Source organism: Taudactylus pleione, unplaced genomic scaffold (assembly GCF_031769625.1).
Source record: "Taudactylus pleione unplaced genomic scaffold, aTauple2 ptg000013l, whole genome shotgun sequence".
NCBI lineage: Eukaryota > Metazoa > Chordata > Amphibia > Anura > Myobatrachidae > Taudactylus > Taudactylus pleione.
This window is the reverse complement of record NW_028284416.1, coordinates 2,522,065-2,578,386: the sequence shown is the minus strand read 5'-3', so window position 1 is coordinate 2,578,386 and position 56,322 is coordinate 2,522,065. Positions and strand designations below refer to the sequence as shown.

The 56,322-nt window shown below is 48.8% G+C and overlaps 3 protein-coding genes across 5 annotated transcripts; 2 read left to right on the top strand and 1 right to left on the bottom strand.

Annotated features, from left to right (window-relative positions):
• The first annotated feature begins 548 nt into the window (after nt 1-548).
• Nucleotides 549-25,108, top strand: CDK16 (cyclin dependent kinase 16). Of its 3 annotated transcripts, XM_088470049.1 has the most exons (17): nt 549-703; nt 9,282-9,417; nt 11,727-11,885; nt 16,552-16,682; nt 16,803-16,928; nt 17,469-17,525; nt 17,786-17,900; nt 19,002-19,096; nt 19,200-19,262; nt 19,822-19,945; nt 20,074-20,194; nt 21,339-21,436; nt 21,512-21,617; nt 21,703-21,745; nt 23,092-23,182; nt 24,815-24,886; nt 25,026-25,108. In XM_088470049.1, the coding sequence occupies exons 2-17, from the start codon at nt 9,291-9,293 to the stop codon at nt 25,064-25,066; spliced, it is 1,569 nt and encodes a 522-aa protein (XP_088326175.1). In that variant the 5' UTR covers nt 549-703; nt 9,282-9,290; the 3' UTR covers nt 25,067-25,108. The 3 variants fall into 3 exon arrangements, with proteins under 3 accessions (XP_088326175.1, XP_088326185.1, XP_088326194.1); XM_088470059.1 differs by lacking the exon at nt 11,727-11,885; XM_088470068.1 differs by lacking the exons at nt 9,282-9,417; nt 11,727-11,885 and having other exon boundaries at nt 551-703.
• A 3,544-nt stretch (nt 25,109-28,652) lies between these two features.
• On the bottom strand, nt 28,653-42,241 carry LOC148542299 (ER membrane protein complex subunit 3-like). The gene is made up of 8 exons (XM_088470023.1): nt 42,036-42,241; nt 31,985-32,042; nt 31,004-31,097; nt 29,752-29,856; nt 29,597-29,678; nt 29,445-29,524; nt 29,059-29,141; nt 28,653-28,983 (listed from the first exon to the last, which is right to left on the bottom strand). Exons 1-8 carry the CDS (start codon nt 42,188-42,190, stop codon nt 28,882-28,884), a joined length of 759 nt encoding a protein of 252 aa, XP_088326149.1. The 5' UTR covers nt 42,191-42,241; the 3' UTR covers nt 28,653-28,881.
• A 46-nt stretch (nt 42,242-42,287) lies between these two features.
• UXT (ubiquitously expressed prefoldin like chaperone) lies at nt 42,288-55,768 on the top strand. The gene is made up of 6 exons (XM_088470037.1): nt 42,288-42,409; nt 45,676-45,757; nt 48,338-48,405; nt 49,509-49,616; nt 50,527-50,590; nt 54,559-55,768. The coding sequence occupies exons 1-6, from the start codon at nt 42,297-42,299 to the stop codon at nt 54,604-54,606; spliced, it is 483 nt and encodes a 160-aa protein (XP_088326163.1). The 5' UTR covers nt 42,288-42,296; the 3' UTR covers nt 54,607-55,768.
• The last annotated feature ends 554 nt before the right edge of the window (nt 55,769-56,322 follow it).

Here is a 56,322-nt window from a genome sequence, read left to right as displayed (position 1 = left end):
TGTGTCAGTACCTCCCTTATACCACATCACTAGCAGCACCCTGCTGTCATTGCTGTCAGTACCTCCCTTATACCATATCACTAGCAGCACCCTGCTGTCTTTGCTGTCAGTGCCCCCCTTATACCATATCACTAGCAGCACCCTGCTGTCATTGCTGTCAGTATACCTCCCTTATACCATATCACTAGCAGAACCCTGCTGTCATTGCTGTCAGTATACCTCCCTTATACCATATCACTAGCAGCACCCTGCTGTCATTGCTGTCAGTACCTCCCTTATACCATATCACTAGCAGCACCCTGCTGTCATTGCTGTCAGTACCTCCCTTATACCACATCACTAGCAGCACCCTGCTGTCATTGCTGTCAGTGCCTCCCTTATACCACATCACTAGCAGCACCCTGCTGTCATTGCTGTCAGTACCTCCCTTACACCATATCACTAGCAGCACCCTGCTGTCATTGCTGTCAGTGCCTCCCTTATACCACATCACTAGCAGCACCCTGCTGTCATTGCTGTCAGTACCTCCCTTACACCATATCACTAGCAGCAGCGGAGGGAGGGCAGGAAGAGGAGGACTCTGAGGAGGAGGAGAAGATGGACGCACAGGAGGGGGAGTGCTGCACAGGAACAATGGCAGAGGATTACAGGGAACTGGCCGGGCCTGCTCCATGTCACTGACCCCCTGCCCTACACACCCAGGGTGAGCAGTGAGGTCCCCCCGCACACCCGCAACCACCCCCCTCCCTCCCCCATAGCAACCAGAGCGCCGCAGTGTGGGGGCAGGAATAGCAGAGAATGTAGTGCCGTTACCGGGAGGGAGGGGAATAGCAGAGAAAGAATGCCGTGTGTTACCCGGGGGGGTTTGGAATTGGAATGACATAAAAAGGATCATGATGTAGTGTAATACCGGAGGATTGGAATAGTGGGGGAAGGCTCAGCATGTATATTGTATACTTTGGATAGGAATAGCAGAGTGGCAGGATTAGGATGTAGACTTTGGATAGGAATAGGTAGAGAGGTAGGATTAGGATGTGGACGTTGGATAGGAATAGCAGAGAGGTAAGATTAGGATGTAGATGTTGGATAGGAATAGCAGAGAGGCAGGATTAGGATGTAGATGTTGGATAGGAATAGCAGAGAGGCAGGATTAGGATGTTGGATAGGAATAGCAGAGAGGTGGGATTAGGATGTTGGATAGGAATAGCAGAGAGGTAGGTTTAAGATGTTGGATAAGAATAGTAGTGAGGTAGGATGTGGATGTTGGATAGGAATAGCAGTGAGGTAGGATGTGGACGTTGGATAGGAATAACAGAGGTAGGATGTAGATGTTGGTTAGAAATAGCAGAGAGGTAGGATTAGGATGTTGGATTGGGATCGCAGAGAGGCAGCATTAGGATTTGGACGTTGGATAGGAATAGCAGAGAGACAGGATTAGGATGTTGGATAGGAATAGCAGAGAGGTAGGATTAGGATGTAGATGTTGGATATGAATAGCAGAGAGGTTGGATTAGGATGTGGACGTTGGATAGGAATAGTAGAGAGGTAGGATTAGGATGTAGATGTTGGATAGGAATAGCAGAGAGACAGGATTAGGATGTAGATGTTGGATAGGAATAGCAGAGAGGCAGGATTAGGATGTAGATGTTGGATAGGAATAGCAGAGAGGCAGGATTAGGATGTAGATGTTGGATAGGAATAGCAGAGAGGTAGGATTAGGATGTTGGATAGGAATAGCAGAGAGGTAGGATTAGGATGTTGGAAGGGAATAGAAGCAGGGATTTAGGATGTTGGATAGGAATAGCAGAGAGGTAGGATGTGGATGTTGGATAGGAATAGCAGATTGGTAGGATTAGGATGTTGGATAGGAATAGGAGAGGTAGGATTAGGATGTTGGATAGGAATAGGAAAGGTAGGATTAGGATGTTGGATAGGAATAGCAGTGAGGTAGGATGTGGATGTTGGATAGGAATAGCAGAGGTAGAATTAGGATGTAGACGTTGGATAGGAATCGCAGAGAGGTAGGATGTGGATGTTGGATAGGAATAGCAGAGAGGTAGGATGTGGATGTTGGATAGGAATATTAGTGAGGTAGGATGTGGATGTTGGATAGGAATAGCAGTGAGGTAGGATGTGGACGTTGGATAGGAATAACAGAAAGGTAGGATGTAGATGTTGGTTAGAAATAGCAGAGAAGTAGGATTTGGACGTTGGATAGGAATAGCAGAGAATAGGATTAGGATGTGGACGATGGATAGGAATAGAAGAGAGGTAGGATGAATGTTGGATAGGAAGAGCAGAGAGGCAGGATTAGGATGTAGATGTTGGATAGGAATAGCAGAGAGGTAGGATTAGGATGTAGAAGTTGGATAGGAATAGCAGAGAGGCAGGATGTGGATGTTGGATATGAATAGCAGAGAGGTAGGATTAGGATGTTGGATATGAATAGCAGAGAGGCAGGATTAGGATGTAGAAGTTGGATAGGAATAGCAGAGAGGCAGGATGTGGATGTTGGATTGGGATCGCAGAGAGGCAGCATTAGGATTTGGACGTTGGATAGGAATAGCAGAGAGACAGGATTAGGATGTTGGATAGGAATAGCAGAGAGTAGGATTAGGATGTGGACGATGGATAGGAATAGAAGAGAGGTAGGATGAATGTTGGATAGGAAGAGCAGAGAGGTAGGATTAGGATGTAGATGTTGGATAGGAATAGCAGAGAGACAGGATTAGGATGTAGATGTTGGATAGGAATAGCAGAGAGGCAGGATTAGGATGTAGATGTTGGATAGGAATAGCAGAGAGGCAGGATTAGGATGTAGATGTTGGATAGGAATAGCAGAGAGGTAGGATTAGGATGTTGGATAGGAATAGCAGAGAGGTAGGATTAGGATGTTGGAAGGGAATAGAAGCAGGGATTTAGGATGTTGGATAGGAATAGCAGAGAGGTAGGATGTGGATGTTGGATAGGAATAGCAGATTGGTAGGATTAGGATGTTGGATAGGAATAGGAGAGGTAGGATTAGGATGTTGGATAGGAATAGGAAAGGTAGGATTAGGATGTTGGATAGGAATAGCAGTGAGGTAGGATGTGGATGTTGGATAGGAATAGCAGAGGTAGAATTAGGATGTAGACGTTGGATAGGAATCGCAGAGAGGTAGGATGTGGATGTTGGATAGGAATAGCAGAGAGGTAGGATGTGGATGTTGGATAGGAATATTAGTGAGGTAGGATGTGGATGTTGGATAGGAATAGCAGTGAGGTAGGATGTGGACGTTGGATAGGAATAACAGAAAGGTAGGATGTAGATGTTGGTTAGAAATAGCAGAGAAGTAGGATTTGGACGTTGGATAGGAATAGCAGAGAATAGGATTAGGATGTGGACGATGGATAGGAATAGAAGAGAGGTAGGATGAATGTTGGATAGGAAGAGCAGAGAGGCAGGATTAGGATGTAGATGTTGGATAGGAATAGCAGAGAGGTAGGATTAGGATGTAGAAGTTGGATAGGAATAGCAGAGAGGCAGGATGTGGATGTTGGATATGAATAGCAGAGAGGTAGGATTAGGATGTTGGATATGAATAGCAGAGAGGCAGGATTAGGATGTAGAAGTTGGATAGGAATAGCAGAGAGGCAGGATGTGGATGTTGGATTGGGATCGCAGAGAGGCAGCATTAGGATTTGGACGTTGGATAGGAATAGCAGAGAGACAGGATTAGGATGTTGGATAGGAATAGCAGAGAGTAGGATTAGGATGTGGACGATGGATAGGAATAGAAGAGAGGTAGGATGAATGTTGGATAGGAAGAGCAGAGAGGTAGGATTAGGATGTAAATGTTGGATAGGAATAGCAGAGAGGTAGGATGTAGATGTTGGATAGGAATAGCAGAGAGGCAGGATTGGGATGTAGACGTTGGATAGGAATAGCAGAGAGGCAGGATTAGGATGTAGATGTTGGATAGGAATAGCAGAGAGGTAGGATGTAGATGTTGGATAGGAATAGCAGAGAGGTAGGATGAAGATGTTGGATAGGAATAGCAGAGAGGTAGGATTAGGATGTTGGATGGGAATAGAAGCAGGGAGTTAGGATGTTGGATAGGAATAGCAGAGAGGCAGGATTAGGATGTAGATGTTGGATAGGAATAGCAGAGAGGCAGGATTAGGATGTAGATGTTGGATAGGAATAGCAGAGAGGTAGGATTAGGATGTAGATGTTGGATAGGAATAGCAGAGAGGCAGGATTAGGATGTAGATGTTGGATAGGAATAGCAGAGAGGTAGGATTAGGATGTAGATGTTGGATAGGAATAGCAGAGAGGTAGGATTAGGATGTAGTACCGTAAATGGGCATGGAAATAGTTGGATGATATTAGGCTGTAATGAGTGTTGTGAATATATAGGAATTGCAGAGACATGATTATGGTATAGTGAAAGTACGATGTGAAGAAGCGAATCAGACTCATAAATAGTATGTATAGGAATATGTGAGAGGTTAGGATTGTGACATGTGGTAGAGCTTGGTGTATAGGAATGGGAGAAACAGGATTAGAATGCTTCCGGGTTATAGCAGAGTGCTCAGGGTTGTGGCGAAGTGATAGTACTGGGTGTATGTAAATAAAGACGTGATTAGATGTATTGATATATAGGAATATATGTTAGGATTGTGGTATAGTGATAGCACTGGGTGCATGAGAATAGCAAATATATACTTAGGATGTATTTTTAAATAGGATCAGCAGAGAGGTCAGTATTACGGTGTAGAGTTCTGGGTTTATAGCAGAGACCTGATTAGGATGTATAGGTCTAGCAGCAGGCAGGATTATCATATAGTGAGAGTCTGGGGGAATTAGGAATAGCAGAGACATGATTGATATGCAGTAGATTATACGTAGGTATACGTTTATGAAGCCGGCGGACGGAATGCCGACCGCCGGCTTCCAGAATACTTAATCCCAGCGAGGGTTAAATGAGAGGCGTCTAAATCTAGACGCCTGTCATTTTATAGACGCCGGGAGACCTGTGCCCGGCATCCCGATCGAAAGGATGCCTGGCGTGGACAGCCACGCGGGGGGGGGAGGGTTAGGTTTAGGGCTCCCGGGGGGGACTTAAGGTTAGGCACCCCCTTGGAGGTTAGGGTTAGGGTTAGGCTAGGGGGAGGGAGGGTTAGGGTTAGGCACTTCCGTGGGGAGGTTAGGGTTAGGCCCCCCCCCGAGGGGACTTAGATTTAGGAGGCGGGGAACGGGGGGGTTAGGTTTAGGCGCTTAGAGGGGAGGTTAGGGTTAGGCACACCTAAGGGAATGTTAGGGGGTAAAATTAGGTTAGTTTATACTTACCTGGGGACGATCGGGATTTCCTCCTCTGTCGGGCTGCCGGGATTTGAACCGCCGGTGAATCATATCGATTCTTGATAAAACATGGTGATTGCTTATACCCCTTCCACGCTGCCAGCGATAACCCGTGTTATTTCATGTGAACGCGCAGCAACCCGGGTTATTGTGCAGTGTGAAAGGGCCCATGTGAAATAACCCGGGTTCAACCTGGCTTGCGATTCAGTCTGAATGGGTAACCTGGGTCAATACGACCCGGGTCCCTTTCACAGCATAGGAAGAGCCGGGGCTCGGCATGTGCCTTTGGTGACGTCATCGACCCGGCAATAAACTGGGTCAGGCCGCCAGTCTGAAAGGGGTCTCACCCGTAATGGATCCATGTACAAAACACCAGGTGTAACCCGGCATTGCAGTGTGAAAGGGGTATTATTTACTAACCCATGTATTACATGCAGTAAAGGCAAACAACAATCAATCAATAAATAGCATTGATTGCCATAATGCAGTGTTTCCCAGACTCCTTCCTCTGGGAACACTAACAGTGCATGTTTTCCAGGTCTCCTCACAGAATCACAAGTATGGATCTTTTAGAATGTGTCAGCCAGTAATGACTGTACCTGTGCACCTGCTAGGAAACATGGAAACCATGCGCTGTTACTGCTCCCTGAGGAATGCTCTGCTGTTATGGCTGGTTGCTATGGGTTATTGCACATCTAGATATTTGCACTATTGTAGTCCCCCCTCCAATGTCTAAAGAATGTGTGGGAATATATGTTAGGACAGTTTTATGGTCCGTATATAACGGGTATATAGGAACAGACATTTATGTTAGGCAGTGGTGATGATACGGGTAAATACGAATATTATAAAGGCCAGGATTGGTGTATGGAAGTGGGAGTGTGGGCAGGATTAGGTTGTATATAACAAGGTTAGGCTGTAGTGACAGTGCTGGGTGTTTGGGTATACTGTACTTTACCTGAGGGAAGGGATTGGGATGTAGGGACTGCAGTGAGTACAAGTTTAGGCTGCAGCCGCTGCTCTCTGTACCCGATAATAGGATTGTAGAGTATGGAATGTGCACAAATAGATAATGATTGCACAGTGTACACAGATGTGGTAATATTGTGTCTCGCGCCTCTCATTGGCACCCTTTCCTCCCCTTCAGTATGGGAAATTCACCATTACTCATAAACCCTTGGTCACCTTCCTCCTCCTCCTCCCCCCTACCCCTAATATTAGGTTACCTACCTCCAATTCCTATAAACATCCTGTGCCCAGTTTTCTTTCTACAATTCCAAAAAAGAGCCGTCCAATACTCTGCAGGGTCCAAGATACCTTCCTTCAATTAGCATCCCCGCTAGGCTGTTTTAGTGGGCCCGTTGTACCCTGCCCGATTTTGAAACGCTAAAATTCGCCCTGCTGTTATGGCGGCGGCCAGCTGCTGTCCCCACCCACAGGCTGCAGTGTCCCGCGGGTGGGAAAAGTTAGGGTGAAACAGGCACTGTCGTGTGAATAGATGCCGTGTGCCGTATGCTGCTCAGCATCTCCGTGGGTGACGGGCACACCCTCTACAGTGACGAAAAGGGAACGCGTCTTAAGGACACACCCCCTTTTAGGTGCCCGTTTTCACACCAGATGCCCTGCTGCCCTCCAGCCATGGCGTGAACATTCAATCCCAGTACTCTCACTGTAACCCAAGAGTCATTCAAATCTCTGTACCCAGTTACCTTCCTTTTATTCCCCATTACCTTTCTTTTTTTCTCCTCTATCTGTACCCAGTTTCCTCACATCTACTTCCTGTAACCAGTTGCCACCCATCTACTGCCCATCACCTTCCTGTAGCCTGTTACCACCCATCTACTGCCCATCACCTTCCTCTAGCCAGTTACCACCCATCTACTGCCCATCACCTTCCTCTAGCCAGTTACCACCAATCTACTGCCCATAGCCTTCCTGTACCCAGTTGCTTCCCATCTGCTCTCCATAGCCTTCCTGTACCCAGTTGCTTCCTATGTACTCTCCATGCCCTTCTTGTACCCAGTTACCTTCCTTCTACTCATCCAAGCCCTTCTTGTACCCAGTTACCTTCCTTCTACTCCTCCAAGCCCTTCTTGTACCCAGTCACCACCCATCTACTCTCCATAGCCTTCCTGTACCCAGTTGCTTCCCATCTACTCTCCATAGCCTTCCTGTACCCAGTTGCTTCCTATGTACTCTCCATGCCCTTCTTGTACCCAGTTACCTTCCTTCTACTCCTCCAAGCCCTTCTTGTACCCAGTTACCTTTCTTCTACTCCTCCAAGCCCTTCCTGTACCCAGAACCCTTCCTGTACCTGGTTACCTTCCATCTACCCCCCATTGGCTTCCTGTAGCCCTTTACCTTCCATCTACTCCCCATTGGCTTCCTGTAGCCGGTTACCTTCCCTCTACTCCCCATTGGCTTCCTGTAGCCGGTTACCTTCCATCTACCCCCCATTGGCTTCCTGTAGCCCTTTACCTTCCATCTACTCCCCATTGGCTTCCTGTAGCCGGTTACCTTCCCTCTACTCCCCATTGGCTTCCTGTAGCCGGTTACCTTCCATCTACTCCCCATTGGCTTCCTGTAGCCGGTTACCTTCCCTCTACTCCCCATTGGCTTCCTGTAGCCGGTTACCTTCTCTCTACTCCCCATTGGCTTCCTGTAGCCGGTTACCTTCCATCTACTCCCCATTGGCTTCCTGTAGCCGGTTACCTTCCCTCTACTCCCCATTGGCTTCCTGTAGCCGGTTACCTTCCATCTACTCCCCATTGGCTTCCTGTAGCCGGTTACCTTCCATCTACTCCCCATTGGCTTCCTGTAGCCGGTTACCTTCCATCTATTCCCCATTGGCTTCCTGTAGCCGGTTACCTTCCATCTACTCCCCATTGGCTTCCTGTAGCCGGTTACCTTCCATCTACTCACCATTGGCTTCCTGTAGCCGGTTACCTTCCATCTACTCCCCATTGGCTTCCTGTAGCCGGTTACCTTCCATCTACTCCCCATGCCCTTTCCTGTTCCTGGTTACCTTCCATCTACTATGAGAATACATTCAGATATTTGTGCAAACTAATTTATTGTATTTTAAGCCATGTTCACTAAAGGAAGTTTTCGTTTTGTGCCCAAACAATTATTCTTCCAAACAATATACACAAGCAGAAAATCTCTACTGTAATTGCTGATCTGCACGGCCAAAGAAGCAATTTGGTGTGGAAGACCTAAATCTAGATTGATAATTCCGACACAGATCTCTCATTACTGAAGACCTTCTCTCCTTTCAAAAATGATTGAGACCGAACCGAACATAGTATAGGCCCAGATTTTCCTTTTTAGCTCCCTAAATTCCTTTTATTCTCCCTAGATTTTCCTTTTTAGCTCTGACCTAGGCCAGCCATAGACTGCACGACAGTGCAAACAAAACATCAGAACACACAACGGGCCTTCTTTTAGCCTGTGAACGACTATGCTTCATATCTGAAAACTCCGCTATAATCCTTCAGGAGGGGTTGTGTACGAGATGCCAGCATTCGGGATCCCTGCAGTCAAAATCCTGTCGCCGGTATCCCAACAGAGTTAGCATATCGACACCTCTCGATTGGTATGCTAACACTCTGCCTCTCCCTACTCTAACGCTCCCTTCCCGGTGCCTAAACCTAACCTCCCTCTCTAGTGCCTAAACCTAACCCTGCTATTTAACTTTGGGATTCCAGTGGTTGCTATTCCGGTGCCGGCATTCTGACTGCCGGAACACCATGTGCCGGGATATTGAACTTATCGCCTTTCATCAGCTGATCTGAGCGACTATCCTTCTGTGTACGGCAAGTTTTAGTTGTTGACCCCTTCTTCTGGTCTTCTTCCTCTCCTCCTTGCCAGTCTTCATTCCATTTCCACCCCCTCCCTTGACTCTACCCTGTAATCTCACCTTCCTGCTTTCTGGCAGCTGGCAGCCATGGACCGGATGAAGAAGATCAAGAGGCAGCTTTCTATGACCCTTCGGGGTGGGCGCACAACAGAAAAAAGCCCTGGAGATCACTCGGAACAGATCACTGTGGAAGACAACGGCAGCAGTGACAACGGTAAGTGATCCTAACAAAGAGAGGATGGATGAAGGGCACAGGTGAGTGTATAGCAGACACCAATGCTCGTGCTGACTGAGTGAAGGTCTTGGAATGGCAGGTTGGCTCTGAAATGTCAAAAGTACGCTATCGCTAATTATGGCTGGGATGAAGGAGAAAGGTGGGTGATTGGGGTGTCGAAATCAGCAAGGCAGACAGCTGCAGAAAAGAGAGTGCAAGTGTTGTAACAATCACTTATTTGTACACACCATAGAATGAACTTACCTTAGTTACTGTACTGGAAGATAACTACAAACTTGTGTGAAAACACTGCTCAATAGTGCACATGTCTGATGGGGACTGGGGAAAGTTAATGGTGAAATGCGTGATGAGGAACATAATTGCATGTGTGAAGGACACAGGGCCTGATTCAGAGCTGGACGCTATTTGCGCTCGCTCGTCCAGAAAAAGGGGCTGGCTATTTAAATTGACCGTTCGCTCTTTGCGGTCTGTTGATGCCTCTGTGTCTGAACGAGCGAACAAAACATGCGGTCTTTTTTTTGTAGAAAACGCCCCCTGGCCGCTCGCATCCTACGTCATCTCCGCTATTTATTTGATTAATCGAGTACATCGAAAGGCGAATGAACTGCTCGCTGTGCTTGTGGTTGGATTTTCCTACCGCAATCATGCGAGCAGTTCAGGCTAAGAAACAACCAAGTGACGTGGTCGATGACGCTGCTTTGTTAATTATGCACACCCTTTAAAACGCCCGTTTTGACCGTTTGGCACGCCTGCGTTCTGATCTCCACTCCCCGTTTTCAAGCACCTTCCCCTGTTACCACCCACAAACGCCGCATTCTGTCACTCAAATTAGCAGGCATTCGCTATTTTGCGAGCACATGAATTTCGACCGCACTGACTGGTTCGTGCATGCGTATTACGAGCTGTACGCATGCGCAGTTGTGCGAATATCGCTCGGAGCTAACGAGCGGCCGCTTACGAGCGGCTCTGAATCAGGCCCACTGTTCACTAGTGCACATGTTAGGGGACTAGGGAAAGTTAATGGTGAAATGCGTGGTGTGGAACATAATTGCATGTGTGAAGACACTGTTCACTAGTGCACGTTGGGACTAGGGAAAGTTAATGGTGAAATGCGTGGTGGGAACATAAGTGCAGGTGTATGAAAACACTGCTCACTACTGCACATGTCTGATGGGACTAGGGAGCATTAACGGTGAAATGCGTGGTGAGGAGCAAGTTCTAAGAGGAGGTGAAAGCTTTGTTTTGGGAAAGGCTAGGGAGATTAAATCTTTGTATGGCATTAAAGAGAATGTATCCTGGAGGCAAGGGTAGGAGAAACTGGTAAGTCAGGCGTGGGCTCCAACCGTAAGCAAATTTACTGACCATCTCGAACACTAATAAATAGACCACTTAGCTGCTACTTCCACAACAAATGTTTTGGCCCTATACAGGCTTATACGCTCCCCAGTTTCAGCTCCTGAACCCCTTTTTCCTCCTAGATGCGACTATTTTTTTTTTTCTTTATAACTACATAATTTCTCAATAATAGAAAGTGTAGCTACAGTAAGTTATTTTAGTATTGTTAGTAAATAATGATCTGATGGTAAGATGGACAAGATAAGTGATCAGTTTGCGAGGAGGGCATGACAGGGGTACAGGACTTATGAGGTAGGTGGCTGACCAGGAGAGGCGGGTTGGCATTTTGGTTTGATGACGGTTTAGGATGAGTAGTGGTTTAAAAAGACTCGCACAGAGGTTCAATCTTAGATCTCATGTACATCAGAACCAGAAGGCTGGCAAGGATACATGTATCTTGCCATGTGATGGGGACTGGCATCGGCTGTGCCAGTGTCTGTGGCACCGTTTATTATATTGCACCTTGGAGGTAACACTATGGTCACAAGTGGTTTCTTACTGGAGGTCACACTGGTGAGTGCCGCTTTGCATGCTGCTGGTTTGGGGTAAAAATCTAGGGATTATCTTTTCCGCTTTTATTTTATTTATTTTTTTATTTTTAATCTGTATTATTTCTTTATTTTAAGTTAATTTATTCTTCCCTTACTGTTTTTCCCTCTCTGACACCTCTCCCTCCCCTGGATTTGTCACTTCAACTTTTTTCACCATCTAAATAACTCCTCATCCGCCTCCCTTCTCTCTGTGATTGTGCCATGGTTTCCCGTACCCTCATCCCTCCCTCCCTCCCCCCCAACCACCCTCCTCCTGTTGTCTTGCTTTGGATCTATGCCCATTCCGTCCCATTCTTGTCCTGCCTTTACCCTTCCTTCCCCTGCTCTTGTCCTGCCCCTCAGAGCCCATCGTCCGAAATGGGAGAAGCCTTTCGTCCCACAGCATGCAATCCTTCCTGCACCACTACACCGCCAGCTCCTTCCAAAAGCCGCCCATCCCCCGGCCCCACAGTGTCGTCTGCCGGAGCCTCAGCTCTTATCTGAACCGGAGCAGCCGACTAGGTACGTGTGCGCAACTGTAGAACCATGTATGCACATCCAAGTCTTTCTGTGTGCGCAGACCGCCACTACATGCCGTGTGTCTGCACAGCGTCCAGTCACGTGTGTTGTTTCAGTGTACACACTGCTGCGTGTGTGTGTTATTGTGGGATAGAGACGGTCATCGCCCTGCATTAGGTATTGGTTATAACCAGTGTTGGCTCCAGAGGGTGAGGCTGCAGCACAGTCCAACATTCAAATGGAGCCACACCAACTGCCACCCAAAACATCGCCGGACGGGACTGACTGGCAGTTGGTGTGGCACACGTATTTGAATTTTGGACTGCGCTGCAGCCCCGCCCCAGGAGTTGACACTGGTTATAACGAAGCAATGCAGCAAACTCAGGTGCGGAGGGTGAGGGGGGCATCCTAAAATTTTTCTCTGGCCATGTTGACTCCTGGGTTCTGCCAGTTTGGACAGGATGGAGAATTCTGGTGTTAATTCTCAGTCTACAGTCGGTTATTTCACATCCTCTATTGTCCCTTAATTCTGGCACAGAAAACTTTTGTGAGGGCTGGAAGTTAAAAAAAAAAAGGGCCTTTTTGTTTTTTTCACGCAAGCATTTAATCAATGAAAGCTACAAAAACTCCCAATATAATTAATACCAATAATCTGAGCTGGCCAAGCTCTCGTCTGCATTTAATGATTAAACATTTAATGATTTAATCTGTCAGAGGTGGAATGTTCACTCAGTACATACCATTATAAATCTTGATGTTGTTTATATTCCCGCACATACTGGCTAGAGGTATGTTTGAATATATGACCATTTCTTTTTTTTTTTCCAACCAATTCTTTACATTCTTTCCTGGGACCAAAAATATCAACGCACAATCTTCATATAGCATTTATTGGCCAATATACATGTATTCAGTTTGTTTTGTTGCCTATTAGAATTGCATGAGGGGAATAGTCAGAGGTTTCGCTGCCCTCTAGTGGTGAACGCGGTGTGTGCCTGTTGCCTAGGCGCAGAATATGGCAGCTAGTTTGTGAGGTAAACAGATATTTGCGCATTATTCCATATTATTTTTGCTGATTTATAGTGCGCCACCATTGCAGTTCCTTGCATACACATTTTGCAGAAGCCATTTAACCTACCAGTATGTTTTTTCTTTGGACTGGCAGAAACCTGAGCGCCATGAAAAAAAAGCATACAAGCTCCACACGGATAGTGGCCTGGTTGGAATCTAGCCCATGGTACCAGCTCTGTGAGGCAGCAGTGCTAACCACTGTGCCATTGTGCCACCCAGTGACTCCTATATATCCACAGGGAACCACTGCCATCAGGGGAACTATCTCTTTTTGATTTGATAATCTGCATTCTCATAAATATAAAAAATATACACAGTGCTTATGTGGGTGATGCCTAGCATTAATACATACTTGCCTACTTTTTATTTTCCTTACCAGGAGAACCTCGGAAAGGAGATGAAGCTGGCTAGTTGAGGGAGTGGGGACGGGCTAGCAGCATTAGGCCCCGCAGGTTGTCGTGGAAGGGTGGAACTAAAATGGCGCGTTTCGAGTAATTTTCACCTCGCCCACCTCTATATGGGTTGTGATTCCCGGTATTAACTTCCCATACTGCCCACTTCAAGTGGGCAGGATGCAGGAGATCCACCCACTCTTACAGGTTGCAGAGGACTACCGGAGTCTCCCGCAACTTCCTGGCAGAGCTGGTAGGTATGTTATAATATAATAAATGTGTTTCAGTACTTATTTAAATATGTAGCTCTTTCAAATTAACAGAGGGGTTGGCTTATATCGGGGCTATAGCAGGGCGCATTCCTCCTTATGTAGGCCCCGAACAGATGAAATGACATCATGACGAGAGGGCGAGGCTGCCGGGACCAGGTAAAAATTCTAAGGGTGCACCAGGCACACTGCAATCCAAAATGCCAGGGGAGTGATGGTGCCGCCCCCTAGGCCATGGCTGGTGGCACCGCGCGCCCACCCCTTGTTAAGGCCCTGACCAGCCGATCCATGAATAAAGAGTTAGTGTAAAGAACAGTCCCTCCTGTAGAATAAAGAATAAACGTTCCGCATTACTGGTTCTGACTCCTTAGTTGGATTCTTTGACGTGTTTCGCTACTGCATACTCCCCTTTTTTAAGGGTAAAAGGTTGTAACTAGATATTTTCAATGCTTAGATGGCTGTTAGAGGATCCAAATGGGGGATACACACTTGGAAAGTGTTCTGCAGGTAACTAGGTAGAAAACATGATGTTACCCACAGAAACCAATCGGAACTGAACTGCTATTTCTCTAGTACAGTTCAGAAAATGAAAGCAAACATCTGATTGGCTTTTATGGACAATACCATATTTTCTTCACAAAACATTCACATGTTCTTCACTACATGTAGATCAGTTTTTACATATGATTATACATTTCTATAATTTTTGTTTCCAAAACTTTTTGGCACAGCAAGAACAAAAACATACAATAAATAAACATTTATGCTATTAATTAGGAGATTTATGAAAGCTTCTAAAGAGGACAACTGGAGGTGTTGGCTATAGCAGTCAATGGGATTCTAGAAACAGATATTATTACTTAGAATGTACTAGATAAATGACAGCTCATATCTGATTGGTTGCTGTGGGTAACCCCCCCCCCATCACTTGGAACGTGAGCTCTTTGAGAACAACCTTCACTTGCACATAGTGGGGGCAGCCTTTTGTGGGTTGAGACAAATTTGAGCCTTTATGTTAAGTAGGAACCACTGTTTTTACTGTCTTGGTTAAGTATCATTATGATATTGCATTAGTCCAAAAAATGTCTCCTTCCTCTCTGTGCCTCAGTGACAGACCTTATTCCTAGTGAACTGGTAAGCTGTAGTCACATGACTAGCGGTTCAGTCCACAAAATGGCTGCCCCCACCATGCAGTCAACAGGTTGCCTTTAAATTGGATTAAGGGCCTGATTCAGAGCCGCTCGTAAGCGGCCGCTCGTTCGTTCCGAGCGATGTTTGCCCAACTGCGCATGCATACCGATCATAATACGCATGCGCGAACCAGTCAGTGCGGCCCAAAATCGTTTGTTCACTAAATAGCAAATGCCTGCTAATATGAGTGACAGGAGGAGGCGTAAGTGGGTGGTAACAGGGGAAGGTGCTTGAAAACGGGGAGTGGAGATCCGAACGCAGGCGTGCTTAAAGGTCAAAACGGGCGTTTTATGGGTGTGCATAATTAATATAGCAGCATCATGGACCACGTCACTGGGTTATCTTATAGTCAGAACTGCTCGCAAGATTGCGGTAGGAAAAACCGACCACAAGAATAGCGAGCAGTTCATACGCTGGTCGATGTACTCGATTAATCTAATAAATAGCGGACATGACGTAGGATGCGAGCGGCCAGGGGGCGTAGTTATCCAAAAAACGACCGCAAGTTTTGTTCGCTCGTTCAGACATAGAGGCGTGAACAGAGCACAAAGAGCGAACGGTTCATTTGAATAGCCACCCCCTTTTCCTGAACGACCGTCCGCAAATTGCGTCCGGCTCTGAATCAGGCCCTAAGTCTTTAGGCAGCTCTGTGTTCTCGAATATGCAAATTCTCCTTAGTCACATGATCCTTGGCAAAGTGAATTTTACCTCATGGTTGAAATAAGGGATTTGCTAATTAATATATTATATTCTTCCTTAAGAGGTGAAATAACTGAAATGAACCTGCCTGGAGCCATCTTGGTTTACTGCTCGTTACTAACGCACGTGTTGTGTCCTGACTGTAGCAATACACTGGAAGGCTTAAGTGGCGTTTAGTATTCTCAAGCAGCGAGAGCCTTGTGTCCTGTCAGTTCTCCAATATGTGGGTGTGCGTGGCAAGTCTGTGCCGCAGCGTGTGTGTTCTGTCACCACTGCGCTGGTGTTCACCAAAATTCCTGTGTTTTTAAGTGTACGGACATTCATTCCCATTTTCCTCCTTCTGGTAAACTTTGGTACCAGCCTCCTGTGCAATGACAATAGCTCCAATTCACCATCCCCCACCACAGACATTGGCTTCTCCACACGAACGTTTTCCCTCCAGATTCTTGTTGACGGCGCTGGCGCTAGGGCCCCCTGTGTGGAATCTTCATGGAGCTGGCAGCGCACCCTCTGGCATTTACACTATGCAGGCATTACACGCCCTCTAACACTTTTAACATGCGCTTGCTCTGCACCTCCCCTCATACGTTTCATGGCACTTCCTAAGCCACATACATGCTTCATTCTCCTGGAACCATTTTGCACTCAGTCTGTCTTACTTTGTGAATACTCATGTCATCTCTCTCATGGTATGTCTCCTGAGGGTCACTCACTGTGCTCAGACCCTCTAATTGTACCAGTCTCTCCATCGATTACCAATTATGGAGAGATTTCTCCTCACAGATCAGTGTTTCTTCTACGGGGGCTCCTGACCTAGTGGCTTAGTAGTTAAAGGGGAACTCTGCCTTCAGGAAAGTATATGGTTGAGGCAGACTTGTTTATTTCTCTTGCCGCTTTTCTGTGGTCCATATCTATTGACCATAGACGAATCTGCTTGGACAGAAGTACAGCCTGAAAGCGGAGGACTCTTTTAACCTGTCTTGGTATGACCTTCGACTTCCAGCCCCACCTTCTTGTGACAGATCTGTTTCCCCCACCCCTCTCTAGAGATTGTACACGAAGACCTGAAAATGGGCTCAGACGGAGAGAGTGACCAAGCCTCTGGCTCGTCGGACGAAGTACAGTCGCCAGTCCGACTGAGAATAAGGAACAACGCAGCACGCAAAATATCCACAGAGGTGAGAGCGGTGATCTGTGCTCTTCACTATCGCCTGTTAATCTGTTAACATCTCCCACCCCCTTCTTATCTCGACTCGATTCCTGCCAGACGGCTAATATGTGTCTTCCTTCCCAAACAGGATGTTAATAAGCGTCTGTCGCTCCCTGCTGATATCCGTCTTCCCGAGGGCTACCTGGAGAAACTGGCTATGAGTAGCCCCCAGTTTGATAAACCTCTGAGTAGGCGACTGAGGCGAGTCTCCCTGGTGAGTGGACTCTGGGACATGCCGTTTACAAAGGGGATGACCCACGTTCACTATTATTACTATTGTTATCTTTTGTTAGGCGCCACAAGGCGTACGCCGCGCCGTACAAGAGGTAGACCTAAAAACAAAATACAGTAAACCGCATAAATACAATTCGCAGCAGTGAAGCATGGCATAAATACAAAGCACAGGGAGGCAGTGACGAGCACTGGGGGAAGGGTAGGGCAACTAGCTGTAGCCAAGGTCCGCGCTCTATGGTGAGTGGTAATCAGACACAACAGCTCTCGATGATCCTGTACCCATCATACAGATGGGAGGACAGTGTCAGGGTCGCTGAAGGTGGAGGAGCACTGGTGGTAAGGATAGTGCAAGAGATGAAGAGGAGGGCCCTGCTCGAGAGCTTACATTCTACAAGGAGGGGGTAAATAGTTGGGGGGGGGGGGTGAACTGTAGAGGAGATATGTGGAATATCAATATTCTTTGGTGGGAATCCCTACATCTGTTCTGCCTGCTGGTAGTGATCCCCTTTTTCTCTTACAGTCGGAGATTGGTTTTGGAAAGCTGGAGACCTACGTCAAATTAGACAAACTGGGAGAGGTGCGTACAGACACATGACCAAGACAGACTATGACGGTAGGTGCGAGAGAGGTCTAGGGGTGGCGGTCATTCGGAGCAGAGAGTAAAAGTAGTTGGTTAGATGTTGGGGGAGTGGGGAGTTTATTCAATGGCCGTGGGACTGAAGACAGGACACAGAAAGGGAAGATTGTCTTAGAGGGACATTACGGCTTTGGATGGATACAACGGGTGACAGCCTCTCTAGCTGACTAAATACCGCTTGTCTCTTTATCTATATCTAGGGCACCTATGCTACTGTTTACAAGGGCCGTAGTAAGCTAACGGAGAATCTGGTAGCTCTTAAAGAGATTCGTCTGGAACATGAGGAGGGGGCTCCTTGTACCGCCATCCGAGAAGGTGAGTAGGCCAAGCGTAGCTGGTGAGGTAGTGTCTTTCAAGTTATGGTAGGATGGGTGTTTGCCGGAATATGGCTCTCTTGGCTGTGCCCACCACAACAATGCATTCTTGGGAGGATCTTGATCTTTAACAAAGAACTGGGCGCATGTTTGAAAGTGTCTGCCTCTAATACATGGTTACGTCAAAGGATTGTGGCTTTCTAGGACATGGGTGTGGAATCTATGATATGGGGTAGATTAATGAAATCCATCGGTCAAAGTCGCCGGCTATGAAAATCCGACGCTTAGTAAATCTTCTCCAATGGCTCTCTTGTGGACCTCCTGTGTAGGACAACTATGATGTAGTAATCTACGACCATCACTAGCTTCTATGGGAGTTGGTCTTAACCTGTTTGCTCCAAACCAGCAAGGTGGTCGATGGAACAACCCAGATGCTGGTGCCCGACATATTAGGCTGTCGGTCAACGCATCGTGCAGTGTGTACCACCCACCCGATATATCATGTGGTCGGGCATCGCATCGCTGGGGTACACACATCGGCAAGTGTGTACCCAGCTGAAGACTGGCAAGGGAGTGTGCAACTGGGCATACACACTGTACGATCCGCGCGATATGACGTTCCAATTTGCCTGGAAACGACATCTAGTGCAGATAATGTCCTAGTGTGTACCCGGCCTAAAATTGGTGAGGGGAATGAGATGGGTAACAAGAATTAGGAGTTCTAATATATTGGTTAGTGACGAGAGGGCAGTAAAGGAAGTTAGGCAGGTAATGAGTGAGGACAAATAGACACCCCCATAAATTGGGCTTTTTTTTATTGGGCTTTTTTCGATGGTTTTAGGCTTGTTTTCTACTTGTTGGTTGCTTGGTTTTAATTTCAGATTTGGCAACACTGGCAGGAGTAGTATAAGTAGGTAGCAGTCTAGTAGAGAGGTGGGTTTTTAGGTTAGGGCCCGAATGTAATAAACTGTACCTTTCTGGCTCAGTCGCTAGAATTAAAGTCATTTTTTAAAAGGCCAAACCAGGTTGCAGTCTAGTAACGAGCGGGTTTTCCGAAGGTGACCGCTGGCTAAGTCTGCTCTCTATGTCCTTTTTCTTTTAGTTTCTCTTCTGAAGGACTTAAAACATGCAAATATTGTTACTCTTCATGACATCATTCACACTGAGAGGACCCTGACTCTTGTCTTCGAGTATCTGGTGAGTGGTGGGGATGGCGCACGGTGTACTGGAGGTGCTCTTGTGTCGGTATGACTCATAGAAGCGCACTTTCTATAGACTGAAAACTATTTTTTTCCCACAGGACAAAGATTTAAAGCAGTATCTGGATGATTGTGGGAACCTAATAAACCTTCACAATGTCAAGGTGAGGCAGCGGGTGGGCGCGTGCTGTGGGAGGGAGGTGGCAGCGGGTGGGCGCATGCTGTGGGAGGAAGGTGGCAGCGGGTGGGCGCGTGCTGTGGGAGGGAGGTGGCAGCGGGTGGGCGCGTGCTGTGGGAGGGAGGTGGCAGCGGGTGGGCGCGTGCTGTGGGAGGGAGGTGGCAGCGGGTGGGCGCGTGCTGTGGGAGGGAGGTGGCAGCAGGTTTGCGCGTGCTGTGGGAGGGAGGTGACAGTGGGCGGGCCTGTGCTGCGGGAGGGAGGCGGCAGCGGGCGGGCCTGTGCTGGGGGAGGGAGGCGGCAGCGGGCGGGCCTGTGCTGGGGGAGGGAGGCGGCAGCGGGCGGGCCTGTGCTGGGGGAGGGAGGTGGCAGCGGGCGGGCCTGTGCTGCGGGAGGGAGGCGGCAGCGGACGGGCCTGTGCTGTGGGAGGGAGGCGGCAGCGGGCGGGCCTGTGCTGCGGGAGGGAGGCGGCAGCAGATTATTTTGTATTTTTTTTTTTTATTCCATGCAAAAAAATATTTATCCCCCTTCTTCTTTTTTTTTTCCAGCTATTTCTTTTCCAGCTTCTTCGGGGACTGTCGTATTGTCATCGACGCAAAGTTCTGCACCGAGACCTCAAACCGCAGAACCTGCTGATAAATGAGAAAGGGGAGCTCAAACTCGCCGACTTTGGTCAGTGGGGGAGAATTTTTATAAAATGGAAAGCTATTGGCTAATATTGCAGTATTTAATATATATATATATATATATATATATATATATATATATATATACTGAATACTTTTTTACATTTTTTCTAGGTTTGGCCAGAGCCAAATCTATCCCCACCAAGACGTACTCCAATGAAGTGGTGACTCTCTGGTACCGGCCACCAGATATTCTTCTCGGGTCCACAGAATACTCCACCCAGATCGACATGTGGTGAGTAAAGTGGAGACTGAGTGGTAGAACCGTACGATAAGTACGGCAGTGGGACGTTCGAATGATATCGTGCAAAGTAATAAAACAAACCAAACTCACAAAAATATAGTTTATTAAAACAATAAGACTAAATATTGCATCTGCTTCAAGGATAAGGGAAATTGTCGGCTCCCCATGACATGAAACCCCCAACAAAAAAATTTGACGTTGCACTCTTCTAGTGCTCAAATAGAATCCGTTAATTATTGATTTTAAGTTTAGCATGTGAACCTATTTATCTTAAAAGCAGAATTTAGTGGGAAAAAAAACGATATACAGTAAAACATGACTTTACAAATATAAACAAATCAATATATCCGTATTGGCATCATACATAATCCACCTTACTCATTACAGCAATTGTGCACAGTTTTTGTTTATCTCTCAAAGCCGCACACTCGTTAGTTAGTGTTCGTTATCCGAACCGAATAGTGTCAAATCCTCATAGAATTTAATTTAAACTTGTTTGAGCAGAAACTTCCAACACACACGGCTCCTCCTAATTGGGAATACGGATCACTTGTAAACGAGCAACAACATGCAGCAACGCGTTTTAGTCCCGGATTGACAATAGCGGACATTTAGCATATTTTAGCGGAGTTACAATACCGGTATTGTGGGGAATGAGCCTCACATAAAGTTTTAAGCAAGGATTTTCAGTGGCGGTTCCCCTCAAACCTAAGTGGTAAATCAGTTCCTGCTTGCAATGTAGGGCTGCTGTCAATTCCAGCTACGCGTTTCGCCTATGCTGCAGACTTCATCAAGTTGTAACGTGTGCTGAGAGCTGTATCTCTTTGTATGGCACTTATTTGGTATAAAATAAAAGGTAATGATATTGGGGAGTGTGAAGCGGGCCGCACACATTAAAACTTTTTTTTACAGTCAAACAAAGGGATTTTAGGTGGAGAACTATTTTTGTCTTTTTAGGTCTTATGTGTAAAGTCTGAAGATCCTACAAGATCCAAACTTATGTAGCTCTCAAATAAGTAGCTTGTTACAATCTGACTGGAAGATGATGAATGATTTGTGTGTGTCTCCATTGTAGGATGTCGTGTGGACCACATAAGGATACTGGAGTTGTAAATTATTTTTCCCTTTAATATAGGGGCGTTGGCTGCATCTTTTATGAGATGGTTACAGGGCGACCTCTTTTCCCAGGATCCACCGTGGAGGAACAGCTGCACTTTATTTTTCGGATACTCGGTAATTGATTGACTTGCACAACGTACGGGATGATGACAGAGCGCTGTAACTAAACGCATCTATTATTCTTTATAGGCACACCTACGGAGGAGACGTGGCCCGGGATCCTCTCTAATGAAGAATTTAAATCCTATAGTTACCCCAAATATCAACCAGATCCTATCCAGAAACACGCAGCCAGGTATGGGCCAAAAAGGAGCTTCCAGATCGTTGACCATCCATTTGATACTTACTGACCATCCAAATCTGTTTCTTGTCCTCAACAGGCTGGATTCAGATGGAGCCAACCTTCTCTCTAAGCTGCTACAGGTAGGGTCTTGCTAATGCAAACAATATATATATATATATATTTATGCAATGTAATTGGCATCCCGACCGTTGACCACTCAACGGTAAGTAGGGTTAGACTGAGGGGGGGTTAGGGATAAGCGGGAGGGGAGGGTTAGACAGTTTACCTCTGTGTCGGCATCGGCATCCCTTACCCAAACCATAATTTTTTTAGGGGTTATAGATGCAAAAGTTTAAGTAAAATTAATCAGTGCAGTCTCCTGGTGGCCTAGTTGCATCACGTTGCAACTCAGGCCCGTAGTCAATTGCCGGCGAAAAGTCCCAGACTTTTCGCCATCATCGGAAATCGGCCTGACACCCCCCCCAGAAGATGCACTGACAACGTGCCTTCAGCAACCACCTGCAAACAAAAAAAAAACAGCTTGGGCACACTTGGGGGACCCCCTGGAGTCTCTTTCGCTAGTTTTTAAGTTTGTCCCCCAACTTCGTTTTTTTTTTTTTTTGCCCCCAAACCGAAAGTACTTTTATTGGGGTGATGTAAAGTATTTTTTAAACTTTTTTTGACGCAGTTTACCTTTGGGGGGCTGTCCCAAGGCTGCAGGAGTGTTTCTGCAACTTTGCACCCCAAGCCCCCGAAACTGCACTTTTTTCCGGCTCCTTTCAGAGGCGAATCTTGTCCGCTGGTTACAAGGCGCAGACTTTTCGCACCGGCGGAATCTCTTTGCAATTGTATACGGGAGAAAAGTTCTCGCATGGCAAAATTACGTCACGGCGAGAACTTTTCGCCGGCAATTGAATACGGTCCTAAGACACAATTTTGGCCGAAAAAAGATGCCTAGTGCTAGCAGAGTAGCACTGACCTGCCGCGCCGAGGGGCTGTTTGGCATGACTGCAGCATTGATAGTCTACTGTATAGCGGCCCTCATCACCAGATCATCAAGCCAACGTCGGTAAATCTAATCCTGCTACTCAGTTCAAACCAGATGAGTTGTATTGTGACACGGTCGTGAGTGACAAAAGATGACATAAGATTAGGCCATCACAGATGGCAGTAGGTGCAGGAAAACACTAGATAAATTCTGTAATAGTGATTGATTACTGATAGGAGAAGAGTTAAATTTGCTTTTCTATAGATTTTGTACTTATAAATCCTATAAGCTTACAGTAAGGGTGTCTGGCATCTGAGAGCAGCAGATGAAGTTGATGGCAGTCATAAAATATCAGTATATTGGCTAGCGACATCAGCTGTGAGGTTCTTTGTGTGAGGAGAATGTTAGATGAAGACCCTGGAGCGTAAGGTTGTGGCAACTTGTAGACTAGAGCAGTTGGGTAACCAGTAGTTCAGCCTCCAGCTTTCTCTTTCACAGCTGGAAGGAAGGAGTAGGATCTCAGCCGAGGAAGCCATGAAACACGTCTACTTCCAGGAACTGGGGGAAAGGATTCACAAGCTACCAGACAGTAAGTAATAATAGTCTCTTCTATATATGCTTTTGTGAAGGCACTTCTAACAATTCTACTCATTTTCTGCCTGTCCAACTCCTTTGAACAGTGGTTCTAAGGCTCAACCCTCCAAGTTTCCCCTACAGGTCATGTTTTGGAGATTTCCAGCTGTGGAAGCAGGTGGGATAATTACTGACCCAGAAAAATAGATTTACTCAACTGTGCATGATTAAAGACATCCACAAAACATGACCTGTTCTTTAGGACTAGAATAGAGAACCCTTGCCTTTTAAAAGATTGTCCACTTTTGGGCAACTACTCAATATTGTGCCCCTCCACCTTTTAAGCAAATTGGAAGGGGTCACTACCCCTTGGGAATCCCCCACATTCCATAACTGTATGCACCGTAGTCTTCTACTTTCCCTGCATAAAGCTCTTGAACTACACCTTTCAATAGCGCTTTATCCCATTGTACTGACCTTCAGTACAGCTTTATTATATTGTGCTGACTTTCAGTAGAGCTTTATCCCATTGTATGTGTCTTCAGTAGAGCATTATTATATTGTGCTGGCCTTCAGTAGAGCTTTATCCCATTATACTGGCCTTCCGTAGAGCTTTATCCCATTGTACGTACCTTCAGTAGAGCTTTTATTATATTGTGCCGACCTTCAGTAGAGCTTTATCCCATTGTACGGACCTTCAGTAGAGCTTTATCCCATTATACTGGCCTTCCGTAGAGCTTTATCCCATTGTACGTACCTTCAGTAGAGCTTTTATTATATTGTGCCGACCTTCAGTAGAGCTTTATCCCATTGTACGGACCTTCAGTAGAGCTTTATCCCATTATACTGGCCTTCAGTAGAGCTTTATCCCATTGTACGGACTTTCAGTAGAGCTTTATCATATTGTACGTACCTTCAGTAGAGCTTTATTATATTGTACGGACCTTCAGTAGAGCTTTATCCCATTATACTGGCCTTCAGTAGAGCTTTATCCCATTGTACAGACTTTCAGTAGAGCTTTATCATAATGTACCGACCTTCAGTAGAGCTTTATGATGTTGTACAACAGTACAGATATGGAGTCCAGTGATGCAATCTACTTGCCTGTACTGTACCACTGGCTTAGTTAAAAGGATCCCCTATTTGGTTTACAAATACATGCTATATTGAGGATGGGTCATTTAAAAGGAGGTTTTCGTTTAGGGTATCTATACTTTTTTTTTTTTAAATAATAACTGTTCATGATTCTGTAGCTCCAGCTCATACTGCATATCCCTAAAGGCTCCTATCCCTGTGAATACAACGAGTCCTCTAGTGATGGGGACGTGCCTGGTTCTCTTGTCTCCCAAGTATTGGATAAATGAATGCCCATCTGTCATGGGTTGACTGATTCTTCAAATGGCTTCTGTATAGAGTGGGAGCAGCCATGTCCTGGGTGCAATCAACATTCGGCATACCAGTTTTCTAGGAAACTGATGAGATCACTAGTCCAAGGGGGTGCCCTCCACGCTGTGTACATACACTGCGCAAACCTACAATTGGATTTGATATTCAACTTCCCCACAGCTGCCATCATGAAAAAGTTACCTGTGTCAAATAACTAACAAAATAAAAATGTAACCAAAACTTTTTCTCACTTTTTTGCCAGCGACTTCCATCTTTGCACTGAAAGAGACACATCTGGAAGAGGAGAATAAGCACAGGCCGGTGGCTGAACCAGGTGAGACCCAGGTTTCGGTATAGTGCTCACTTTTAATAAAAGGGCAAATATGCCCGGGGTATGGAAAAGGGAGGTGCAGAATGCACAAGGTCGTGTACGATGGATGACCACTAAAAGGATGGTTTTGTTTCTTTCCCAGTTCACATACAGTCCCGTAGGCTCAGCCTCGTTCTTGGGTGAACACCCCTGGAGCTTTGTCTTAGCAATACGAGTGTGGTCCTACAGACGGAGACAAGGCCGGGGACAGAACCTTGCCAGAGACTGCTCTTGGTCGCCTGCAGTTGGTGGACAAGTGAACGTGGACATTAGGCAGTGCCAGCATGTGGCATCTATAATACCCATATTATATTTCCCGTTCGGACACTATGTGCTGATATGCTGCTGCTCCTCCGGGGAACTTTTGCCACACTCCCTGCCGTGTGTCATACTGTATCCTCTCCTTGCTCTCCCTTGTGTGCTGGTCCTATCTCCTCTACCTTCTGCTCTGATACTCTTCATGAAGATTTGGCCAAGACTCAGTTGTGATCTGGTGAGAACATCTGCATACTACATCACTCTGGCGAAGAGCTGGTGCCTTCCAACTCTAATCAAATGTTCCAGCTTGACTTATGTTCAGGGATCCCAGTAAGGGTGGGCTGGTGGGAGCTGTATAGACCACAGAGCATAGTAGAGACTTAGTGGTTGCTCAGTGAGGACACGGTTCTGGTAGAAATGAGTGAGGAACATTTGTGAAAAGAGAGGGTCTGGCGCTGATGATGGATATCGCAGGTGGTCTAGACACTGCTCCAACTCAGTGGTGGAAGGGCTGTATATTTAAACCCCCCCCCCTACTTACTCTTGAGTTAGGTTATGCTGTGTGTGATACACTCCTACCCTCCTCTTTGTGTGGCGAAGGTTCGTAAGTCATGGGCAATGGTGACAAATCTGTCTCTGAGGTAAAGTCACTTTACTTTTCTCAGGAATTAAGATGTAGGGCTGGGCCTGAGGCAAGTCAGTATTACAGACGGGGCTTGTTCGCAAGTCCTCGGGGAAACTGCATAGAGAACAGAAAAGGATATGTAGAAACAGGGAAAGACTGTGGTTTTCCACCGTGCACAGGTGCTCCCTTCCCTAGTCAGATACCTTTTTTTTTTTTTTAGTTTGTCACCCAGGGGAGGAGCAAGGCAGGGGCTCCGAACCCTCTTCCTGCTACATATCAGATGTATGAACAACTATTAAAACCGTGAAAACCAAACTTTGCTCTCCGCATGAATTTATCCCTTAACGTGACCATTTGTTATTCAGCACGATCCATTTCCTCATACATTATGTTTCGTTAAAGCAATAAGAGCTTCTGTATTCTCTGTGTATGAAAGCAATTTGAAAACCGCAGCAGTTTAACTCACTGCAGTCTGCTACAGTCAGGTACATAAATATTGGGACATTGACAGAATTTTCATATTTTGGCCTCTATTCACCACCACAATGGCTTTGAAATGAAACAAACAAGATGTGCTTTACCTGCAGACTTTCAGATTTAATTTGAGGGTAATTACATCCAAATCAGGTGAACGGTGTAGGAATTACAACGGTTTCTATATGTGCCTCCCACTTTTTAAGGGGCCAAAAGTAATGGGACAAACTAAACAATCCTAAATCTAACTTTCACTTTTTAATACTTTGTTGCAAATCCTTTGCAGGCAATTTACAGCCTGAAGTCTGGAACGCATAGACATCACCAGACGCTGGGTTTCATCCCTGGTGATGCTCTGCCAGGCCTCTACTGCAAATGTCTTCAGTTCCTGCTTGTTCTTGGGGCATTTTCCCTTCAGTTTTGTCTTCATCAAGTGAAATGCATGCTCAATCGGATTCAGGTCAGGGGATTGACTTGGCCATTGCATAACATTCCACTTTTTAGCCTTAAAAAACTCTTTGGTTGCTTTTGCAGTATGCTTGGGGTCATTGTCCATCTGCACTGTGAAGCGCCGTGCAATGAGTTCTGAAGCATTTGACTGAATATGAGCATATAATATTGCCCAAAACACTTCAGAATTCATTCTGCTGCTTTTGTCAGCAGTCACATCATCAATAAATACAAGGGAACCAGTTCCATTGGCAGCTATACATACCCACGCCATGACACTACCACCACCATGCTTCACTGATGAGGTGGTATGTTTTGGATCATGAGCAGTTCCTTTCCTTCTCTATACTCTTCTCTTCCCATCACTCTGGTACAAGTTGATCTTTGTCTCATCTGGCCATAGGATGTTGTTCCAGAACTGTAATGGCTTTTTTAGATGTTGTTTGCCAAACTCTAATCTGGTCTTCCTGTTTTTGAGGCTCACCAATGGTTTGCATCTTGTGGTAAACCCTCTATATTCACTCTTGTGAAGTCTTCTCTTGATTGTTGACTTTGACACATATACACCTACCTCCTGGAGTGTTCTTGATTTGGCCAACTGTTGTGAAGGGGTTTTTCTTCACCAGGGAAATAATTCTTCTGTCATCCACCACAGTTGTTTTCCGTGGTCTTCCGGGGTTGCTGAGCTTTCCGGTGCGTTCTTTTTTTAAGACTGTTCCAAACAGTTGATTTGGCCACACCTAATGTTTTTGCTATTTCTCTGATGGGTTTGTTTTTTCAGCCTAATGATGGCTTGCTTCACTGATAGTGACAGCTCTTTGGATCTCATATTGAGCGTCGACAGCAACTGATTCCAAATGCAAATGTCACACCTAGAATCAACTCCAGACCTTTTACCTGCTTAATTGATTATGAAATAATATATAGAGGGTTTACCACAAGATGTAAACAATTGGTGAGCCTCAAAAACAGGAAGACCAGATTAGAGTTTGCCTAACAACATCTAAAAAAGCCATTACAGTTCTGGAACAACATCCTATGGCCAGATGAGACAAAGATCAACTTGTACCAGAGTGATGGGAAGAGAAGAGTATAGAGAAGGAAAGGAACTGCTCATGATCCAAAACATACCACCTCATCAGTGAAGCATGGTGGTGGTAGTGTCATGGCATGGGCATGTATGGCTGCCAATGGAACTGGTTCCCTTGTATTTATTGATGATGTGACTGCTGACAAAAGCAGCAGAATGAATTCTGAAGTGTTTTGGGCAATATTATATGCTCATATTCAGTCAAATGCTTCAGAACTCATTGCACGGCGCTTCACAGTGCAGATGGACAACGACTCGAAGCATACTGCAAAAGCAACCAAAGAGTTTAAGGCTAAAAAGTGGAATGTTATGCAATGGCCAAGTCAGTCCCCTGACCTGAATCCGAATTGAGCATGCATTTCACTTGATGAAGACAAAACTGAAGGGAAAATGCCCCAAGAACAAGCAGGAATTGAAGACATTTGCAGTAGAGGCCTGGCAGAGCATCACCAGGGATGAAACCCAGCGTCTGGTGATGTCTATGCGTTCCAGACTTCAGGCTATAATTGCCTGTAAAGGATTTGCAACAAAGTATTAAAAAGTGAAAGTTAGATTAAGGATTGTTTAGTTTGTCCCATTACTTTTGGCCCCTTAAAAAGTGGGAGGCACATATAGAAACCGTTGTAATTCCTACACCGTTCACCTGATTTGGATGTAATTACCCTCAAATTAAATCTGAAAGTCTGCAGGTAAAGCACATCTTGTTTGTTTCATTTCAAAGCCATTGTGGTGGTGAATAGAGGCCAAAATATGAAAATTCTGTCAATGTTCCTGACTGTACATGGGAATTATAAGGCCTACCGGCTTGATCTGTATTATCTACAAAACGTGCATAGTTTGGTAAAAACTTTATTTATTCTTGGCACCTAACACAATAGGGTTTTTAATATGAATGTCATTTGTGTTTTTTTTTTTATAATTTACCCTTTAAATCAGAAAAAGGAATTGAACATAGGTGTCGCTGAATCCCATTGTGTAAATTGCAGATAGAACTTCATTTTGTATTGTATTAGTGATTCAGTCTGTGAGAAAATTACACTTTCGAACACGTTGGGCCTGTGATCACTGATTAAAATCCAGGCTCAGGTCCTTAGAGATCAGGTCCTCCTCTACATTCTCCAGTGCCCACTTGTGTTCTGTGATCTCCATGGCTTCCCATTCCGCCTGAAGAGGACATAGGTCGGTTAAGATATATCAAATGGAACTGAGAGAGAGCACAGGCCCCCATTATATACTCACTTTAAAAGCTTTATTCGTGTCAGGAGGAACAGCCATAGCAGCTCCTGTCATTTGATCCTGCATTATTTGGCTCTGATCGGCAGCTGTAAAAGTCATATCCATGGAAACAGCTCAGCCTTAATATTAGATCTAAGCATCACTTTAAAATCAGCTATCATAGGTTAAAGCCCATCCCAGAAGAACAGATACTTGGTATTCAGTAGGTTCCCCCTTATACTGAGCACACACCACTGGCTATTGGTTCTCTATAGTTAACACCAGGCCTCAGGGTCTTACCATGCTCCCACTGGGATAGGGTTTTAACTTACGACACTCCAGCCAAAATGGACTTGGTAGTAATTAATGTTTTAGTAAACCCCCCTCCTCCTTCCCTTTTGCCTACTCACCATTGTCCTGTCCCAAAATGAGGGTATACATACTACGTAGTCCGAACACATTGAGAAAATACCAGGATGCGGAGCTGACCCTAGAAGCAGATCACAGGTCAGAGCCATTGCAGAACCATGCTGGATAGATAGCAAGCAGAAAATGTTCTCACCAGGACGCATCCAGAGAGACCAGCTCGATCCCGCGCTGTAACATGGGCTTAAATCGCAGAGTCAAGGGAAACGGAACCTTGGCTAGAAAGAAAAGGAGCAACACCGTTACCAACGCGGAGATCACTCAGGAGGACTCCACGCGAAAAACACTTACTTGTAAGGAAACCAGAAAAGGCCCAGTTGATCCAGCCCCCAATGATGATCATAGGCAGGACATTGGTGAGGTTGCCCTTCATCATTTCGGTGACCATGGTTGGGTCTGCGGGTAGAGGAATGAATGCATTAATATCTCATCTTTAAAGGGCCTGTAACACAACGGCACTCGGGATGTGTATGCGTGATTGACGATCAAAAGTTCATCAACTTTATTATTATTATCAGTTTCTTATATAGCGCAGCATATTCCGTTGCGCTTTACAATTGGAAACATTAATACATGATGGTAAAGCAACATGATTAAAGTTGTAAAGCCGACACTTATAATTCTACAGATAGCACAGGGAACATGTCGGCATGCCGAGTTATACATCACAATCTGAATACATTCCGTATACTCTTACACCAATCTCTATTGCCATTTTCAAATAATATGAACTCTTGTTGCTTTAAACTTTGCCTAATAGCATTCACATTTCTTAGACCAACCGGAGGGAGGCTGAGATCTGATGTCCGGAATACAGGCACTAACCTATAGCAGCTTAGAGAGCATTTAAAGAGCAGGTAGATGAGCTCCGATAGATACTTCCATTTCTTCATTATTTTTTAAAAATCATCCCACAAACCCCTAATATGTGGGGACCCTCACCACAAAAGCACCATTTGTAAGTAGGCTACAAGGAAAGGTATTAGGATGACTGAGCGCGAAGTACTATTGTTAGTTCATTCCTATTGATCTATGTTAAAAATAGTAAATAAAATAATTAAAAAAAAAAAAAAAAATTTTTTTTTTATTTTTTTCCAAAAATAAAATAAAGTAATAAAAACAGTATGCGCCAGCAAGATAAGCAGAGAGGGGGAAGAGGGTATTAGGATAGGTAAAAAGAGAGACTCCAATGTTTCAAACTCTTTTAAAAACAATGTTAGAGCAGGAGGTGAAATGATATTCAATGTCCAGATGATTAGGAGAGATGGAGATATTTTAGCTCCTGTCCCTGACTGCCCCTACATGAGGGTTACTCTGGGACTCTTGCAGCATGCGATCCTCTCAAGGAAAGTTTTTTGTTGCACCCACAACCTTTCTGCCACCTCAGTCCCCAGATGTTTAACCCCCAAATCTGATTATGTATACTGCAGTCACCTTTAGTACTGGAACCAACAACCACTGGACAGGATTCTGAAATTTAGGTCAACTTTCCAACCAAACACTTGTGAAATAAATCGTTTGGGAACGGCAGATGGATAATTACCAGTCAGTGGATTCTTTTGTACCACTTTCCTTTTGGTTTTCTTAAAGAACCCCGTCTCTGCATCATTGAAATAGAACTTCCGCATGAGGAAAGACTGGGGGTGAAATAGAGAAGGTAGTTATATAGAGGCGGGTCCCGCACCCTACGGTGTGTAAACGGTTATTAAACCACAACAGCGCAGTCGGCTTCAAAAATACTAGGCCGACATATTAGATACAATAAAACTATATAGCAGATATCCACATCGCATGGGTAATAAAAGTCGAGAATAAATTTTAATGTTTTACAGTAAAAAAAAGGACTTGTTTGTGGGATAGTCATTGATAATACGATTATGTATAAATGTGGACAGCCGCTGCAATCCTGTCTCTTAACAGAGCGACAGTAATTTTGTTGGGTGATCAAATTAAGACAGGAGCCGACTTGCTCAGTGCTTGGGTCTATTGGTTTAGACGGAAAGTGACGTTAATGAACATTGTCACCTGGAAAGCATAGGGCCTGGGATCCACTGCTGCTAATTACATACAGTACAAAGCATTTGATGATCGTAAAAACGTAAAGGAGATAACTGTATACGGTATCGGAATGGCCAATTCTACTGTTACTGGCATTTTACTCAAGTCGAGGTCGTGTTCTGTTTGCGTCCCGGTATTTAATGAAAGGTAAACGGATCGTAGATGTCTAGAGTATACTCCAAATCTAGTAATAACCATGTCAGTCATGTATGTATTTAACATGTGTGTTCACTCTCGTTAAGTACTAACAACGCCAGTGGGTAACCGGCCTTCGTGCCGATCAGGTTTCCTGCCATTGCCCATCAAGCATTTGTATATCTAGGTTTTACCAAACAAGGAACAGTCTTGTCACTGTCGGATGTACCACGGGAAATGTTCTTCCTGGAATTATTCACACGAATATTCCATTTACACACACACACACACACACACACACACAAGTAGAAGCCACGATGTCCATACAGACCTGCCGCGGAATGTATTTTCCATTTTCCCTGAGAATCCGGCTTCGGATAAGCACCTGACTGAGAGATGAAGGAGGGCCACATTAGCGGAGAGGGTCTCACCGAACAGCAGACATCAGGATGGATAGTAGATAGAAGAGTTATACTTGCTGGAGTCTGGTGTGAGGACAGCAGGGGTAGATTGGAGCTGGGAGAACCCACACGCCATTAAGGGAAGGAGTGATAAGGGCCACACATGGAGTGAAGTTGGCAGCAACAGATCAGAGACATCATACAATGGGGAGGCCCGACAGCTCAACGAACCCACATAGGGCTCAATTCAATTGAACTCGAATTAAATAGGGCTGGGAGGGAGGTCCCGGATCTATTCAATTCAGCACACTGTTAGGTCGGAGAATGCCCGTTCCTCCGCCTTAAACAGGGTGTTTAGTTGCGAGAACGGACATTCTCCAACCAAACTGCCTGGCGCGATGCTGTTTCCGCGGCGCTAAGGGCAGAAGACAGCATCATGCCTGTACTTTTGTCAGATTACTGCTCGCACTCCTGGTGGGGTGCGAGTAGAAATCCTTAACAGCGTGCTGCTTTGAATAGCTCCGGGAACTCCCTCCCGATGCTTTTTACTTAGTGTTCAATTGAATCGAGCCCACAGCCTCTGGGGAAGGGATTAGTTTTCTCGGATCACATATAGCTGGGACAGGGATCAGATAAAATTCAGGGGGTACATATAGCTAGGAAAGGAGAGGCAGATAATATGAGATATGGTAAGAACTTACCCTTGTTATCTCTATTTCTACGAAGTCCATAGGGTTCCACAGGATACCTTGGGGTATAGGTGTGACGTCAGTCGCAGGGCACCAAAGAGTTAAGCTTTCAGCCTCCCAGGATGCACTAGGTCCCCCTCCTATACCCCGCCCCCGGGCCAAGGCACCTCAGTTAGTTACCAAGCCATAGGCCGGAGGAGGAGAAGAAAGAGAGAGAACAAAGATCTGGACACATACAAGAATCACATTCTCACCAGAGGGAGACGGAAAACCGGTGACCAGAGCAAAGCCCATCTGCAGCACAGGTGCGACAGGGCGGGAGTCCTGTGGAACCCTATGGACTTCGTAGAAATAGAGATAACAAGGGTAAGTTCTTACCATATCTCATATTTTCTACTTCAGGGTCCATAGGGTATCCACAGGATACCTTGGGGATGTCCCAAAGCAGTATCCTTTAAGGGTGGGGACGCTCCTGTGCAGAAAGGAGAATCCGCCGCCCGAAGGAAGCATCCTGAGAGGCGAAGGTGTCAAACCTGTAATACCTCACGAAGGTATGGACAGAAGACCACGTAGCAGCCTTGCAGATCTGAACTGCCGAGGCACCACGTCGAGCTGCCCACGAAGGACCCACAGACCTAGTGGAATGAGCCTTCAGAGAAGGAGGGACCGGTAGGCCTTCATGAAGATAAGCTTCAGAAATAGCCATACGGATCCAGGCTGCCAAAGTTTGCTTTGAAGCAGGCCAACCCTTTTTACAGAAGCCATAGAGGACAACAAAGCGTCCGACTTCCTAAACAAAGAAGTGCGGTCAACATAAGTCCTTAAGGCCCGCACAACATCCAAAGAGGCCTCACCCACGGAAAGACCCGGTGAGTTAAAGGCCGGAACAACTATTTCCTCGTTAACATGAAACTGGGAAACAACTTTGGGAAGAAACTCGGGCCGAGTGCGGAGCACTGCCCTGTTCCCATGAAAAACCAAGAAAGGGGGTCTACAAGAAAGAGCCCCTAACTCAGAAACATGTCTGGCTGAAGCAACGGCCAGAAGGAAAACAGTCTTAGCTGTTAGCCATTTAATATCCACTGAGTCCAGTGGTTCAAACGGCGGTCCTTGGAGAGCCCTCAGGACCACAGCCAAATCCCAAGGCGCCACAGGTGGAACAAAGGGCGGCTGAATACGGAGAACACCTTGCATAAAGGTGCGCACATCCGGGATTGTAGCAATCCTACGGTGAAACCAGACAGATAGGGCCGAAACCTGTACCTTCAAAGAAGCAAGGCGAAGCCCATGATCTAGTCCCGCTTGCAGGAAGGCGAGAATCTGAGACAGACGAAACTCCCGCGGTGCATAACCTCTCGGTCGACACCACTGGAAGAACGTATGCCACACGCGATGGTATATCCTCGCGGAAGACGGTTTCCGAGCTCGTAACATGGTACGCACCACAGAGCTGGAAAACCCCCAGGACCTCAGCATGGCCGTCTCAACAGCCACGCCGCCAAAGACAGCCGAGTCAGGTCCGGGTGAAGACAAGGACCCTGAGACAGAAGGTCCGGTCGTAGCGGCAACCGCAGAGGACTGTCCACGGACAGACCCTGAAGGTCTGAGAACCAGTGCCGTCTGGGCCACGCGGGAGCTATCAACAGGAGCGTCCCTCCTTCCTGTTTGAATTTCCGGATTACCCGTGGAAGAAGGGAGACCGGAGGGAACAGGTATGCGAACCTGAACGTCCACCGGACGGACAGAGCATCCACCAGAGACACCCCTTAGTCTCTTGTGCGAGACCCGTACACCGGCAACTTGTTGTTGTGCCGGGACGCCATGAGGTCGATTTCTGGAAGACCCCACCTGTCCACCAGTAGTTGAAAAACGTCCGGGTGCAGGGACCATTCCCCTGGATGAACGTCCTGGCGACTTAGAAAGTCCGCCTCCCAATTTAGCACTCCCGGGATGAAGACCGCTGATATGGCCGGAAGATTGCGCTCCGCCCAAACCAGGATCCGAGAGACCTCTACGAGAGCCGCCCGACTGCGAGTTCCTCCTTGCCTGTTTATGTAGGCCACGGTGGTAGAATTGTCCGACTGGACCTGCACCGGGTGACCCTGGAGAAACCGCTGTGCCTGCAGGAGAGCATTGAAGACCGCACGGAGTTCCAAATATTTATTGGAAGCTCCGCTTCTGTCGGTGTCCACCTGCCCTGGAACAAGTGTGGACCCGAAACTGCTCCCCAGCCCCGAAGACTGGCGTCCGTTGTCAACAGGACCCAATTTGGAACCCAGAACGGACGTCCCTTGTTGAGGTGGGTCGTCTTTAACCACCACGCAAGGGACAGGCGAACCTCCGGGGTGAGCACAATCGTCTGGAACTTCAGAGACTGAGGCAGCCCGTTCCACTTGGACAGGATCAGGTGCTGCAGAGGTCTGGAGTGAAACTGGGCGTATTCCACCATGTCGAACACCGACACCATGGAGCCCAGTAACCTCATCGCCGAGTGTAAGGACACCCGGCGGCTGTGCAGACAACTGCGCACCCTTGACTGTAAAGCAGAGATCTTGTCCTCCGTCACGAAGATCCTTTGCTGTCCCGAGTCCAATAAGGCTCCAAGATGCAGAATCCTCCGAGACGGGATTAGAGTGGACTTCTGCCAGTTGATTAGCCAGCCGTGCCGTTGCAGCAGTGCAATGGTCAGGTCCAAGTGGTGTAACAGGAGCTCTGGAGATCCTGCCACCAATAACAGGTCGTCCAAGTACGGCAACATGCGGACTCCTTGCAGCCGCAGAGAAGCCGCCATGACCGCCATAGTGTCCTGTATGTCCAATGACACCATGTAGTCCCCAGGTTCCAGCGCCAGAATGATGGACCGTAGGGTCTCCATCCGAAACTTCGGGACCCGCAAAGACTTGTTGAGTGCTTTGAGGTTGAGAATCGGACGATATGACCCATTGGGTTTCTGTACCAAAAATAGATTTGAATAGAAACCCTGGCCCCTCTGGGAGAATGGAACAGGCACTATAACTCCAGCCTGGAGCATAGTGTGCAATACCTTCCGCAGCTCCGTAGCCTTGTTCCGGTCTGATGGTAGACCCGTGGTGAAGAATCGAGCCGGGGGTCTGTGCCGGAAGGAGAGGGCGTACCCGTGAGAGACCACCTCCAGAACCCAAGTGTCTGTCGTAGTGAACGACCAACACCGGGAGAACTGCAGCAGGCGGCCTCCCACCCTGGGATCCCCCAAGGGGAGACCCGGACCGTCAGGCCGCAGGCTTGTCATCTGGCTTGGGGGCCGGACGTCTGGTACTCCATGCCTGTTTCCGGGGCTTGACCGATTTCTTAGGGCCAGCCTGTCGAGGAAACGACTGTGGTTTGGGCCTGCCCTGGGCCCTAGATGACCGAAAGGACGATGGTCCAGAACCAGAAGGAGCAGCGGCCGACGGGAGACAAGCAGATTTGGCTGCCGCCAGCGTGGCCACAATCTTATCCAGATCCGGACCGAAGAGAACTTCTCCGGTAAACGGCAACGCTTCCAGACCTTTCTTGGATCTGCGTCCGCCTTCCAGGATCGCAGCCACAAGGTGCGACGAGCAGCTACCGCTGCTGAAGAAATTCTAGACACCAGAGTACTAATGTCTAGAGCCGCCTCGTTGATGTAGGTGGCCGAATCACGGAGATTGCCAATCAACTCCGCCTGTTCGGCCGGACAGTCGGATTCAAAAGAAGCCTCTAATGAATCCGCCCAGCGCTCCATCGCTCTGGCAACCCAGCAAATGGCCATAGCCGGCCGTGCTGCCCCCCCTGCAAGGGAATAAGCGGACTTCAGGCAGATTTCTACCTTGCGGTCCGTAGCATCCTTAAGGGAGGACATGGATGGCATCGGCAATGTGGCACTACGGACAAGACGGGTCACGTGAGAATCCACCTGTGGAGGGGATTCACACTTAGCAAAATAATTATCCGCGAACGGATAAGCCACCGCCAGGCGTCTCTGCGGCTGGTATCTTTTGCCAGGTTGTTTCCACGCCTCCTCTAAATGGTCCACCAACTGACCCGAAAGAGGAAAGACTGTGGCATCGCCCTTCACATCTTTGAAAAAGGCATACTTAGATTTAGCCGCTGGGGGAACTTCGTCCTCAATCACCAAGGCTGTGCGGACCGCCCGAATAAGTCCAGGAATATATACTTTGGACTTAGCATCAGCGTCCTTAGTATGGAAAGGTTCCTGATCGTAAGGATCCAGAATCTCCCCATCATCAGACGTCCCTTCGTCATCCTCATAAGGAGCGGACAGAGACGCCACCGGCCTTTTATGAGGCCGCATCACAGACTCCCCTTGCAACACATCCGACAAGTGCTGTACAGAACTCGTCAGGGAGTTAACCCACGCTGGCTCCTGAGAACCCGGGAGCGGGGAAATAGGGAGACTGTGGGGTACCACCAATTGTCGTGGGAACCCCTGCATGGGTGACGACACCACAGACTGCTGGGACACACCCATCGGAGTAAACGCGGGCTGCGGAGCTAACTGGCCCACTAAAGCTGTTAACGCCTGAGCGAAACAAGCCCAGGGCGGCTCCTGTACCGGTGCTGTAACCGTAATAGGCCGCGCCATGGACAAACACTGCCGGCAAAGGCCCTCCGCGCTACCCTCCCCCTCCGCTAACGGTACTTTGCACGTGGTACACTGTAGCCGGAGGGGAAAATCACTTTCAGACATGATGGCACCACGTATGTGACCTCTCTCACCAATTAAGTATTAAATAGGCGAGAGACCACCCTGCAGCACCGCACCGCAAGGGCTTTAGCAGAAAGAACAGGGACAGTAATAAAGCTGACAGTTTAGAGAAGAAAAGTTACAGGCAGCGCTAGCACAGTCACATACAATGCAGAGAAATAACAATTCCTGCACTAACAGCGCTGATCACTCAACTACACAGACACAGGGCCTGGTAGGACACAGCGCTGCATACACAGACCTGAGCCACAGCGGAGGAGAGGTATGCGGGGGGACCCAGACCACGATGCTTCCTTCCAGACTTCCAGCAGCGTTCACCATGCGTTGCAGAGAAGATGGCCGCCGAGGAGCAGAGAGAAGCTGGCCTGGGGGAGGAGCGCTGACACAGGACCAGTCAGCACAGTGCAGAGAGGGCTGTGTGCAGCGGGGGAGGCGCCGGCTGTGAGACAGGGAAGGCGCGCTCCCCTGGCATGCATTTAACCCCTGGGACGCCGCAGCGCTACCGCTCTGCTGCGGTCCGCTGTCCCAGGGGGTAGTGGAAGCGCAGGTTGGTCGCCTGGCTCCACGCTGCAGCCAGTCCCCAGGGAGCCCCCTGCCTGGGGACTTAGGACCATGTGATCAGCGGGGACCCACCGCGGGACCCCGCTGCTTACCTCTGTCCCCCTTGAATCCGGCCATGGTCCGGAGCATCTGGGGTCACCGCTAGCTGTGACCCCAGACGCCCACCAGCATCCCCGGATCAGTACCGGCGTTCTGGTACCGGCGGGGTGTAGGGAAGACAGCATGGACGTCAGGACTGACTGTCCATGCTGTTCATCCAGATGTGCAGCCACAGCTGCATGAAGAAAAAGCTTCAGGGGCTCTTCTAGCCCCCACTCCAACAGGTGCACCCGACTCCGGCCGGGCACCAAACTAAACTGAGGTGCCTTGGCCCGGGGGCGGGGTATAGGAGGGGGACCTAGTGCATCCTGGGAGGCTGAAAGCTTAACTCTTTGGTGCCCTGCGACTGACGTCACACCTATACCCCAAGGTATCCTGTGGATACCCTATGGACCCTGAAGTAGAAATAATGTCAGGATACATATGATATAATGTCGGGGTACATAGCTGGGCTAGGGAGCACATGCCACAGGGTACATATAACAGGTAAAGAGCACGTCAGAGTACATATAGATGATGGGGTAGAAGGTATATATGTAGGGGTACTTATGTCAGGGGGTACATACAGCTGGGGTAGGGAGCGCGCGTCAGGGGGGTACATACAGCTGGGGTAGGGAGCGCGCGTCAGGGGGGTACATACAGCTGGGGTAGGGAGCGCGCGTCAGGGGGGTACATACAGCTGGGGTAGGGAGCGCGCGTCAGGGGGGTACATACAGCTGGGGTAGGGAGCGCGCGTCAGGGGGGTACATACAGCTGGGGTAGGGAGCGCGCGTCAGGGGGGTACATACAGCTGGGGTAGGGAGCGCGCGTCAGGGGGGTACATACAGCTGGGGTAGGGAGCGCGCGTCAGGGGGGTACATACAGCTGGGGTAGGGAGCGCGCGTCAGGGGGGTACATACAGCTGGGGTAGGGAGCGCGCGTCAGGGGGGTACATACAGCTGGGGTAGGGAGCGCGCGTCAGGGGGGTACATACAGCTGGGGTAGGGAGCGCGCGTCAGGGGGGTACATACAGCTGGGGTAGGGAGCGCGCGTCAGGGGGGTACATACAGCTGGGGTAGGGAGCGCGCGTCAGGGGGTACATACAGCTGGGGTAGGGAGCGCGCGTCAGGGGGGTACATACAGCTGGGGTAGGGAGCGCGCGTCAGGGGGGTACATACAGCTGGGGTAGGGAGCGCGCGTCAGGGGGGTACATACAGCTGGGGTAGGGAGCGCGCGTCAGGGGGGTACATACAGCTGGGGTAGGGAGCGCGCGTCAGGGGGGTACATACAGCTGGGGTAGGGAGCGCGCGTCAGGGGGGTACATACAGCTGGGGTAGGGAGCGCGCGTCAGGGGGGTACATACAGCTGGGGTAGGGAGCGCGCGTCAGGGGGGTACATACAGCTGGGGTAGGGAGCGCGCGTCAGGGGGGTACATACAGCTGGGGTAGGGAGCGCGCGTCAGGGGGGTACATACAGCTGGGGTAGGGAGCGCGCGTCAGGGGGGTACATACAGCTGGGGTAGGGAGCGCGCGTCAGGGGGGTACATACAGCTGGGGTAGGGAGCGCGCGTCAGGGGGGTACATACAGCTGGGGTAGGGAGCGCGCGTCAGGGGGGTACATACAGCTGGGGTAGGGAGCGCGCGTCAGGGGGGTACATACAGCTGGGGTAGGGAGCGCGCGTCAGGGGGGTACATACAGCTGGGGTAGGGAGCGCGCGTCAGGGGGGTACATACAGCTGGGGTAGGGAGCGCGCGTCAGGGGGGTACATACAGCTGGGGTAGGGAGCGCGCGTCAGGGGGGTACATACAGCTGGGGTAGGGAGCGCGCGTCAGGGGGGTACATACAGCTGGGGTAGGGAGCGCGCGTCAGGGGGGTACATACAGCTGGGGTAGGGAGCGCGCGTCAGGGGGGTACATACAGCTGGGGTAGGGAGCGCGCGTCAGGGGGGTACATACAGCTGGGGTAGGGAGCGCGCGTCAGGGGGGTACATACAGCTGGGGTAGGGAGCGCGCGTCAGGGGGGTACATACAGCTGGGGTAGGGAGCGCGCGTCAGGGGGGTACATACAGCTGGGGTAGGGAGCGCGCGTCAGGGGGGTACATACAGCTGGGGTAGGGAGCGCGCGTCAGGGGGGTACATACAGCTGGGGTAGGGAGCGCGCGTCAGGGGGGTACATACAGCTGGGGTAGGGAGCGCGCGTCAGGGGGGTACATACAGCTGGGGTAGGGAGCGCGCGTCAGGGGGGTACATACAGCTGGGGTAGGGAGCGCGCGTCAGGGGGGTACATACAGCTGGGGTAGGGAGCGCGCGTCAGGGGGGTACATACAGCTGGGGTAGGGAGCGCGCGTCAGGGGGGTACATACAGCTGGGGTAGGGAGCGCGCGTCAGGGGGGTACATACAGCTGGGGTAGGGAGCGCGCGTCAGGGGGGTACATACAGCTGGGGTAGGGAGCGCGCGTCAGGGGGGTACATACAGCTGGGGTAGGGAGCGCGCGTCAGGGGGGTACATACAGCTGGGGTAGGGAGCGCGCGTCAGGGGGGTACATACAGCTGGGGTAGGGAGCGCGCGTCAGGGGGGTACATACAGCTGGGGTAGGGAGCGCGCGTCAGGGGGGTACATACAGCTGGGGTAGGGAGCGCGCGTCAGGGGGGTACATACAGCTGGGGTAGGGAGCGCGCGTCAGGGGGGTACATACAGCTGGGGTAGGGAGCGCGCGTCAGGGGGGTACATACAGCTGGGGTAGGGAGCGCGCGTCAGGGGGGTACATACAGCTGGGGTAGGGAGCGCGCGTCAGGGGGGTACATACAGCTGGGGTAGGGAGCGCGCGTCAGGGGGGTACATACAGCTGGGGTAGGGAGCGCGCGTCAGGGGGGTACATACAGCTGGGGTAGGGAGCGCGCGTCAGGGGGGTACATACAGCTGGGGTAGGGAGCGCGCGTCAGGGGGGTACATACAGCTGGGGTAGGGAGCGCGCGTCAGGGGGGTACATACAGCTGGGGTAGGGAGCGCGCGTCAGGGGGGTACATACAGCTGGGGTAGGGAGCGCGCGTCAGGGGGGTACATACAGCTGGGGTAGGGAGCGCGCGTCAGGGGGGTACATACAGCTGGGGTAGGGAGCGCGCGTCAGGGGGGTACATACAGCTGGGGTAGGGAGCGCGCGTCAGGGGGGTACATACAGCTGGGGTAGGGAGCGCGCGTCAGGGGGGTACATACAGCTGGGGTAGGGAGCGCGCGTCAGGGGGGTACATACAGCTGGGGTAGGGAGCGCGCGTCAGGGGGGTACATACAGCTGGGGTAGGGAGCGCGCGTCAGGGGGGTACATACAGCTGGGGTAGGGAGCGCGCGTCAGGGGGGTACATACAGCTGGGGTAGGGAGCGCGCGTCAGGGGGGTACATACAGCTGGGGTAGGGAGCGCGCGTCAGGGGGGTACATACAGCTGGGGTAGGGAGCGCGCGTCAGGGGGGTACATACAGCTGGGGTAGGGAGCGCGCGTCAGGGGGGTACATACAGCTGGGGTAGGGAGCGCGCGTCAGGGGGGTACATACAGCTGGGGTAGGGAGCGCGCGTCAGGGGGGTACATACAGCTGGGGTAGGGAGCGCGCGTCAGGGGGGTACATACAGCTGGGGTAGGGAGCGCGCGTCAGGGGGGTACATACAGCTGGGGTAGGGAGCGCGCGTCAGGGGGGGTACATACAGCTGGGGTAGGGAGCGCGCGTCAGGGGGGGTACATATAGCTGGGGTAGGGAGCTGGAGTAGAGGGCACATGTCGGGGGTACATATAGCTGGGGTAGGGAGCACATGTCAGGGGGGGGTACATATAGTTGGGGTAGGGAGTACATGTTATGGGGGGGTACATATAGCTGGGGTAGGGAGTACATGTCATGGGGGGGGTACATATAGCTGGGGTAGGGAGCTGGGAGCCACACCTGTCACTGAGGGGCTCCAGCTCAGCCTTCTTGTCCCCCTGGAGCAGGCGGGTGACATGATGCCGGAGGAGGCCGCTGAGGAAGGTGATGAACACGATGGGCAGCACCACCCAGAGCCGGATGCTGGAGTCCAGCAGTAACTCGGGGCTCGCCATCTTGTCGCGGCGTCAGACCGGAAGCTGAGACATGACCAGGAAGGGGGCTGCCAGTAACAATCATGGCGGCTGGGTGTTGCTTACGTCATCATTTGTCATGTGACTCATGGCATCAGAATCGCCCGGAAGCGGCTCGGGGAGTCTGGTTGCCTCCGACATGGAGGAGAAGGTCCAGAGATACGAAGCGTTCGTGACAGACACCCTGCAGGGAGACCTGAGGTGCGCACCACGGGATCTGTACTACCCTCCGCTGTCTCCCCATATAGTGCCACCTGTAGCAGCACCTCGCACCTCATCCCTTCCACCTATAACACCTCACTCCTCCCTCTCACGTATAACACCTCACACCTCATCTCTCCCTACCTCCCACCTATAGCGCCTCACACCTCATCCTTCCCTCCCACCTACAGCGCCTCACACCTCATCCTTCCCTCCCACCTACAGCGCCTCACACCTCATCCCACCTATTGCACCTCACCTCTCCCATCTGTAGCGTCACACACATCATCTCTCCCTTCCACCGACAGGAAGACACATGTGATTCTTCACCTCCTCTCTCCCGTCCTCCTATAGCACCTCACACCTCATCTCTCCCGTCCTCCTATAGCACCGCACACCTCCTCTCTCCCGTCCTCCTATAGCACCTCACACCTCCTCTCTCCCGTCCTCCTATAGCACCGCACACCTCATCTCTCCCGTCCTCCTATAGCACCGCACACCTCATCTCTCCCGTCCACCTATAGCACCGCGTACCTCATCTCTCCCGTCCACCTATAGCACCGCGCACCTCATCTCTCCCGTCCACCTATAGCACCTCACACCTCATCTCTCCCGTCCACCTATAGCACCGCGCACCTCCTCTCTCCCGTCCACCTATAGTACCGCGCACCTCCTCTCTCCCGTCCTTCTATAGCACCGCACACCTCCTCTCTCCCGTCCACCTATAGCACCACATCTCTCCCGTCCTCCTATAGCACCCCACACCTCATCTCTCCCGTCCTCCTATAGCACCGCACACCTCATCTCTCCCGTCCACCTATAGCACCGCGCACCTCCTCTCTCCCGTCCACCTATAGCACCCCACACCTCATCTCTCCCGTCCTCCTATAGCACCGCACACCTCATCTCTCCCGTCCTCCTATAGCACCTCACACCTCCTCTCTCCCGTCCTCCTATAGCACTGCACACCTCATCTCTCCCGTCCTCCTATAGCACCCCACACCTCATCTCTCCCGTCCACCTATAGCACCTCACACCTCATCTCTCCCGTCCACCTATAGTACCGCGCACCTCCTCTCTCCCGTCCTTCTATAGCACCGCACACCTCCTCTCTCCCGTCCACCTATAGCACCACATCTCTCCCGTCCTCCTATAGCACCCCACACCTCATCTCTCCCGTCCTCCTATAGCACCGCACACCTCATCTCTCCCGTCCACCTATAGCACCGCGCACCTCCTCTCTCCCGTCCACCTATAGCACCCCACACCTCATCTCTCCCGTCCTCCTATAGCACCGCACACCTCATCTCTCCCGTCCTCCTATAGCACCTCACACCTCCTCTCTCCCGTCCTCCTATAGCACTGCACACCTCATCTCTCCCGTCCTCCTATAGCACCCCACACCTCATCTCTCCCGTCCACCTATAGCACCTCACACCTCATCTCTCCCGTCCACCTATAGTACCGCGCACCTCCTCTCTCCCGTCCTTCTATAGCACCGCACACCTCCTCTCTCCCGTCCACCTATAGCACCACATCTCTCCCGTCCTCCTATAGCACCCCACACCTCATCTCTCCCGTCCTCCTATAGCACCGCACACCTCATCTCTCCCGTCCACCTATAGCACCGCGCACCTCCTCTCTCCCGTCCACCTATAGCACCCCACACCTCATCTCTCCCGTCCTCCTATAGCACCGCACACCTCATCTCTCCCGTCCTCCTATAGCACCTCACACCTCCTCTCTCCCGTCCTCCTATAGCACCGCACACCTCATCTCTCCCGTCCTCCTATAGCACCCCACACCTCATCTCTCCCGTCCACCTATAGCACCTCACACCTCATCTCTCCCGTCCTCCTATAGCACCGCACACCTCATCTCTCCCGTCCTCCTATAGCACCCCACACCACATCTCTCCCGTCCTCCTATAGCACCTCACACCTCCTCTCTCCCGTCCTCCTATAGCACCGCACACCTCCTCTCTCCCGTCCTCCTATAGCACCGCACACCTCCTCTCTCCCGTCCTCCTATAGCACCGCACACCTCCTCTCTCCCGTCCTCCTATAGCACCGCACACCTCATCTCTCCCGTCCTCCTATAGCACCGCACACCTCATCTCTCCCGTCCACCTATAGCACCGCACACCTCATCACTCCCGTCCTCCTATAGCACCGCACACCTCATCACTCCCGTCCACCTATAGCACCGCGCACCTCATCTCTCCCGTCCACCTATAGCACCGCGCACCTCCTCTCTCCCGTCCTTCTATAGCACCGCACACCTCCTCTCTCCCGTCCACCTATAGCACCGCGCACCTCCTCTCTCCCGTCCACCTATAGCACCACATCTCTCCCGTCCTCCTATAGCACCCCACACCTCATCTCTCCCGTCCTCCTATAGCACCGCACACCTCATCTCTCCCGTCCACCTATAGCACCGCACACCTCATCTCTCCCGTCCTCCTATAGCACCCCACACCTCATCTCTCCCGTCCACCTATAGCACCTCACACCTCATCTCTCCCGTCCTCCTATAGCACCGCACACCTCATCTCTCCCATCCACCTATAGCACCCCACACCTCATCTCTCCCTCCACCTACTATATAGCACCTCACACCTCAATATCGTTCCCTTACACGTGCAGGACTTATTTCGGCTATCCATATGTAATATCTCTTCCACACTTAGGACACTTTACAGCATCTCTTGTAGAAAATTCTATACTTTGCCTCTATGTAAATGTCCCCCCACTATATACCTACAAACAAGGACAGTAATAGCCAAATAGAAAACAAATTAAAATGGCGGGCATCTATTATATCTGCGGTTCTGCTTGAGGGCAGACGTGCCTCGCTTTTTTTTCTCCCTTTACATCAGCGCGCCTAACGCCCAGTACACGTTGGAGGCAGCCATTTTGAACACTCAACCAGTATTTATGACCAATACGGACTTTGTCTCTGTTTTAAAGTGTACTGATCACTTAGATGGGCCAAATCAATATTCTATATGCTAATGCGATGCACCCTTTCTGTTTACTGGAAGCTAGTGACATCACTGGGGTAGGAGGCACCCTCTACCTCATGACTCGTTAATGTCACTTGTGCCTACTAACTTCATAGGCTCAATACTGGCTCAGCTCCCAAAATGGCTGCCTTTACAGAGTCATAGGTCACCGTGAAGGATTCCTAAGGGCATATTTTTGGATCCAGCTACAATGAGGACTGGAAGATGAACAATGGTTTATGAACAAATCATCTTTTCACAGGAGAGTCCTGGAGAACCGCGATAGTGTGTATGAGAAAACCAGCCAGTACCTGCAGCTGAAGAACGTAATTGAGAGACTACAGGTACCCACTACTACAGGGGTCTTCAACCTCGGCCCTCCAGCTGCTGTGGAACTACACATCCCAGCATGCACTGCCACCTTTTTGATATAACAGCATGCTAAAACTATGGCAGTGCATGCTGGGATGTGTAGTTCCACAGCAGCTGGAGGGCAAAGGTTGAAGACCCCTGCACTACTAGATCCTTGTTGCTCTGAGTGTTAGGAGGTGTGAGGTGCTGAGAAGTGACGAATTACGGGCACGTTGAGGGGTTACTGTATATCATTGAAGTTATATTGTCCGCTATACACAGTAGAAGCAGACATCTTGTGTGTTTACTTCATATTCAACCTATGAATTCGCTAGAAACTAGTGACATTACTGAGGCACAAAGTGCCTCGTGCCTCAGTGATGTCACTAGCTCCAAAACAAATTCATAGGCTGAATTCTCATCAATCTTCTTTCCGACCAAACAATGGCTGCCACAGCTGTGTATAGGTCTTCCTGACCAACAATTGTTTTTACATTTGCCTGTGTGGGTACCGTGCCAAAGACCGGCCCGTCTTCTATCTGATGGGCCCCCTGCATCATTTCTGCACTCATGCCCTGTTAACAGCGGGTCACTATACTGAATGACTTCTAGATATATAAAAATAGCTGAAGGCAGTTCTTTCAATCTTTCAGATTAAGGCCCGTATTCAATTAGCCGCGAAAAGTATCGCGGATGACGCAATTTCCCCAAGAGGAAAACTTCACGCCGTATTCGATTGCAAAGGTTTTTCGCCTACGCGGAAAGTCAATGCAAAGTAATAGGTGGAAAAGATTCGCCTTTGAAAGTAGGCGGGGAAAAAGTGAAGAATTGCGGAGTTGGGGTGCAAAGGTGGGAGAACCACTCAGCACCCTTGGGACAGCCCCCCAAAGGATAACTGCGTAACAAAAAAAAAACGTAAAAAAATGAGGAATATCCCAAAAAATGACTTTGAAAAAGGGGGCGAAAAAGTTAAAAGTTGGGGTAAAAACATAAAAAGTAGCGAAATAGACTTTTGGGGGGTCTGCAAGTAGGGGTTAGGTGTTTTTTTTGTTTGCAGGTGCTTGCAACGGAATACATACGAATTACACAAGTCCGGCGGTTCAAATCCCGACAGCGGCAGGCCGACACGGCTGAAAATACTGATCGTCCCCAGGTAATTATGAACTAACCTAACCTAATCCCCCCTAACCCTCCTTAGGGGTGCCTAACCCTAACCTTCCCCCCAGTGCCTAACCCTAATCCTCATCTAAGTGCCTAAACCTAATCCCCCCCCCCTCCCCGCTGCCTAAACCTAAGTCCCCCGGGGAGGTGCCTAACCCTAAATCCCCCCTGGGGGTGCCTAACCCTCCCTCCCCCTAGCCTAACCCTAACCTCCCGGGAGCCCTAACCTAACCCCCCCCCCCCCTTCCCTAGCGGCTGTCCGCAGTGGCGCCCGGGATCACTTCGACCTGGATGCCGGGCGCCGGTCTCCCGGCGTTGGTAAAATGATCGGCGTCTACATCTAGACGCCGGTCATTTCAACCTCGCCGGGATATGACAGTCGGGAAGCCGGCTGTCAGTGTAATGCTGGCCGGCTTCCCGATTGCATACCCTTGCAACAGGTGGGTTTTTCACGATCTTTTTAACTTCACACTAGAGACTTTAAAATATGCTAGCACTCATTTTGAAGTACCCCAAATTTGACAGGAAAATGTATTTTCACCAAAAAATACAGCTTTATGCCATTCTTCACCACTTGTGCAAAGACTCTAAATACGTTAGTGCACCTTTTTGGGGTGTTCTGGCAGATTCCCACATTTCTGCCAGCACTTTCCACCTGTTCCGACATCGCGGCTTGCCGTTTTCGCGTCCCTTGGAATTGAATAGGGCGAATTGCGGGGGAGCACCCGTTAAGTTTCCGCAGCCAAAACATGCGATGTAGGCGGAAACAAGATTTCGCCGTCGAAAGACGAAATTATCGCGGCTGAATGAATACGGGCCTAAGTGATACATTAAGCTGGTCAAAAATGGACGTTGCATATCCTGGTACAGGGAGGGTCTGTCCTTCGCAAAACATTTGATTGAATCTAGTAAAAGCAAATCACACTTCTGACTGTAGTTCTGAACTGTGCAGCATCACCAGACATCATTGAGGTAGGAGGCACCGCCTACCTCATGACTCATTAATGTCACTAGTTCCTAGTGGCTTTTTAGGCTCAGTATTGGCAGTCTGAGATTTTAGCTGCAGTTTATAATTGTTCTGTGTTCCCAAATACCTCGTACCCCCTACAGTCCGTTTTTCCGCCTGCTGTCAGCTTCTATTATAAAAATCGCATTTATTGGGGGTTTATCTAATTCAGCCTTTTTTAAGCTGTTCTCTTAGTACCTACCCTTTGAAATGCCTCATTTTTAGTCATTATGACCTTTGGGTCTCTGTAAATTTGAGATGTAACCTGTGTGTACAATAGAAATCTCTTCAGTAGTAATGAAGCCTATATAAATATCTGAACGCGTTTAGAGGATTACCTGGATAATTAGATGAGATTGACTATGAGTACATCAAATCTAATGCTCCTGTTTTCATTTTTCTGCAGGAGCTGGATTCTGGGCCCATCCAAACGCAGGTTGATCTAGGCTGCAATTTCTACGTAAACGCTGAGGTGTGAGTGACCGGTACTGCGTCGAAGCCATGCTTCCCCCTTCCTAAGACGCAGAGTGACGCTCCTTTCCCCTACGGATAATACAGATCTTACTTCCCCTCTGTTGTAACTTTACCAGTTCATAGACCGCTGTCTCTTCTGTCTGACTTATACAGGAGGCGTTTTCTATTTATTCCTTAACAGAGACACGGTTACCTGGACGTCCATAGTTTCTCTGTTCATTATAGAGAGACGTGTCTTCTGCCACTTTACCTCCCAGTCTTGTAGATGACGTTAACCAGAAAGATAGACACTGCCTGTGATGTTGTCTCTTACATATATGTCTTTTCCCCAGACATGGATGCCTCTGATAACACCCATTCTTTACTGTATTCAGTGTCGTATGTGGACCTTTGTCTCTCCATGTTACTATACCATCTCTCCCTCATTTGTACATGAGCCTCAGCCTCTCCATCTTTTTCCTCCATCTTTACTTGTCATGATTGTGGACCTCAGTCTCTCTTTCTAACTGCGTTGTATGTGGATCTATCTCCATATTGCTCCATAATCTCTCCATGTCTTGTACATGGACCTTTAGCTCCATATTGCTCTATAATCTCTCCATGTCTTGTACATGGACCTTTAGCTCCATAACTCTCCATGTCTTGTATGTGGACCTCTGTTTCTCCATCTTTCCCTTTCTTGAATGTGGACCTTTGTCTCTCCATCTTACTCCACTATCTCTACCTGTCTTATATGTGGACCTCTGTCCAATCTCACTCCATCATCTCTTCCTTTTTTGTACGAGAACCTCTGTCTCTCCATCTTACTCCACCATCTCTTCCTGCCTTGTACATGGACCTCCATCTCTCCATCTTACTCCACCATCTCTTCCTGCCTTGTACATGGACCTCCGTCTCTCCATCTTACTCCACCATCTCTCCCTGCCTTGTACGGGGACCTCTGTCTCTCCATTTTACTCCACCATCTCTCCTTGCCTTCTTGCCTTGTAATCAAGTCTTTCTCTCCTCACTATAGACGGTATAACAGTATGTCTCACACAACTAGGATAGACGCCTCACTTGACATCATATCTCTAATTCTTGTTTATTTTTTTTCCCTTCAGCCCTGACTCCTCTAAGATCTTTCTGGCTTTGGGATTTGGTTTCTTTGCTGAACTGACCCTGGACGAAGCTCTGAGGTTTATTGAAAAGAAAAGCAAAATGCTGACACAGTAAGAATGTCCTGAGGACCCTTTATGATAAGGCCCTTACATCCTAATCCTAACCCCATTTCCGTAATCCTCATTTTTTCATGTCTGACTTTCTAGATGAGTGACTCATTCAGTCAGGAGCTGCATTCATCACCTAACCTCAGCGGGGGCAGCCATTAGTGATGGCCATCGAAGGCTCTACCATCGATGGTCCATTTTTTATTTTTTTTTACTATCAGAAGAAAAACATTGATGGTTCAGCCATGGATGGCTGGGTGCTGCGCATGTGCAGACCTTAGACATCAGACTGGCGTTGCCGATGCTCTTCTACAATGGAGCGCCGCCATTAATGATGCGACATCGGTACCACTCCATCTATGGCAAAAACACTTGCCATTGGCCATAGACCATCGATGGCCATCCCTAGCAGCCATTTTGATTACTGTGGAATTATTAGCAGGGGAGGCAGCCATTTTGTAAACTGAACCAATATTAGGCCTATTAATTCACTAGGGATTAGTGGCAGTGAATGTGTAGTTTGCACCCCCCGGGAATATGACAAACAAAATGGCTGCCTTTGTTGCAGGTAATTTATGATGGGCAGTATGTACATTTGCGCAGTAACCATTTATCCGAACGCACCTAGAATCTTTGGTTAGACAAAAACCTGGGCTTTTGGCTCTGTGCACGGACTGCCCTACATCAATGAGGCTGATTGGTCAGATCGTCTTCCTCCTATTCCAGCAGCTGTTTCTTTATCCCTTATTCCTTGCTGTCTTTTTGCCTTTGCCGAAGTTCCTTAACTCCTGTTCTGTCTGGCCTGTGCATGCTATAACCCCGTCCCTAATCGCTTATTATAATGCTTGATCACAGGGTCATTGCTGCCATAAATAGTCTGTATCTTGTGCCTCTACCCCTGCTTGTCTTTCAGAATCAGTGACACCCTGACGAAAGATGCTGCAAATATTAAGGCCCACATCAGACTGGTATTAGAGGTGAGAAATTAGTCCTGGAAGAGGTGTATTCTGGGATACAGTTTGTATTCAGTAACAGCATTATTACACAAGCATGAGGTAAAGTGTCAGATGTCAGAATACGGAGCTACATGCACAGTGTTCTGTGACAGACAGCAACCAATCAGATCCTCTCTGCCATTTCTTGCTCCAGTTTAGAAGGTAAAAGCAGGCATCTAATTGGTTTCTATAGGTTACACCCACATTTTTGCATAATGCTTTACATTATATACGTTCCAGCCTCTGAGCACTGGGGTCTTGGGTTCCATTCCCACCAAGGCCCTATTTGTGTGGAGTTTGTATGTTCTCCACTGTTGGCTCCGTTTTTCTCCCACAATCCAAAAACATACTGGTAGGTTTCTTGGGAGTCTGACAGAAATGTAACCCTAGTGTGTGTCCATGTGGTAGGGAATATAGGGTCTGATTCAGACCCGCTCGCAAGCGGGTCGATGGCCGGACAGTGCGCACGCGCGAGCCCTGGAGTGAGTGAGAAATTCACTCGCTCCGGGGCTCGCTACAAACGGGGCAGCTGTCGATGTTGTTCGACAGATCGTCCCAGTTTTGTAGGCGGGTCAGGGCGGTGGCTTGCCAAACGGAGGTGAAGGAACGCCTGCCATTTGGGGGCGGCCCTACTGACATCACGAGTGATGTCAGTAGTGAGCTTCCGGCTCTATTAGAGCAGGAAGCTCACTACTATTAGAGCAGGAAGCTCACTGGGGCTTGCGGCAGACGAGACCCTACCCCAAGGGTCTCGTCGCAAGCTCGATGGTCGCGACCATCACCTGGCCGCTCGCAAAAGCTGTCGGTGATCAGAAGGCCGGACAAAAGAGAAAACGCCCTTCAGACCTGCGAGCTGTCTCCGGCAGTGAGCAGGCCTGAATCAGGGCCATTGAGTGTAAGCTCACTGGGACAGGGACTGATGTGACTGACGGTTATTTTATGTAAAGCGCTGTAAATACAAAGAGAACAGCATTATGTTGTTAAGTAAGCGCAGTAGTCCACAGGCTGCCTTAGAATACCCCTAAATAATCTAAGATCCTTGTGCAAGTGGCCAGGACTGGCTTTATCAAGCACGTAACCTACTTTAGCCAATCAGACATTAGAATTGAATTGGCCTAAATCAGGCTATATTGATCAAAGCTGAAAAAACAAGACAAATAGGGAGGCGCTAACAGGAAGGTATTGTAAATATATAGCAGCAAAACAAATGAGCCTGTGTAAGCTCAATATGACTAATGAAAGTCGCTACAAGTACAAGAAAAAGACGTTTTGTGCGAATACATAAATAAATAGTCTTGACCAGATATATTGGATGTGTCCGAAAAATGATCGAGACACCAAATTTATAACAACCTGATTTATAATATATTAAAAAAGCAATACAGTATCATTACTATAGCAGTAATTTATATGATCAGAAATTACATATAAAACAATGCGCTTTGGAAAAAACGTATGAAACCGTTATAGCTCAGTGACCCAAAAACTCCACGTCCAAACCCTTGATGGAAAAAAAATAGATCACAAATTGTCTGTCCACATTTGGAAACTCACCCAGTCCCGTCACAGGCTGACTGCACATATACCGAATCCTCCACACGCAAGGCGCCAAAGACTGCAGCGATAGTGCTGCGTGTGAGTGGCACTATGGTGTCTATTTACTAAGCAGTGTCAGGAGACAGAGTGAAAAGTGATAAGGTACCAGCCAATCAGCTCCCAACTGTCATCTCACAGGCTGTGTTTGAAAAATGACAGTTGGGAGCTGATTGGCTGGTACCTTATCACTTTCCACTCTGTCTCCTAATGGGGGGCATCCACTAGACGATTTTATCCCTGTCCAACCTCTTAACGATTTTCCCTTGAAGCTTCCCTTGAAATATGATCTTCCACTCTGAACAATTTGCAGAGGATTTGCAAAAGATCTAACAATAAACTATGTTGTTTTAATCTGTGATTGAGAGCTTTCAGCTATAGTGGGCAGACAGTGGTAGACAGTGGTTCATCGTTTGATCGTTCAGCATGAACGATGTGTAAACGATTTGTAAGCAATCAAGTGAAATTGACCTGCATGTTCAGTCGATGGAGGAGACGATCAAACGACCAGCGGGAGCGCGCATCGTACATCGTTAGAAACAATTACTGCACGATTTGCAAACGATGTTCGAACGATTTTATCATTATCGTTCAACTTTATCGTCTAGTTGATACCCCCCTTAACACTGCTTAGTAAATAGACCCCTCTGTGTCTCTTCGTTCTGGCAGCTTTGAGGGCAGAAATTTAGTCAGCTTTGTGACAGTCCTGTAAGTTTCTGTCTGTGTGCAGTCCCGTGTAAGGTGGAACTCCGGTAAGGTACGTATATCCAATAACACCAGGAGCTGATGGTAAAGGAAGACACTTACAGCGCTGTGCGATCCTCCGGTTATGTCTGTCAATATGACACAGGGGGAGATGTGGAGTAAAGCCTGAGCGTCACTTTTCCAGTATTATCCAAAAGCAATAAGAAGTCACCTGACGCGTTTCGCATCCCAATTGGAAGCTTTATCAAAGAGTACCTGTGCAGTACTTATCTTTCTTCACGATGGCGGCTGGGCGCCACTCCAGTCCACGCCGCCATCATTCCCACCACCCCGCGTAGACGCTGCCGCTGACTGGATCTAATTAGGTCCACAGCGGCAGGCTCATCTCATCGCCGGTGACGTCATGACGTCACCCGCAAGCTGCCTCACTGGGAACGCTGGCCTCAGAGGCTTCTTTAGTCTCTGATCGCTTCAGAGACCGGCGTTGCCAGATTTAAATAAAGTAATCACTGCCCGATCGGAGCTGAGGGCTGTGGGCCCTATATATTTGGGCCCACACTGTCGGGCCACATGTTTGACATAGGCTGCGGGGGTGGGGTTAGGCTGCGGGGAGGATTAGGCTTTAGCACTAGAAGGAGGGTTAAGGCGCCCATCCACTAGACGATTGAGTTGAGCGATTGAACGATAACGATCGTTCAATCGTTTGCAAACTGTTTGCAAAAATGTCTAAAACGACCAGCGATGCGCGTGCCCGCTGGTCGTTTAGACATCTATCATCGTACAAACATGCTGGTCAACCTGACGATAACGTCAGGTAACGTCAGGTTGAGCATGTTTGCAGATGATTGATGAGCCTGCACTGAACGACTGCTCGGTCAGTGCAGGCTCATCACAGACTGACAAACGACTGCACAGTTACAATGTCGTAATCGTACAGTCATTTTCATGTCTAGTAGTGGACGGGCACTTTTAGGCTGCGGGGGAGGTTGGGATAGTCTGCAGCAGCGGAGGGTTAGGCTGCTCAGGGGTTAGGGTTAGACACTAAAGGGCGGAATAGTACATTCTATAAAATGATAGTTAGGAGCTGATTGGTTGTCCTCTGTAGAAGGTTTGATAAATATCCCCCACTGTGATAACTGCGTTTACGCATAATATTGTGCAACATTTCTACGAATTAACATTACAATAGCACTAATAAAGCCCCATAGTACGGCATCCGCAAGATTGTCCATTAATGCTCTATAATAAGATGAACCATGGCTGAGAACTCCTTTTGGTCCACAAAGCAGAACGTGGACCTAATTCTTCCCCTGAGGTTACTGGAATGCGGCCAGAGACTTGCCATGCGGAGTATTCATCTCCAGAAATAAAACTGCATCCGCTTCATTAGTAAATTGTCCCGTTCCGGCCAGCAGAAGTGGTCAGAAAAAAAAACAACAAGCGAATGCGCCCCCTGCTGGACGCAGAGAGATATTAACTTGCGCTCACTGTAATGCTGGGCTTATACTCCCATTACATACACATCTGTTTCTAACCACGGTCAGGACACCACAGAAGCGTAGTCTGATTACTTTGTGCACCTAGCAATATTTACTAGTCACATCTGTCAGTTGGACCTTGTTAATGACTGAGGGGTCTTTGAATTCTTCCAGGGTCTTCGTGAATTACAGGATCTGCCTAACGAGCCACTACTGCAGTGATGTCGGGGGTCAGAGGACTCCCCCTGCCGATCCCAGCGCAAGATAACCGGAACTTGGAGATAATGCTGGAAGACGAGCTGACTGTTTCATATGTGTGCGCGCGTGCGTACGTGCGGGTGTGTGTTTACAATGCGCGCACAAGCCGAGGCCTTGTGCGCTGCACTCACTTTAGAGCCCTGTAATACAGGGGAATAAACTAATCACAAAACTTAAACCCTGATGGTGGGAGTTTCCGTGAAAGGGGATCACTGCACAGGTTTGGTACAGATGGGGTTAAATACAGCGGGTCTAACTCATATGTGGACGGATCTAAATTGTGAACATATTCTGATGACCCTCTGAGTGAATCTAAGCTGCCACAGACGCAGGGGGTCTCCAGACACGCAGAGGGCTCTCCTGCCACCAGGAAGGACGCAGTGACTAATTTGCGGAAGCCCAGAAAACACTGTTTAACGGTCCGAAACGCCTGAGTTTCTCTAACCACCCCCCCCCCCGTTACCTCCCCAATTACCTGTCACTCACTTGGCGAATGAATCCTGTGTGTGAGCGCAATCCCAATTAAATCGCTACACATGCGCATTGCGGCTTACTCGCATTTGCGCAATGGCTAACAATCGCTCAATCAGGCCCAGCGTGTGTGTGTGTGTGTAGCTCTGGCAGAAGAAGGGGTTAATACTGTGCAGGGATTCGGCTGTGGTGATGCGTGATATTACCGCACGTGCTTTGTAGTGGAAAGAGGCTGCGTCGGGTAGAGTTGGGGGCGGGGGGAATAGGTGCTGTTAAAAATGTGAATATACATTGTTACATTTGAAAACATATGATCATATTAGTGATTACTCTTTATGTCAGCGCGGAACACCCAGAAAATTTAGCTTCAGAAATAATTTAAATATGCTGCATCGTAGAACAATGGCCGTCCATCACAGGCCGTAGCGAAATATGGCCCTGGGCGTCTTTCAGTTTCTGGAAATCTGATTATTAAGCGCAGCTTTCAATGCACTTGCTCCTTTAAGGGTGGCTGGTGGTCTATACAGGGGCACTGCTGCGGAGAGAAGAGTCCGCTACGGATATTTGGGGGTCATCAAAGGGACGCTATTATTATAATCGATATGTTTGAGTGAATTTAGTTTGAATAAAATAAAAGTTTTTCTATTACTGTGTTCTTGGAGCTGCAGCTTGTTTTACTGTTGATAGGATAACCCTGTGGTTCCCAAACGCGGTTCTCTAGGCACCCCAAGGGCGGGATGTACTAAACTGAAAAATGCAGTAAAACCCCCGAAAATGCCGTTTTGAAAAAAGTTACTATTTACCCAACATAGGACCTGATTCATAGATGGGCGCTAATGCGATCGCAGCCGCCATTTCATCCGCAGCACGGCAGCGAAAATATGCTAATGTTAGCAAAGATGACCCGAGCATAAAGACGTCCACTGCTACCTTCTTGCCTGTGTGCGACGACACATACCCACGTAAACATCGGTAACATCGACGGACATCGGCAGCCATCTTACCCTTGCGGTCTGACCTGCGGCAGCCTAGGGAGCTCTTCTGACACGCAGAGCTGCATAGGCAATTGCATTAGCTAATTTATGCACGCCCATGTAACAGCGTTTAAACGGACAGGCGCGCCTGCGTTTTTGTGACCACTCCCCGTTACCATCCCCAAATGCTCACTTGTCAGTCACTTGGTGATGGGATCCTCTGTGCCTCCGTAAT

What these genes read in the sequence shown, in the direction of transcription:
- CDK16 (XM_088470049.1), top strand. Translation starts at nt 9,291, where the DNA reads ATGGACCGGATGAAGAAGATCAAGAGGCAGCTTTCTATGACCCTTCGG. An exon ending in CTTTATTTTTCGGATACTCG is followed by an intron (nt 21,437 to 21,511) that starts GTAATTGATTGA and finishes TATTCTTTATAG; the next exon opens with GCACACCTACGGAGGAGACG. An exon ending in CAGGCCGGTGGCTGAACCAG is followed by an intron (nt 24,887 to 25,025) that starts GTGAGACCCAGG and finishes TTTCTTTCCCAG; the next exon opens with TTCACATACAGTCCCGTAGG.
- LOC148542299 (XM_088470023.1), bottom strand. Translation starts at nt 42,190, where the DNA reads ATGGCGAGCCCCGAGTTACTGCTGGACTCCAGCATCCGGCTCTGGGTG. An exon ending in ACAAAAGAATCCACTGACTG is followed by an intron (nt 29,857 to 31,003) that starts GTAATTATCCAT and finishes CTCTACCCGCAG; the next exon opens with ACCCAACCATGGTCACCGAA. An exon ending in CATTTTGGGACAGGACAATG is followed by an intron (nt 29,142 to 29,444) that starts GTGAGTAGGCAA and finishes TGACTTTTACAG; the next exon opens with CTGCCGATCAGAGCCAAATA.
- UXT (XM_088470037.1), top strand. Translation starts at nt 42,297, where the DNA reads ATGGCATCAGAATCGCCCGGAAGCGGCTCGGGGAGTCTGGTTGCCTCC. An exon ending in ACCCTGCAGGGAGACCTGAG is followed by an intron (nt 42,410 to 45,675) that starts GTGCGCACCACG and finishes ATCTTTTCACAG; the next exon opens with GAGAGTCCTGGAGAACCGCG. An exon ending in ACATCAGACTGGTATTAGAG is followed by an intron (nt 50,591 to 54,558) that starts GTGAGAAATTAG and finishes GAATTCTTCCAG; the next exon opens with GGTCTTCGTGAATTACAGGA.